General features: G+C 43.4%; 1 protein-coding gene across 3 annotated transcripts; it reads left to right on the forward strand.

Moving 5' to 3' along the window:
- Positions 1-48517: 48517 nt before the first annotated feature.
- Positions 48518-49612, forward strand: LOC123107087 (uncharacterized). 3 transcript variants are annotated; one of them, XR_006451585.1, is made up of 3 exons: positions 48518-48863; positions 49007-49412; positions 49522-49604. XR_006451585.1 is itself a non-coding variant. In XM_044529089.1 (3 exons), exons 1-3 carry the CDS (start codon positions 48758-48760, stop codon positions 49352-49354), a joined length of 318 nt encoding a protein of 105 aa, XP_044385024.1. In that variant the 5' UTR covers positions 48520-48757; the 3' UTR covers positions 49355-49612. The 3 variants fall into 3 exon arrangements, 2 of the variants coding, with proteins under 2 accessions (XP_044385024.1, XP_044385023.1); XM_044529089.1 differs by having other exon boundaries at positions 48520-48863; positions 49007-49200; positions 49337-49612; XM_044529088.1 differs by having other exon boundaries at positions 48520-48863; positions 49007-49598.
- Positions 49613-72089: the final 22477 nt, after the last annotated feature.

A 72089-nucleotide genomic window follows, 5' to 3' on the forward strand; every position in this document is an offset into this window, starting at 1 on the left:
TCCCCTTCTACCTTGCCATCTTCTTGATCAAGCACTGTAATTGTATTCTTCCTACGTCTCCCATTTTCTTTTGCATGGAAGTATTTGGTATTGCTATCTCTCCCAATCAGTTCATCTACTTTTGTCCTCTGTTTCCACTTGGCCTCCTCCTGTCCCAATAATCTATCTAGCTAAGCTCTGAGTTCCATTTGCTCTTTTGTATCCTCCACATTCAATCCATAATTCTCACATTTTTATCAATATTATCAAGTTTGATCAATATGTCTTTTTTAAGTTCTCTGTATCATCCATTAATATTCATGTTCCATCCTTTTAGGACTGGTCTTAAGCTTCTCAATTTACTTTGCCAATTGTCTATATTAGATTTTTTTAACCATTATTTCTCCAAGTCTTACTAACCAATTCATCCAATCCTTCTCTCATAAACCAAGAGTTTTCAAATCTAAATAAAGGGTCATTTTTGACCACATCTCCAGTATCCAAAAACAAAGATGCAAGGTCAGATTTTTCTCTGCAAAGTGCAGAGACCTCTGTCAAGGGATAACTTTCTTTCCACTCTACATCACAAAGAACTCTATCTAATTTTCGAAGGTAGGATGGGGTAAATTATTGCCTGAGTTGTGAATTCAACTCCACCTGAAAGACTTAATATCTACAACAAAGTATTTAGTAGCAAAGTAGTATGATAGTAGCGGCAACGGTAGCAAAAGTAATAGTTTTGGTTTTATAGTAATTGTAACAGTAGCAACGGAAAAGTAAATAAGAGAAGATCAATATGTGAAAAGCTTGTAGGCAATGGATCAGTGATGGATAATTATGTCGGATGTGATTCCTCATGTAATAGTTATAACATAGGGTGACACAGAACTAGCTCCAGTTCATCAATGTAATGTTGGCATGTATTCCGAATATAGTAATACATGCTTATGGAAAAGAACTTGCATGTCATATTTTGTCCTACCCTCCCATGGCAGCGGGGTCCTATTGGAAACTAATGGATATTAAGGCCTCCTTTTAATAGAGTACCGGACCAAAGAATTAACACATAGTGAATACATGAACTCCTCAAACTACGGTCATCACTGGTAAGTATCCCGATTATTGTCACTTCGGGGTTAACGGATCATAACACATAATAGGTGACTATAGAATTGCAAGATAGGATCAAGAACTCACATATATTCATGAAAACATAATAGGTTCAGATCTGAAATCATGGCACTCGGGGCCTAGTGACAAGCATTAAGCATAGCAAAGTCATAGCAACATCAATCTTAGAACATAATGGATACTAGGGATCAAACCCTAACAAAACTAACTTGATTACATGATAAATCTCATCCAACCCATCACCGTCCAGCAAGCCTATGATGGAATTACTCACGCACGGTGGTGAGCATCATGAAATTGGTGATGGAGGAAGGTTGATGATGACGATGGCGACGGATTCCCCTCTCTGGAGCCCCGAACGGACTCCAGATCAGCCCTCCCGAGAGAGATTAGGGCTTGGCGTCGGCTTTGTATCGTAAAACGCGATGAATCCTTCTCTCTGATTTTTTCTCCCCGAACGTGAATATATAGAGTTGGAGTTGAGGTCGGTGGAGGCAGGGGGCGCACGAGGCAGGGGGCGCGCCCAGGGGGGTAGGCGCGCCACCCACCCTCGTGGACAGGGTGTGCCCCTGGCCTTGATTCTTTCGCCAGTATTTTTTATATATTCCAAAAATATTCTCCATTGATTTTCAGGTCATTCCGAGAACTTTTATTTCTGCACAAAAATAACACCATGGCAATTCGGCTGAAAACAGCGTCAGTCCGGGTTAGTTCCATTCAAATCATGCAAGTTAGAGTCCAAAACAAGGGCAAAAGTATTTGGAAAAGTAGATACGATGGAGACGTATCAACTCCCCCAAGCTTAAACCTTTGCTTGTCCTCAAGCAATTGAGTTGATAAACTGAAAGTGATAAAGAAAAACTTTTACAAACTCTGTTTGCTCTTGTTGGTGTAAACATGTAAAGCCAGCATTCAAGTTTTCAGCAAAGATTTTGAGCTAACCATATTCACAATAACATTTAGGTCTCATGTTTACTCATATCAATGACATAATCAATTAGCGAGCAATAATAGTGAATCTCCGATGACAGCACTTTCTTAAAACAATCATAATATGATATAACAAGATGGTATCTCGCTAGCCCTTTCCGAGACCGCAAAACATAAATGTAGAGCACCCCTGAAGATCAAGGGCTGACTGGAAATTGTAATTCATGGTAAAAGAGATCCAGTCACAGTCATACTCAACGTAAACTAATAGTAATGCATGCAAATGACAGCGGTGCTCTCCAACTGGTGCTTTTTAATAAGAGGATGATGACTCAGCATAAAAGTAAATAGATAGGCCCTTCGCAAAGGGGAGCAGGGATTTATAGAGGTGCAAGAGCTCGGTTTTGAAATAGAGATGAATAATATTTTGAGCGATATACTTTCATTGTCAACATAACAACCGAGAGATCTCGATATCTTCCATGCTACAAACATTATAGGTGGTTCCCAAGCAGAATGGTAAAGTTTATACTCCCCCACCACCAACAAGCATCAATCCATGGCTTGGCCGAAACAACAGGTGCCTCCAACTAACAAGAATCCTGGGGGAGTTTTGTTTGCAATTATTTTGATTTGATTTGAGCAAGGGCTGGGCATCCCGGTGACCAACCATTTTCTCGTGAGTGAGGAGCGGAGTCCACTCCTCTTGAGAATAACCCGCCTAGCATGGAAGATACAGACAACCCTAGTTGATACACGAGCTATTCGAGCATACAAAACAGAATTTCATTTGAATGTTTAGAGTTTGGCACATACAAATTTACTTGGAATGGCAGGTAGATACCGCATATAGGAAGGTATGGTGGACTCATATGGAATAAATTTTGAGTTTATGGAGTTGGATGCACAAGCAGTATTCCCGCTTAGTACAAGTGAAGGCTAAAAAGAGACTGGGAAGCGACCAGCTAGAGAGCGACAACAGTAATGAACATGCATTAAAATTAATCAACACTGAATGCAAGCATGAGTAGGATATAATTCATCATGAACATAAATATCATGGAGGCTATGTTGATTTTGTTTCAACTACATGCGTGAACATGTGCCAAGTCAAGCCACTCGAATCGTTCAAAGGAGGATACCACCCTATCATACCACATCGCAACCATTTTAATAGCATGTTGGCACGCAAGGTAAACCATTATAAAATCCTAGCTACTTAAGCATGGCATGAGCAACTATAATATCTAATTGTCATTGCAAACATGTTTCATTCATAATAGGCTGAATCAAGAACGATGAACTAATCATATTTACAAAAACAAGAGAGGTCGAGTTCATACCAGCTTCTCTCATCTCAATCAGTCCATCATATATCGTCATTATTGCCTTTCACTTGCACAACCGAATAGTATGGATAATAATAACAGTGCATGTGCATTGGGCTAAGCTAGAATATGCAAGCATTCAATATAAGGGAGAAGACAAGGTAATATGGGCTCTTTGTTAGATCAACAATAATGCGTAAGAGAGCCACTCGACATTTTCATTATGGTCTTCTCCTCTCGACCCCAAAGGAAAGAAATAAAACTATTTACACGGGAAAGCTCCCAACAAGCAAAAGAAGAACGAGAAATATTTTTTAGGTTTTCTTTTTAATTATTACTACTACAAGCATGGAAAGTAAACTAGCTAAAAGCTACAACTAATTTTTTTTGCTTTTTAATAAGGTTTTTAAACACACAAGAAGAATGCTGGAAAAGAAAATAAACTAGCATGGATAGTACAATGAAAAAGTATGAGCACCAACAACTGGCATGAGTGTGTGAACATGAATGTAATGTCGGTGAGGAATACGTACTCCCCCAAGCTTAGGCTTTTGGCCTAAGTTGGTCTATGCCCATGGATCAAAATGGTCCTCTCCAGTGTACTGAGGAGGATCCTCAGGGTGCCACTGGTTGGCGATCTCCTCCGGATCCCACTAATAAACAAGCTGACGGTGAGGGTCAAGTGGTGGCTTCGGCTCAGGCTCTGGAGCTGATGTCAGGCTCCGGTATGCATGAACGGCCTCTGGCAAAAAAAGGTACATGCCTGAAAATATGTTGAACAAAGGGGCAGCAGACAAAGTAATAGTCTCAAAATAATTTTTATCAAATATCAGTCTATAGTTAAACAGCTTCTTCTTATTCTTAACAATAAAATCATGTGATACCATACTCTTATAATCTAGAAAAATATGAGGCAACAACTTTTCCTCTTTCTCATAATGCCTAATAGGTATGTTAAAGTGTGCAGCAAGGCGCAAGGCGAAGATGCCTCCTAAGACAGGACCCTTTGTATGGTTCAGATTTAAGCGTTTAGCAACATTAGCGCCTAAACTAAAAGTGGTATCACGAAACAAAGCATGGTGCAAAATAACAATATCAGGGGCACTAAGATTTCCACAGTTCCCGCGACCAATTAAGCATCTACTAGCAAATATTGCGAAGTATCATAGAACAGGAAAATGTATGCTAGTGATTCTTGCATCGGAAACTTTCCTCGTTTCCCCTACAGCAATCATATCAATAAATCCCTTCACATCATTATGATGTGGTTCCTCTATGCTGCCCTCAAAGGGTATCCTACAAACCCGGCAAAAATCATAAAGTGACATCTCCTTATGCTCATCATATAAATAAAATTCCGCCGGAGGTGGCGATCTCCTAGCATGGAAATGAAAATTTTGCACAAAAATATTGGTGAGTAGGAGATACTGTTCACGCTGGTCGTGGAGGAAGTCGGTGAGGCCTGCATTCTCAGCCAAATAATAAAAATCTTCATAAATCCCGACTTCTCTCAAGAACTCATCACAAGGCCATTCGCACGGCCGAACCTCCGCAGTGCGAGGGAGATTATATTTGGGCTTCTTATTTTCTTCACTTTGCTTATCCTTCGAGCTTTGGCTCGAAGAGCCCCTAAAAATCTCTTCATCTTATTCTGAAAATTTCTAAATTTTTTAGTAACTCAAAAATAAAAGTGAACCAAACTCAACAAGATTGATAGCAACTACACCTACAAGTGCATAGAGGCCATATCATGCATTAAAACTACTTTGACCACATAAATTTGACATGCAAGCTCAAGAACAGGGTGACCTAAGTAGTAAAAATTTGCAATAAATAAATCACTAGAACAAAAACTAATTGGACCATTGGAGGAGTCACATACCGAAGAACAATCCCCCAAAGCAGTTTTGTGAATGGAGCTTTGAGCAAGGAGATCGAAAATGGCAGCAAGATGAGCTAGAACTCGGGTTTGAGCTGGTGGACAATTTTTTTTGGAGGAAGACGAAGTGTGTGGGTGCAAGAATAAGTGGAGGGGGCCCACGTGGGGTCCATGAGGCAGGGGGGCGCCTAGGGGGGTAGGGCGCGCCCTCCACCCTCGTGGGCACATCGTGAGGCCCCCTGGTGTGTTCTCAGTGCCAATAATTCTTAAATATTCCAGAAAAAAATCATATTTAATTTTTAGGGCATCTGGAGTACTTTTATTTTCAGGGTATTTTTTTATTGCAAGGATAATTCAGAAAACAGACAGAAAATACTATTTTTGCTTTATTTAAACTAAATAACAGAAAGTAAAAAGAGGGTACAGAGAGTTGTGCTTTCTAACTTCATCCATCTCATGCTCATCAAAATGAATCCACTAACAAGGTTGATCAGGTCTTGTTAACAAACTCATTCTGAATCGCATGAAAACGGAGAATTCTCTAATAACACTAGGTTACCTCAACAGGGATATGCACATCCCCAACAATAAGAATATCATATTTCTTATTGACAGTAGGAAGAGGAAATTCAAAACCTCCAATAGTAATTGTTGGAATTTTTCCAATAGAATTGATACTATGGACTTAATGTTGTTTCCTCGGAAAGTGTACCGTATGCTCATTACCATTAACATGAAAAGTGACATTGCCTTTGTTGCAATCAATAACAGCCCCTGTAGTATTCAAAAAGGGTCTACCAAGAAAAATAGACATACTATCGTCCTCAGGAATATCAAGAATAACAAAGTCTATTAAAATAGTAACGTTTGCAACCACAACAGGCACATCCTCACAAATACCGCCAGGTATAGCAGTTGATTTATCAGCCATTTGCAAAGATATTTCAGTAGGTGTCAACTTATTCAATTCAAGTCTACGATATAAAGAGACAGGCATAACACTAACACCGGCTCCAAGATCACATAAGGCAGTTTTAACATAGTTTCTTTTAATGGAGCATGGTATAGTTGGTACTCTTGGATCTCCAAGTTTCTTTGGTATTCCACCTTTAAAAGTATAATTAGCAAGCATGGTGGAAATTTCAGCTTCCGGTATCTTTCTTTTATTAGTAACAATATCCTTCATGTACTTAGCATAAGGGTTCATTTTAAGCATATCAGTCAAACGCATACGCAAAAAGATAGGTCTAATCATTTCAGCAAAGCGCTCAAAATCCTCATAATCCTTTTTCTTGGATGGTTTAGGAAGAAAAGGCATGGGTTTCTGAACCCATGGTTCTCTTTCTTTACCGTGCATCCTAGCAACGAAGTCTCTCTTATCATAACATTGATTCTTTGATTGTGGGTTATCAAGATCAACAACAGGTTCAATCTCTACATCATTATCATCGCTAGGTTGAGCATCAACATGAACATCATCATTAATATTATCACTAGGTTCATGTTCATTGTCAGATTGTGTTTCAGCATCAAAAATAGAAATATCATTAGGATTCTCAGGTGTGTTGATGGCAGGTTCACTAGAAGCATGCAAAGTCCTATCATTTTTCTTTTTCTTCCTTTTTGAAGGACTAGGTGCATCAACATTAGTTCTCTGAGAATCTTGCTCAATTCTCTTAGGGTGGCCCTCAGGATACAAAGGTTCCTGAGTCATTTTACCCCCTCTAGTCATAACTCTAACAACATTATCATTTTTCTTATTATTCAATTCATTGAACAAATCATTCTGAGCTTTAAGTACCTGTTCTACTTGAGTGGTAACCATAGAAGCATGTTTACTAATAAGTTTAAGTTCATCTTTAACTCAAGACATATAATCACTCAAGTGTTCAATCATATAAGCATTACGTTTCAATTGTCTACCAACATAAGCATTGAAGTCTTCTTGCTTAACCATAAAGTCATCAAACTCATCCAAGCATTGGCTAGCAATTTTAGTAGACGGGATTTCACATTTCAAATCTATAGAGAGAATTTACCTTTACTACCTGTGTCGGGTTATCAAGACCATGTATTTCTTCAATATGTGGTAAATTCTTAACATCTTCGGCTTTAATACCTTTTTCTTTCATAGATTTCTTTGCCTCTTGCATATCTTCAGGACTGCAAAATAGAATACCCCTTTTCTTCAGAGTTGGCTTAGGAGTTGATTCAGGAAGTGTACAATTATTTTCATTACTCAACATGTTATTCAATAGCAATTCAGCTTGATCAACAGTTATTTCCCTGAAAACACAACCAGCACAACTATCCAGGTGGTCTCTGGAAGCATCAGTTAGTCCATTATAAAAGATATCAAGTATTTCATTTTTCTTGAGAGGATGATCAAGCAAAGCATTAAGTAATTGGAGAAGCCTCCCCAAGCTTGTGGGAGACTCTCTTCTTCAATTTGCACAAAATTATATATTTCCCTTAAGGCAACTTATTTCTTATGAGCGGGGAAATATTTAGCAGAGAAGTAATAAATCATATCCTGGGGACTACGCACACAACCAGGATCAAGAGAATTAAACCATGTTTTAGCATCACCCTTTAATGAGAACGGAAACAACTTAAGGATAAAGTAATAGTGAGTTTTCTCATCATTAGTGAACAGGGTGTCTATATCATTTAATTAGTAAGATGTGCCACAACAGTTTCAGATTCATAGCCATAAAAAGGATCAGATTCAACCAAAGTAATTAACTCAGGGTCGACAGAGAAATCATAACCCTTATCAGAAATAAAGATAGGTGAAGTAGCAAAAGCAGGGTCATATTTCATTCTAGCATTCAAAGACTTTTCTTTAAGCTTAACTAATAATTTCTTAAGATCATATCTATCATTGCAAGCTAAAAAGCCTCTAGCAGTTTCTTCATCCATAACATAACCCTTAGGAACAATAGGCAATTCATATCTAGGGGGAATCTTCATCATCACTTTCATCAATATTATCAGTTTCAATAATTTCATTCTCTCTAACCCTAGCAAGTTGTTCATCAAGAAATTTATCTTGTGGCACAGTATTATCAAGCATAGAAGTAGTTTCATCATAAGTATCATGCAAAGTAGAAGTGGCATCACCAATAACATGCAACATATCAGAATGAATAGCAGGAGTAGGTGTCGTGATATGTCTCCAACATATCTATAATTTATGAAGTATTCATGCTATTATATTATCAACTAATACGTCTCCAATGTATCTACTTTTCCAAACACTTTTGCCCTTGTTTTCGACTCTAACTTGCATGATTTGAATGGAACTAACCCGGACTGGCACTGTTTTCAGCAGAATTACCATGATGTTATTTATGTGCAGGAGCAAACGTTCTCGGAATGACCTGAAACTTCACGGAGCCACTTTTCAGAAAATAAGAAAAATACCTGCAAAAGATGAAGGCCAGGGGGCCCACCACCTTGCCACGAGGGTGGGGGCGTGCCCCCTACCTCGTGGGCCCCCTGTTGCCTCTCCGACTCCAACTCCAACTCCAACTCCAACTCCATATATTGAGTTTCGATGAGAAAAAAATCAGAGAGAAGAAATCATCGTGTTTTACGAGACGGAGCCACTGCCAAGCCCTAAAACCTCTCGGGAGGGCTGATCTGGAGTCCGTTCGGGGCTTCGGAGAGGGGAATCCGTCGCCATCGTCATCATCAACCATCCTCCATCACCAATTTCATGATGCACACCGCCGTGCGTGAGTAATTCCATCATAGGTTTGCTGGACGGTGATGGGTTGGATGGGATCTATCATGTAATCGAGTTAGTTTTGTTAGGGTTTGATCCCTAGTGTCCACTATGTTCTGAGATTGATGTTGCTATGACTTTGATATGCTTAATGCTTGTCTGAAGGCAAAGGACCAGAGGGGGAACCTCTCCCCATCCAGGGGGAGGCCATAGAGGAGGAAGCACAAGGGGGAGAACCTCTCCTCCTCTCTCTTGGTGGCACCGGAGTGCCATCGAGAGGGGAATCATCGATGTGGTGATCGTCTTCATCAACATCACCATCATCATCATCACCCTCATCTCTTTTACGCGGTCCACTATCCCGCACCCCGCTATAACCTCTACTTGAACATGGTGCTTTATGCCACATATTATGATCCAATGATGTGTTGCCATCCTATGATGTTTTGAGTAGATATCCTTTGTCTTTGGGTTGATTGATGATATAGATTGGTACGAGTTGTATGTATTACTTTGGTGCTGTCCTATGGTGCCCTCCATGTCGCACAAGCGTGAAGGATTCCCGCTGTAGGGTGTTGCAATATGTCCATGGTTTTCTTATTGTCTGTGTTGTGTGAGTGACTGAAACACAAACACGGATAAGCGGGACATGGCGTATGGGAATAAAGAGGACTTGATACTTTAATGCTATGGTTGGATTTTACCTTAATGATCTTTAGTAGTTGCGGATGCTTGCTAGAGTTCCAATCATAAGTGCATATGATCCAAGAAGAGAAAGTATGTTAGCTTATGCCTCTCCCTCATATGAAACTACAATAGTGATTACCGGTCTTGTTAACAATTGCCTAGGACAATTCCACACACCGATCCACCATTATTCCACACTCGCTATTTATAATATTTAGTAATATATTCTAAATTTATGATAACAACACCTACTTTTATATTTTAGTTCTCTGATATAATACAAAGTTACCCTTTTCATGCCCACAACATAGTTTTATTTCTCGTTGCTAGTTGAAAGCAAATGTTCGGTGTACGTAGAGTTGTATCAGTGGCAGATAGTACTTGAGAGAATATTGATCTTACCTTTAGCTCCCTGTGGGTTCGACACTCCATACTTATCACTTCCACCATTGGGAATTGCTACGATGATTCCCTGCACTTGGGGATTATTGATACGTCTCCAATGTATCTATAATTTTTGATTGTTCCATGCTATTATATTATCAACCTTGGATGTTTTTTATGCATTTATATGCTATTTTATATGATTTTTGGGACTAACCTATTAACCTAGAGCCCAGTGCTAGTTTCTGTTTTTTCCTTGTTTTAGAGTATCACAGAGAAGGAAAATCAAACGGAGTCTAATTGACCTGAAACTTCACGGAACTTATTTTTGGAAGGAAAGCAAGCCGGGAGACTTGGAGTCCATGTCAATGAAGCTTCGAGGAGGCCACGAGGTAGGGGGGCGCGCCCACCCCCCTGGGCACGCCCTCCACCCTCGTGGGCCGCTCGTGGCTCCCCCGACGTACTTCTTCCTCCTATATATATCCATATACCCTAAAAACATCCGGGAGCACAATAGATCGGGAGTTCCACTGCCAGAAGCCTCCGTAGCCACCGAAAGCCAACCTAGACCCGTTCCGGTACCCTGCCGGAGGGGGAATCCTTCTCCGGTGGCCATCTTCATCATCCCGGCGCTCTCCATGACGAGGAGGGAGTAGTTCACCCTCGGGGCTGAGGGTATGTACCAGTAGCTATGTGTTTGATCTCTCTCTCTCTCTCTCGTGTTCTTGAAGTGATACGATCTTGATGTATCACGAGCTTTGCTATCATATTTCGATCCTATGATGTTTCTTCCCCCCTCTACTCTCTTGTAATGGATTGAGTTTCCCCTTTGAGGTTATCTTATCGGATTGAGTTTTAAAATATTTGAGAACACTTGATGTATGTCTTGTCGTGCGTACCTGTGGTGACAATCGGATACCACGTGATTCACTTGATGTATGTTTTGGTGATCAACTTTCGGGTTCCACCCATGAACCTATGCATAGGGGTTGGCACACGTTTTCGTCGTGATTCTCCGGTAGAAACTTTGGGGCACTCTTTGAGGTTCTATGTGTTGGTTGAATAGATGAATCTGAGATTGTGTGATGCATATTCTATAGTCATACCCACGGATGCTTCAGCTGACATTGGAGTATCTAGGTGACATTAGGGTTTTGGTTGATTTGTGTCTTAAGGTGTTATTCTAGTACGAACTCTAGGGCTGTTTGTGACACTTATAGGAATAGCCCAACGGATTGATTGAAAAGAATAACTTTGAGGTGGTCTCGTACCCTACCATAATCTCTTCGTTTGTTCTCCGCTATTAGTGACTTTGGAGTGACTCTTTGTTGCATGTTGAGGGATAGTTATATGATCCAATTATGTTATTATTGTTGAGGGAACTTGCACTAGTGAAAGTATGAACCCTAGGCCTTGTTTCAACGCATTGCAATACCTTTTGTGCTCACTTTTATCATTAGTTACCTTGCTGTTTTTATATTTTCAGATTACAAAAACCTTTATCTACCATCCATATACCACTTGTATCACCATCTCTTCGCCGAATTAGTGCACCTATACAATTTACCATTGTATTGGGTGTGTTGGGGACACAAGAGACTCTTTGTTATTTGGTTGCAGGGTTGCTTGAGAGAGACCATCTTCATCCTACACCTCCTACGGATTGATAAACCTTAGGTCATCCACTTAGGGGAAATTTGCTACTGTCCTACAAACCTCTGCACTTGGAGGCCCAACAACGTCTACAAGAAGAAGGTTGTGTAGTAGACATCAAGCTCATTTCTGGCGCCGTTGCCGGGGAGGTGAGTGCTTGAAGGTATATCTTTAGACCTTGCAATCGAGTCTTTTAGTTTCTTGTTTTATCCCTAGTTTAGTTTATAAAAGAAAATTACAAAAAATGGAATTAAGTTTGCCTCATACGCTTCATCTTTTTAATATCTTTCGTGAGTATGATGGAAAGGAAAATTGTGCCAAAGTGTTAGAAGAAGAATGCATTAGAATGTGGCACTAAATATTTGAATGATGAGCATGATTGCAATGTTGTTAGTATGAATTCCTTGAATATCCATGATGCTAATGATATGCAAAGCCACAAGCTTGGGGAAGCTATGTTTGATGAAGATGAAATTTTTTGTCCCCCAAGTTGTGATGAGAAAATTTATTATGATGAAAGCATGCCTCCTATTTATGATGATTATATTGATGAAAGTGGATTTGGAGAGGCCATGACTTTATTTAGTAATGATTCCACCATTCCGGAAGAGGTTCCAATTGATTATGAGAACAAAGTTGCTATCTATGATAATTATTGTGATGACTTGTATGCTATAAAGAAAAATGATATCCATGAAACTCGTCATCATGATTTTAATTTTCAATTGGATTATGCCTCACATGATAATTATTTTGTTGAGTTTGCTCCCACTATTCCGAATGAGAAGACTTTTGCTTATGTGGAGCGTAATAAAATTTCTATGATTGTTAGATCATGAAAAGAATGCTTTAGGTGCTAGCTATATTGTTTAATTCATTCATGATGTTACTGAAAATTATTATGAGGGAGGAATATATGCTTGTAGGAATTGCAATAATATCAAGTTTCCTCTCTATGTGCTTAAAGTTTTGAAGTTATGCTTGTTTTACCTTCCTATGCAAGTTGATCCTTGTTCCCACAAGTTGTTTGCTCACAAAATCCCTATGCATAGTAAGTGGGTTAGACTTAAATGTGCTAATCATATTCTTCAAGATGCTCTCTTTATGTACAATTCTTATCTTTTATGTGAGCATCGTTGAAATCATCATGCCTAGCTAGGGGCGTTAAACGATAGCGCTTGCTGGGAGGCAACCCAAATTTATTTTTGTTCCTTTCTTTTTGATCCTGTTTAAAAATAAATAATTTATCTAGACTCTGTTATTATTTATTTTTTATGTTTTAATTAGTGTTTGTGCCAAGTAGAACCGTTGGGAAGACTTGGGGAAAGTCTTGTTGATCTTGCTGTAAAAAACAGAAACTTTAGCGCTCACGAGAATTGCTGCCATTTTTTATTGGAGAGTGATATTTAGTTAATTATTTTTTAAGATGATTAATAGATAAATTACTGACATCCAGCAATTTATTTTAGAATTTTGGGGTTCCAGAAGTTTGCGTTAGTTACAGATTACTACAGACTGTTCTGTTTTTGACAGATTCTGTTTTTCGTGTGTTGTTTGCTTATTTGGATGAATCTATGGCTAGTAAAAGAGTTTATAAACCATAGAGAAGTTGGAATAAAATATGTTTAACACCAATATAAATCAATAATGAGTTCATTACAGTACCTTGAAGTGGTGTTTTATTTTTTTTCCGCTAACGGAGCTTACGAGTTTTCTGTTAAGTTTTGTGTTGTGAAGTTTTCAAGTTTTGGGTAAAGTTTTGATGGATTATGGAATAAGGAGTGGCAAGAGCCTAATCTTGGGGATTCCCAAGGCACCCCAAGGTAATATTCAAGGATAACCAAGAGCCTAATCTTGGGGATGCCCCGGAAGGCATCCCCTCTTTCGTCTTCATTCATCGGTAACTTTACTTGGAGCTATATTTTTATTCACCACATGATATGTGTTTTGCTTGGAGCGTCATTTTATTTTATTTAGTTTTGCTTGCTGTTTGAATAAAATACCAAGATCTGAAATTATTAAATGTTAGAGTGTCTTCACATTGAATAATAATTATTCAACTACTCATTGATCTTCATTTATATCTTTTGGAGTAGTTTGTCATTTGCTCTAGTGCTTCACTTATATCTTTTAGAGCATGGTGGTAGTTTTATTTTATAGAAATAATTGATCTCTCATGATTCACTTATATTATTTTGAGAGTCTTTAGAACATCATGGTAGTTTTCTTTGGTTATGAAACTAGTCCTAATATGATGGGCATCCAAGAGGGATATAATAAAAACTTTCATATGAAGTGCATTGAATACTAAGAGAAGTTTGATACTTGATAATTGTTTTGAGATATGGAGATGGTGATATTAGAGTCATGCTAGTTGAGTAGTTGTGAATTTGAGAAATACTTGTGTTGAAGTTTGTGATTCCCGTAGCATGCACGTATGGTGAACCGTTATGTGATGAAGTCGAAGCATTATTTATTTATTGATTGTCTTCCTTATGAGTGGTGGTCGGGGACGAGCGATGGTCTTTTCCTACCAATCTATCCCCCTAGGATCATGTGTGTAGTACTTTGTTTTGATAACTAATAGATTTTTGCAATAAGTATGTGAGTTCTTTATGACTAATATTGAGTCCATGGATTATACGCACTCTCACCCTTCCACCATTGCTAGCCTCTCTAGTACCGCGCAACTTTTGCCGGTACCTTAAAACCCACCATATACCTTCCTCAAAACAGCCACCATACCTACCTATTATGGCATGTCCATAGCCATTCCGAGATATATTGCCATGCAACTTTCCACCGTTCCATTATTATGACACGCTTCATCATTGTCATATTGCTTGCATGATCGTGTAGTTGACATTGTATTTGTGGCAAAGCCACCATTCATAATTCTTTCATACATGTCACTCATGCATCATTGCACATCCCGGTACAGCGCCGGAGGCATTCATATAGAGTCATATCTTGTTCTAAGTATCGAGTTGTAATTCCTGAGTTGTAAGTAAATAAAAGTGTGATGATCATCATTATTAGAGCATTGTCCCAGTGAGGAAAGGATGATGGAGACTATGATTCCCCCACAAGTCGGGATGAGACTCCGGAGGAAAATAAATAAAAGAGGCCAAAGAAGCCCAAATAAAAAAAGAGAAAAGAGGCCATAAAAAAATAGAAAAGGCCCAAATAAAAAAATAAAAAAATGAGAGAAAAAGAGAGAAGGGGCAATGCTACTATCCTTTTACCACACTTGTGCTTCAAAGTAGCACCATGATATTCATGATAGAGAGTCTCCTATATTGTCACTTTCATATACTAGTGGGAATTATTCATTATAGAACTTGGCTTGTATATTCCAATGATGGGCTTCCTCAAAACGCCCTAGGCATCCCCTCTTTCGTCTTCAAAAATTATCGGTATACCTTACTCGGAGCTATATTTTTATTCATCACATGATATGTGTCTTGCTTGGAGCGTATTTTCAATTTTACTTGTTGTTGGAATAAAATCATTGGATCTTAAATCTTAAATGAAAAAGGATCCTCTCGTGGCTTGTTAATTATTGGACTACTCAGTGTCCTTCACTTATATCTTTTGGAGTAGTTTGTCGTTTACTCAAGTGCTTCACGTATATCCTATGAGTAAATGGTTGAATGAATTGAATATCATAAATCTGAATTTATATATGTATCATATGCTTATACCATGGGGAGTAATGACTTCACACAGAATAAGTATAGGTAGTAAACTTATTGAAAGTTAGCAAACATAGAATTGGTCACTTGAACAATTTATGAAAGAATATTGAAGGAAGAGAGATTTCACATATAAATATACTATCTTGGACATCTTTTGTAATTGTGAGCACTCATTAACATATGACATGCTAAAAGGTTGATGTCGGACAAGGAAGACAACGTAATGGGTTATGTTTTCTTATATCCGAAATAAAGTATATTGTCTTGGATCATCCAACATGTTGAGCTTGCTTTTCCCCCTCATGCTAGACAAATTCTTTGGACCAAGTAGAGATACTACTTGTGCTTCCAAACATTCCTTAAACCAGTTTTGACATGAGAGTCCACCATACCTACCTATGGATTGAGTAAGATCCTTCAAGTAAGTTGTCATCAGTGCATGCAATAAAAATTGCCCTCTAAATATGTATGATCTATTAATGTGGAGAAAATAAGCTTTATACGATCTTGTGATGTGGAATAAATAAAAGCGACGAACTGCATAATAAAGGTCCATATAACAAGTGGCAACATAATGTGACGTTCTTTTGCATTAAGATTTTGTGCATCCAACCATAAAAGCGCATGACAACCTCTGCTTCCCTATGCGAAGGGCCTATCTTTTACTTTTATCTTCTACCCTTATGCAAGAGTCATGGTGATCTTCACCTTTCCTTTTTACATTTTATCCTTTAGCAAGCACATTGTGTTGGAAAGATCCTGAACTATTATTGTTCGATGTAAGTTATCATGAACTATTATTGTTGACATTACCCTTGAGATAAAAGGTTGGGAGGCGAATCTATAAGCCCCTATCTTTCTCTGTGTCCAATTAAAACTTTGAACCCATAAATATCACGTGAGTGTTAGCAATTATGAAAGATTAAATGATAGTTGAGTATGTGGAGTTTGCTAAATCAAAGCTCTTACATAGACCCTTCCTGAAAATAAGATGAATTGCAATTGTTTGATGACTGAGAATATAGTTTGTTAGTTTCAAGAAAGTTTATGATATATATATATACTTTAACATGTGAATAGCTTGTTACATGATCATGAAAAGTTTTATGAAAATGAGCTACTGTTATGATATATAATGATGCTAGAAAAAGTGATTGGAACTATCATTGATGAAACTTATGCACTTGCTAGCATTCACACTTCATAAATTATTTCTTTTATCATTTACCTACTTGAGGACGAGCAGGAATTAAGCTTGGGGATGCTGATACGTCTCCAACGTATCTATAATTTATGAAGTATTCATGCTATTATATTATCAACCTTGGATGTTTTATATGCATTTATATGCTATTCTATATGGTTTTTGGGACTAACCTATTAACCTAGAGCCCAGTGCCAGTTTCTGTTTTTTCCTTGTTTTAGAGTATCACGGAAAAGGAAAACCAAACGGAGTCCAATTGACCTAAAACTTAACGGAGCTTATTTTTGGACCAGAAGAAGGCAAAGGAGTAAAAGAGTTGGGCCAAAAGAGTCCCAGGCTGCCCACGAGGGTGGGAGCGTGCCCACCTCCCTGGGCGCACCCCTACCTCGTGGACAGCCCGGAGACCCCCCTGACTTGTTCTCGATGCCAAAACCTCTTATATATACAGAAACCTCCAGAAATTAACCTAGATCGGAAGTTCCGCCGCTGCAAGCCTCTGTAGCCACGAGAAATCAATCTAGGCCCTCTCTAGCACCCTGCCGGAGGGGTCCATCATCACCGGAGGCTATGGAGGAGGATCCCGGAGGGGCCATCATCACCATGAATGCCAAGGACCAGAGGGAGAACCTCCCCCCATCCAGGGGGAGGCCATGGGGGAGGAAGCACAAGGGGGAGAACCTCTCCTCCTCTCTCTTGGTGGCACCAGAGTGCCATCGAGAGGGGAATCATCGCCGTGGTGATCGTCTTCATCAACATAAACATCACCATCATCATCACTCTCATCTCTTTTACGCGGTCCACTCTCCCGCACCCCACCGTAATCCCTACTTGAACATGGTGCTTTATGCCACATATTATGATCCAATGATGTGTTACCATCCTATGATGTTTTGAGTAGATATCATTTGTCTTTGGGTTGATTGATGATATAGATTGGTATGAGTTGTATGTTTTACTTTGGTGCTGTCCTATGGTGCCCTCTGTGTCGCGCAAGCGTGAGGGATTCCCGCTGTAGGGTGTTGCGATATGTCCATGGTTTTCTTATTGTCTGCGTTGCGTGAGTGACTAAAACACAAACACGGATAAGCGGGACATGGCGGATGGGAATAAAGAGGACTTGATACTTTAATGCTATGGTTGGGTTTTACCTTAATAATCTTTAGTAGTTGCGGATGCTTGCTAGAGTTCCAATCATAAGTGCATATGATCCAAGAAGAGAAAGTTGTTAGCTTATGCCTCTCCCTCATATGAAACTGTAATAGTGATTACCGGTCTTGTTAACAATTGCCTAGGACAATTCCGCACACCGATCCACCATTATTCCACAATCGCTATTTATAATATTTAGTAATATATTCTAAATTTATGATAACAACACCTACTTTTATATTTTAGCTCTCTGATATCATACAGAGTTACCCTTTTCATGCCCACAACGTAGTTTTATTTCTCGTTGCTAGTTGAAAGCAAACATTCGGTGTACATAGAGTCGTATCAGTGGCAGATAGGATTTGAGAGAATATTGATCTTACCTTTAGCTCCTTGTGGGTTCGACACTCCATACTTATCACTTCCACCATTGGGAATTGCTACGATGATTCACTGCACTTGGGGATTATCATGTCGCAAGTTTACTCAAAATAGAAGGTGAATCAAGTGTAGAGCTAGATGGCAGTTCCTTACCTCCCCTCGTAGTTGAGGGAAAAATCTTGGTTCTTTTATCTTTCAAGTTCTTCATAGTGATCAGCAGATATAAACCCCAAGTGACTCAAAGAATAGAGCTATGCTCCCCGGAAACGGCGCCAGAAAATAGTCTTGATAACACACAAGTATAGGGGATCACAATAGTTTTCGAGGGTAGAGTATTCAACCCAAATTTATTGATTCGACACAAGGGGAGCCAAAGAATATTCTCAAGTATTAACAATTGAGTTGTCAATTCAACCGCACCTAAAAGACTTAATATCTACAGCAAAATATTTAGTAGCAATGTAGTATGATAGTAGTGGTAACGATAGCAAAAGTAATAGTTTTGGTTTTATAGTGATTGTAACAGTAGCAACAGAAAAGTAAATAAGCAAAGATCAATATGTGAAAAGCTCGTAGACAATGGATCGGTGATGGATAATTATGTCGGATGCGATTCCTCATGAAATAGTTATAACATAGGGTGACACAGAACTAGCTCCAGTTCATCAATGTAATGTAGGCATGTATTCCGAATATAGTCATACATGCTTATGGAAAAGAACTTGCATGACATCTTTTGTCCTACCCTCCCGTGGCAGCGGGGTCCTATTGGAAACTAAGGGATATTAAGGCCTCCTTTTAATAGAGTACCGGACCAAAGCATTAACACATAGTGAATACACGAACTCCTCAAACTACGGTCATCACCGGTAAGTATCCCGATTATTGTCACTTCGGGGTTAACATATCATAACACATAATAGGTGACTATAGAATTGCAAGATAGGATCAAGAACTCACATATATTCATGAAAACATAATAGGTTCAGATCTGAAATCATGGCACTCGGGCCCTAGTGACAAGCATTAAGCATAGCAAAGTCATAGCAACATCAATCTTGAAACATAATGGATACTAGGGATCAAACCCTAACAAAACTAACTTGATTACATGATAAATCTCATCCAACCCATCACCGTCCAGCAAGCCTATAATGGAATTACTCATGCACGATGGTGAGCATCATGATATTGGTGATGGAGGAAGGTTGATGATGACGATGGCGACGGATTCCCCTCTCCGGAGCCCCAAACGGACTCCAGATCAGCCCTCCCGAGAGAGATTAGGGCTTGGCGGCGGCTCTGTATCGTAAAACGCGATGAATCCTTCTCTATGATTTTTTCTCCCTGAATGTGAATATATAGAGTTGGAGTTGAGATCGGTGGAGCACCAGGGGCCCCACAAGGCAGGGGGCGCGCCCAAGGGGGTAGGCGCGCCCCCACCCTCATGGACAGGGTGTGGGCCCCCTGGCCTTGATTCTTTCACCAATATTTTTTATATATTCCAAAAATATTCTCTATTTATTTTTAGGTCATTTCGATAACTTTTATTTCTGCACAAAAATAACACCATGACAATTCTGCTAAAAATAGTGTCACTCCGGGTTAGTTCCATTCAAATCATGCAAGTTAGAGTCCAAAACAAGGGCAAAAGTGTTTGGAAAAGTAGATACGATGGAGACGTATCATTGCCCCATGTGTATTGTCTACCATGCATATCCAGTTCCCTGACCCCAGCTTGTTCTACGATCACATTAAAGAGGAAGCTCTAATGCCCTGGTGTGCCAGGTTTGTTTTTTCAGAGGCTTTCCTTATTATATTGAAGTCTCCTCCCATCAGGATGGGATTTACACTTTAAAAAAAACCTAGCCAACTCAGCAAGAAATGTTGCATTTCCAGATGGCTGAGCATCTCCATAAACCACCACCAAGTACCAAATGAACTTGCTTTTTATATCTTGAACATTCATTTTTATAAAATATTTCCCTTCTTCCTAAGTAATGACGTCTAAAGTAGTATAGTTCACTCCAAGTAGTAGACCCCCTGATTTCCCCCTTGATGGGATATGATGCCAATGAAAATATCTCCCTCCACAAATCCCATGTAGATCATTTTTAGAGAAATGATCTCTCATAGTTTCTTGTAAACCCATGATTTCTACCTTCATATCCATTACCATTTCTCTCATAAATCTCTTCTTAATATCCCCCCAAACCCCCTGATATTCCAAAAAACTTCTCTTATTTTTTCCTACCTTTTTTCCAGATCCTTTTTTGTTTTTAATTTTAATGGCAGCTTTCTTTCCAGAATTTCTCAAAGATCTATCATTATTTTTATTTTTACCATTAGATAACATTTGTATGAATTCCTCCCATCCTTCCATCTCTTCCTCTCATCACTTTATAGATCACCTCCCAATAGTTCCTCAATATCATGTTCCCCTGTATCTATCATCTGAGCATTATTATTGTCCTCAATTTTTCCAGCACTGATTTCCTCACCCCCTTTATTGTTGTTAACTAACCAGAGATCAATTCTGGCTTTTTCAACCATCTTTATCAGATTGATATTATATTCAATCTTATCAATATCATCTCCGAACTTCACCCCCACTTTTGCAGCCACCTCATTAAGAATTGTATCAGAGATATGTAAAATGTTAGGTATGTTTTCCTTACCATAGTTGTCTTTATCAGCAGCCCTCTTCTTTGCCATCTCTTCAATGTTGGAGTCTTCTTTGCCTCTGTTCCTGTCACTTCTTCCGTACATATCCATACTCTTGGCATCTAGTTCCCCCCCCTCTCAGCCTTCTTTACCATGTGCTCAAAGAAGTCTGGATCCTGATTGACAGTATAGTCCACAGGCTCTAAGTACCCATCTTCCACTTCTTCTCATCCTAGAGCTTTCAGTTGCTTGTCAATATCTTCCAGAGTATCCATTTTTTCCAAAGTCACTCCCTCAGCTGTATTTTCCATCTTTTCCTCCTCTCCATATCCAGTCATTGGCTGTGAGTCTCCCCAACCTCATATCTATTCACCCTTTGTTGAAGTAGTTCATGTTGTCTTTTAATCTCCTTCTCCAGAGCTATTTTTATCTTTTCAGCCTCTTGTCTCTTCCTTTCTTTAGCAGCCAGTTGTGCAGCCTGTCTAGCTGCCATCTCCTCTAGCAATTCCAATCTAGCCAACAACTTTTTCTCCCCTTCTGACATCTCCCCTTCACCTTCTTTCTTATTGTAGCCGCATTCTCCTCCACTGTCCTTTTTTGGGGAGTTATTGACAACAACCTTTTCATATTATGCTAAGGACATCCCCCCAAGGCACACTTGGTTTCTTCTGGTCTTCTTTATTTCCTTTCATTTTCTTATCACTTTCTTTTTGATCAGCTACTTCATCTAGATTAATATAATCAAAGACCTTCCTTTTCCCCTTCTTAAATTTTGTACCACCCTTGCTCAGCCATTGATTCTAGGGAAAATTCAATATCATACATCAGCAACCTATGTCATGTGTTTACTTGAGGCGTGATTACTTGCAGCCACATGCATCCCCGGCTTGTAGTGGCATGGGAGAAATTAAAATTAACACTACTGGAATCAGCTTCTTTGCCGTCCGCCATGGCGGATGGCAAAGGCATGGATCACGGATAGCAAACTTCTTTGTCGTCTGCCAGCATACGGCAAAATGTCCGGATGAACACGTGCCAGCAAAGGCCTTCTTTGACGTCCGCTTCCTGGAAACGGACGGCAAAGGATCGTGCCGTTTGCCGTTGGTGGCCAGCGGACGGCAAAGATCGTGGACGGCAGTGAGGTGGGGTGAGAGCCGTTAGGGGTTAACGGCATGCTTTGCCGTCAGCCAGCGGACGGCAAAGAGGCTAAGGTCTTTGCCGTTCGCTGGCAGACGGCAAAGTGCTCAAACATGCCAGTCCCAGGAATCACAGGTAGCTGCCACGTGGCATGTCTATACAGCCTTGTTTTTAATTTAATTCATTCAATTTGACAGCAATTCACAGATATACACAACAATTCACATATATACACAACAATCATATCCAACATACAAGTTTCATCATATATACATACATAACCAACACATATATAGTTCCATCCTTACATATTACAAAAGTTTCACATTGTTCATCCAACACTGTTATCCATCCATATAACAAGTTCCAATCATGCAAGTTCATTGATACAAAATAAAAGCACAAATGGAAAAGAAGCACTCCATCCATGCAAGCTTCCGTGAATTAAATCAAATATGCAAAATGATAAACAAGATGTTATAAGAAGAAGAAGAAGACTATAAGAAGTAAGCATACTTAAGTAAAATGGAGCTAACCTAGAAGAAAATGAAGAAGAAGAAGAAGACAAGAAGAATACTATAATAATAATAATAATAATAATAATAATAATAATAATAATAATAATAATAATAATAATAATAATAATAATAATAATAATAATAATAAGACTATAAGCTTATTATGTAAACTTGGTCATTTTGTGCTAACATAAGTAATTTTGGAGTTAACCTATAGGAAACTAAGTATATTAGAGCTAACTTATGTCATTTTGGAGAAGAAGAAGAAGAAGAAGAATAAGAAGACTATAAGCTTATTATGTAAACTTGGTCATTTTGTGCTAACATAAGTAATTTTGGAGCTAACCTATAGGAAACTAAGCATATTAGATATAAATTAGCATATTAGAGCCAACTTAGGTAAAATGGAGGCAACCTAGGCAATTATGCCATCTCTGAGTGAACTAAGCATATTAGAGCTAACTTATGTCATTTTGGAGAAGAAGAAGAAGAAGACTATAAGCTTATTATGTAAACTTGGTCATTTTGTGCTAACATAAGTAATTTTGGAGCTAACCTATAGGAAACTAAGCATAGTAGAGATAACTTAGCATATTAGAGCCAACTTAGGTAAAATGGAGCCAACCTAGCTAATAATGCCATCTTTGAGTGAACTAAGCATATTAGAGCTAACTTATGTCATTTTGGAGAAGAAGAAGAAGAAGAAGACTATAAGCTTATTATGTAAACTTGGTCATTTTGTGCAAACATAAGTAATTTTGGCGCTAACCTATAGGAAACTAAGCATAGTAGAGATAACTTAGCATATTAGAGCTAACATAGGTAACTAAGCATATTAGAGCTAACATAGGTAACCAAGCATATTAGATCTAACTTAGAGCTAACTTATGTCATTTCATAGGAAACAAAGCTAAGTATATATAGATCATTTTGGAGATCTGACATACCTAACATAGTTCAGTTCTCATTGTTCTTCTCCTTCTCCTTCCTCAGCCTAATGCGCCAAGAGCGGCGAGGCAGTGGAGGCAGTGGGATGTAGTCTTCTACCACAATTGGCGTGGTCATGTCGCCCAGCTGTGGGATCGCCGGCGCCACCACCGGCGCGAGGTCATTGTCAGGCACCACCACCATCACGAGGCCATCTTCAGGCAGGACATGCACGACCATCGCTAGGTCATCCTGAGCCACCACCATCTCTTGCCCATGGTCAGCCACCACCATCTCTTGCCCTTGCTCAGCCACCACCATCACTAGGTCATCCTCAGCTTGATGCCCACTCTGCTCCTCTTCTTCCCACTCCAGTCCGGATCATCCTCCTTGCTGTCTTTGCTGCAGCTAGAATCGCTACTGCTTTTGCTACAGCCAGAATTGCTGTTGCTTTTGCTACAGCCAGAATCGTTGCTGCTTTGGCTGTAGCCAGTGTCGCTGCTGCTGCCCCCATTGCCTGTCCAAATGCAACAATGACCGTTAACAATTGATGCGAGACAAAGCCAAATGTAGAGGAATAAGAAGAGGCAGAACGTATTGGCATCATCATCGTCAGCGTAGCGCATGCAACACATAGTAGCATTGAACACCTTCATGATAAGCATGGTGGCGTCGTCGTCGTACCTGAAGAGAAGGAAGTACCCCTACCGCAGGTCGTACGCATGGTAGAACTTCTCCCAGCCACGACACAGGTACATGTGGCCCTCCTTGATCACCAACTCCACGTCCCATAGTCTGCGAAACCCGCTGCCAGCCTGTCGCAGCTTCACATTATTTGGCGGATCTTCACCCAGCTTGTTCATAAAAAGTGTCAGGCAGCCTTTGCAGTTTGGGACAATGAGGGAAGTAGCAAACAACAGAGTTATCATAATGAGATGGGTGAAGGGGAGATCTCTCCTTTTATATACCTTCCTCGTGGATGATACTGAAGTCCCAAGTATGATACTGAAGAACTCGAAAGCATCCAACTCATACTCCGGTATGGCAGAGCGGAGTCTGCGGTGGCGGCTTCCCCCCATATCTGATAAGCAGCAGAAGAGACCAATTAGTACCCCTACAACATTATAACATAAGAAATTGTGAGCAGAAGATAATCAACTACACCAAGTTATCATTTCTCATTCAAAAAACAATGCACTTGTGGACATATGATGGCTCTAGTTGAATTTATTAGTAGCACTAGTCATAAAAAATGTTGACTTTAGTTGAATTTCATATAATAACTATTTTAACTTCTTTCGGTCAGCAAACTAGGCAACTAGCTAGCGGTATAAAAACATTCAACTAAATAAAAGAAAGAAACTGAAAAACATGGTGGAACCCTAAATAAGAAAGTATAAAAAATGTGTCCTTTTCTTCTTCTTCTTCTTCTTCTTCTTCTTCTTGTTCGTCCCCTCTTCTTCTTTTTTCCTCTTTTTTCTTTTCTTGTTCTTCCTCTTCTTCCTTTTCTTCTTCTTATTCTTCTTCTTCTTCCTCCTCTTCTTCTTCATCATCATCTTCTTATTTTTCTTCTTCTTCTTCTTCTTGCATCTATTCTTTGCATGTATGTTTGCTATAGCAGCATGATTTGCTCCTCCTTGGCATGTTAGGATAGACAATCCTCTTCATAATAATAACTCTATCTATACATGGTCCCATTTAGGAACTTCTCAATAGTAATCGTCCATATGCCACCATTCCCAAAATATTAAATTTTCTCTGGTGCTTGTTGAAATCCAGAAATGATTGTTGCTTTCAAAGAAAGAAAAGGATAGCCTATACATGTACATTAGGCCACTCTAACGCTTGATTGCTTGCCAAGCTATCTTGGATAAGCCGGATGACAAATGCGTTCCTGAGGTGCAGAACCATTCGAGCCAGGATCGATGCTAATTAGTTTCCTCTGCAGGGTTCTACTACAGAAACTGATATGCCTCTTTCAGGTATTAAAGTATTATCAGATGCATCTTTTAAATGCACATAAATCCCTGAAAAGGGGTCTCCTAATAAAGCTACATGAACAAGTCTTTTTTTGGATATTCTAGATGATCAAGCTAACCAACAGATCCAGATTCAAGTGTCAGCTTCTATTACCGATCCCCGTTTTCAAGCATAAGCTCTTCTTCTTCCTTTTCCTTTCCCTCTTCTTCTTCCTTTCCCTCTTCTTCTTCCTTTCCCTTTTTTATTTTTCCTTTTTTTCTTCTTCTTTTCTAATATGTAAACTATCTAAAACTATTTATTATCTAAAAGTATATCTAATAATATCTAAAACAGAAAAGAAAAAAAAGAAAAAGAAAAGAAAAGGGGGGTGTGGAAGTGGAAGAGGGGGCTCACCGTGGGGAGGTGGAAGAGGGTGGACGACGACAGGAAGGGGTGGCGACGGGGCGGGAGGGAGGCGGCGACGGGAGGGAGGGGGCGGCGACGGGTGGTGACGGGGCGGCAGGACAGCGGGGATGCTTGATACGTCTCCAAGGTATCTATAATTTTTGATTGCTCCATGCTATATTATCTACTGTTTTGGACATTATTGGGCTTTATTTTCCACTTTTATATTATTTTTGGGACTAACCTATTAACCGGAGGCCCAGCGCAGAATTGCCGTTTTTTTTTGCCTATTTTAGGGTTTCGAAGAAAAGGAATATCAAACGGAGTCCAAACGGAATGAAACCTTCGGGAACGTGATTTTCTAACCGAACATGATCCAGGAGACTTGGACCCTACGTCAAGAAATAAAGGAGGAGGCCACGAGGTAGGGGGGTGCGCCAACCCCCCCCCCCAGGCACGCCCTCCACCCTCGTGGGCCCCCTGTTGCTCCACCGACGTACTCCTTCCTCCTATGTATACCTACGTACCCCCAAACGATCAGATACAGAGCCAAAACCCTAATTCCACCGCCGTAACTTCCTGTATCCACGAGATCCCATCTTGGGGCCTGTTCCGGAGCTCCACTGGAGGGGGTATCCATCGCGGAAGGCTTGTACATCAACACCATAGCCTCTCCGATGAAGTGTGAGTAGTTTACCTCCGACCTTCGGGTCCATGGTTATTAGCTAGATGGCTTCTTCTCTCTTTTTGGATCTCAATACAATGTTCTCCCCCTCTATTGTGGAGATCTATTCGATGTAACCTTCTTTTTGCGGTGTGTTTGTTGAGACCGATGAATTGTGGGTTTATGATCAAGTCTATCTATGAACAATATTTGAATCTTCTCTGAATTCTTTTATGTATGATTGGTTATCTTTGCAAGTCTCTTCAAATTATCAGTTTGGTTTGGCCTACTAGATTGATCTTTCTTGCAATGGGAGAAGTGCTTAGCTTTGGGTTCAATCTTGCGGTGTCCTTTCCCAGTGACAGTAGGGGCAGCAAGGCACGTATTGTATTGTTGCCATCGAGGATAACAAGATGGTTTTTTATCATATTGCATGAATTTATCCCTCTACATCATGTCATCTTGCTTAAGGCGTTACTCTGTTTTCATGAACTTAATACTCTAGATGCATGCTGGATAGCGGTCGATGCGTGGAGTAATAGTAGTAGATGCAGGCAGGAGTCGGTCTACTTGTCTCAGACGTGATGCCTATATACATGATCATACCTAGATATTCTCATAACTATGCTCAATTCTGTCAATTGCTCAATAGTAATTCGTTCACCCACCCGTAGAATACTTATGCTCTTGAGAGAAGCCACTAGTGAAACCTATGGCCCCCGGGTCTATCTTCATCATATTAATCTTCCAATACTTAGTTATTTCCTTTGCTTTTATTTTACTTTGCATCTTTATCATAAAAATACCAAAAATATTATCTTATCGTATCTATCAGATCTCACTCTCGTAAGTGACCGTGAAGGGATTGACAACCCCTTATCGCATTGGTTGCGAGGAGTTATTTGTTTTGTGCAGGTACTAGGGGATGCACGCGCAACCTCCTACTGGATTGATACCTTGGTTCTCAAAAACTGAGGGAAATACTTACGCTACTTTGCTGCATCATCCTTTCCTCTTCAGGAAAATCCAACGCAGTGCTCAAGAGGTAGTAAGAAGAATTTTTGGCGCCGTTGCCGGGGAGGTTCACGCAAGTCAAGATCTGACTTCCAACAATGAGCCATTTCTGGCGCCGTTGAGTCAACATACCAAGTACCCATCACTATCCTTATCTCCCGCATTACATTATTTGCCATTTGCCTCTCGTTTTCCTCTCCCCCACTTCACCCTTGCCGTTTTATTTGCCCTCTCTCTCTATATATGATCCCTCTCTTTCTCTATTTGCCTCTTTTTGCCAGCTTGCTTTTTGTTTGCTTGTGTGTTGGATTGCTTGCTTGTCATGATGGCTCAAGATAACACTAAATTGTGTGACTTTACCAATACCAACAACAATGATTTTATTAGCACTCCGATTGCTCCTCTTACCGATGCTGAATCTTGTGAAATTAATGCCGCTTTGCTGAATCTTGTTATGAAAGATCCATTTTCCGGCCTTCCTAGTGAAGATGCCGCTACCCATCTAAATGGTTTCGTTGATTTGTATGATATGCAAAAGAAGAAAGATGTGGATAATGATATTGTTAAATTGAAGCTATTTCCTTTTTCGCTTAGAGATCATGCTAAAGCTTGGTTTTCGTCTTTGCCTAAAAATAGTATTGATTCGTGGAACAAGTGCAAAGATGCTTTTATCTCTAAGTATTTTCCTCCCGCTAAGATCATCTTCCTTAGAAACGATATTATGAATTTTAAGCAACTTGATCATGAACATGTTGCACAAGCTTGGGATAGGATGAAATTAATGATACGTAATTGCCCTACTCATGGTTTAAATTTGTGGATGATTGTACAAAAAAATTATGCCAGATTGAATTTTGCTTTTATAAATCTTTTAGATTCGGCCGCGGGAGGCACTTTTATGGAAATCACTTTAGGAGAAGCTACTAAACTCCTAGATAATATTATGGTTAATTATTCTCAATGGCATACTGAAAGATCTACTAATAAAAAGGTGCATGCGATAGAAGAAATTAATGTTTTGAGTGGAAAGATGGATGAACTTATGAAATTATTTGCTAGTAAGAGTGTTTCTTCTGATCCTAATGATATGCCCTTGTCTACTTTGATTGAGAATAATAATGAATCTATGGATGTGAATTTTGTTGGTAGGAATAATTTTGGTAACAACACGTATAGAGGAAATTTTAATCCTAGGCCATATCCTAGTAATCCCTCTAATAATTATGGTAAATCCTACAACAATTATTATGGAAATTATAATAAGACGCCCTCTGATTTTGAATCTAATATTAAAGAATTTATTACTTCACAAAAGAATTTCAATGCTTTGATTGAAGAAAAATTGCTTAAGATTGATGATTTGGCTAGGAATGTTGATAGAATTTCTCTTGATGTTGATTCTTTGAAAATTAGATCTATTCCACCTAAGCATGATATCAATGAGTCTCTCAAAGCCATGAGAATTTCCATTGATGAGTGCAAAGAAAGAACCGCTAGGACGTGTGCTAAGAAAGATGCCTTTATAAGAGTGTGTTCTTCTAGTTCCTATGAAAATAAAGATGAAGATCTAAAAGTTATTGATGTGTCCCCTATTAAATCTTTTTTTTGCAATATGAATCTTGATAATGATGGGACTGAATATGATCCACCTTTACCTAGAAGGCGTTCCAAAAATTCGGAGTTTTTAGATCTTGATGCTAAAATTGATGAAAGTGGGATCGAAGAAATTAAAACCCTAGATGTTGCTAAACCCACTATTTTGGATTTCAAGGAATTTAATTATGAAAATTGCTCTTTGATTGATTGTATTTCCTTGTTGCAATCCATGCTAAATTCTCCTCATGCTTATAGTCAAAATAAAGCGTTTACTAAACATATCGTTGATGCCTTGATGCAATCTTATGAAGAAAAACTTGAATTGGAAGTTTCTATCCATAAAAACTTTATGATGAGTGGGAACCAACTATTAAAATTAAGATTAAAGATCATGAGTTCTATGCTTTATGTGATTTGGGTGCTAGTGTTTCCACGATTCCAAAGACTTTGTGTGATTTGTTAGGTTTCCGTGATTTTGATGATTGCTCTCTAAACTTGCACCTTGCGGATTCCACTATTAAGAAACCTATGGGAAGAATTAATTATGTTCTTATTGTTGCAAATAGGAATTATGTGCCCGTAGATTTTATTGTTCTTGACATAGATTGCAATCCTTCATGTCCTATTATTCTTGGTAGACCTTTCCTTGGAACGATTGGTGCAATTATTGATATGAAGGAAGGAAATATTAGATTCCAATTTCCGTTAAGGAAAGGCATGGAACACTTACCTAGAAAGAAAATTAAATTACCTTATGAATCTATTATGAGAGCCACTTATGGATTGCCTACCAAAGATGGCAATACCTAGATCTATCGTTGCTTTTTATGCCTAGCTAGGGGCGTTAAAGATAGCGCTTGTTGGGAGGCAACCCAATTTTATTTGTATTCCTTGATTTTTGCTCCTGTTTAGTAATAAATAATTTACCTAGCCTATGTTTTGTTTGTGTTTTTTTGTTTAATTAGTGTTTGTGCCAAGTAGAACCGTTGGGAAGACTTGGGGAAAGTCTTAACATCTTGCTGTAAAAAACAGAAACTTTAGCGCTCACGAGAACTGCTGCCATTTTTATTTGGAAAGTGCTATTTAGTTAATTATTTTTGCAGATGATTTATAGATAAATTACTCACGTCCAGAAATTTATTTTAGAATTTTTTGGGTTCCAGATCTTGCGCTAGCTACAGATTACTACAGACTGTTCTGTTTTTGACAGATTTTGTTTTTTGTGTGTTGTTTGCTTATTTTGGTGAATCTATGGCTAGTAAAATAGTTTATAAATCATAGAGAAGTTGGAATACAGTAGGTTTAACACCAATATAAATAAATAATGAGTTCATTACAGTACCTTGAAGTGGTCTTTTGTTTTCTTTCGCTAACGGAGCTCACGAGATTTTCTACTTTGAGTTTTGTGTTGTGAAGTTTTCAAGTTTTGGGTAAAGATTTGATGGATTATGGAACAAGGAGTTGCAAGAGCCTAAGCTTGGGGATGCCCATGGCGCCCCCAAGATAATCTAAGGACACCTAAAAGCCAAAGCTTGGGGATGCCACATGATATGTGTTTTGCTTGGAGCATCTTGTATGATTTGAGTCTTTGCTTTTTAGTTTACCACAATCATCCTTGCTGTACACACCTTTTGAGAGAGCCATACATGATTTGGAATTTGTTAGGATACTCTATGTGCTTCAATTATATCTTTTGAGTTATATAGTTTTGCTCTAGTACTTCACTTATATCTTTTAGAGCACGGTGGTGGATTTATTTTATAGAAACTATTGATCTCTCATGCTTCACTTAGATTATTTTGAGAGTCTTAAATATCATGGTAATTTGCTTAAATAATCCTAATATGCTAGGTATTCAAGATTAGTAAAAAATTTCTTATGAGTGTTTTGAATACTAAGAGAAGTTTGATGCTTGATGATTGTTTTGAGATATGGAGGTAATAATATCAAACTCGTGCTAGTTGAGTAGTTGTGAATTTGAGAAGTGCTTGTGTTGAAGTTTGCAAGTCCCGTAGCATGCACATATGGTAAACGTTATGTAACAAATTTGAAACACGGGGTGTTCTTTGATTGTCTTCCTTATGAGTGGCGGTCGGGGACGAGCGATGGTCTTTTCCTACCAATCTATACCCCTAGGAGCATGCGCGTAGTGCTTTGGTTTTTGATGACTTGTAGATTTTTGCAATAATTATGTGAGTTCTTTATGACTAATGTTGAGTCCATGGATTATACGCACTCTCACCCTTCCATCACTGCTAGCCTCTTCGGTAACGTGCATTGCCCTTTCTCACATTGAGAGTTGGTGCAAACTTCGCCGGTGCATCCAAACCCCGTGATATGATACGCTCTTTCACACATAAACCTCCTTATATCTTCCTCAAAACAGCCACCATACCTACCTATTATGGCATTTCCATAGCCATTCCGAGATATATTGCCATGCAACTTTCCACCATTCCTTTTATCATGACACATTCATCATTGTCATATTGCTTAGTGTGATCATGTAGTTGACATAGTATTTGTGGCAAAGCCATCGTTCATAATTTTCATACATGTCACTCATGAGTCATTGCATATCCCGGTACACCGCCGGAGGCATTCATATAGAGTCATCTTTTGTTCTAGTATCGAGTTGTAATCATTGAGTTGTAAATAAATAGAAGTGTGATGATCATCATTTTCTAGAGCATTGGCCCAAGTGAGGAATATAAGAGAGAGAGAGAGAGAGAGAGAGAGAGAGAGAGAGAGGCTATAAAAAAGAGAAGGCCCAAAAAATGAGAGAAAAAGAGAGAAGGGACAATGCTACTATCCTTTGCCACACTTTTGCTTCAAAGTAGCACCATAATCTTCATGATAGAGAGTCCTTTGTTTTGTCACTTTCATATACTAGTGGGAATTTTTCATTATAGAACTTGGCTTGTATATTCCAACAATGGGCCTCCTCAGGTGCCCTAGGTCTTCATGAGCAAGCAAGTTGGATGCACACCCACTTAGTTTCTTTTGTTGAGCTTTCATACATTTATAGCTCTAGTGCATCCGTTGCATGGCAATCCCTACTCCTTGCATTAACATCAATCGATGGGCATCTCCATAGCCCATTGATTAGCCTCGTTGATGTGAGACTTTCTCCCTTTTTGTCTTCTCCACATAACCCCCATCATCATATTCTATTCCACCCATAGTGCTATGTCCATGGCTCACGCTCATATATTGCGTGAAAAGTTTATAGGTTTGAGATTACTAAAGTATGAAACAATTGCTTGGTTTGTCATCGGGGTTGTGCATGATGAGAGCATTCTTGTGTGACGAAAATGGAGCATGAATAAACTATATGATTTTGTAGGGATGAACTTTCTTTGGCCATGTTATTTTGAGAAGACATAATTGCATAGTTAGTATGCTTGAAGTATTATTATTTTTATGTCAATATGAACTTTTATCTTGAATCTTTCGGATCTGAATATTCATACCACAATTAAGAAGAATTACATTAAAATTATGTCTAGTAGCATTCCACATCAAAAATTCTGTTTTTATCATTTACCTACTCGAGGACGAGCAGGAATTAAGCTTGGGGATGCTTGATACGTCTCCACCGTATCTATAATTTTTGATTGCTCCATGCTATATTATCTACTGTTTTGGACATTATTGGGCTTTATTTTCTACTTTTATATTCTTTTTGGGACTAACCTATTAACCGGAGGCCCAACCCAGAATTGTTGTTTTTTTTTGCCTATTTTAGGGTTTCGAAGAAAAGGAATATCAAACGGAGTCCAAACAGAATGAAACCTTCGGGAACGTGATTTTATCACCGAACATGATCCAGGAGACTTGGACCCTACGTCAAGAAACAAAGGAGGAGGCCACGAGGTAAGGGGCGCGCCTACCCCCCAGGCGCACCCCCACCCTCGTGGGCCCCCTGTTGCTCCACTGATGTACTCCTTCCTCCTATATATACCTACGTACCCCCAAACGATCAGATACGGAGCCAAAAACCTAATTCCACCGCCGTAACTTCCTGTATCCACGAGATCCCATCTTGGGGCCTGTTTCGGAGCTCCACCGGAGGGGGTATCCATCACGGAGGGCTTGTACATCAACACTATAGCCTCTCCGATGAAGTGTGAGTAGTTTACCTCCGACCTTCGGGTCCATAGTTATTAGCTAGATGGCTTCTTCTCTCTTTTTGGATCTCAATACAATGTTCTCCCCCTCTATTGTGGAGATCTATTCGATGTAATCTTCTTTTTGCGGTGTGTTTGTTGAGACTGATGAATTGTGGGTTTATGATCAAGTCTATCTATGAACAATATTTGAATCTTCTCTGAATTCTTTTATGTGTGATTGGTTATCTTTGCAAGTCTCTTCAAATTATCAGTTTGGTTTGGCCTACTAGATTGATCTTTCTTGCAATGGGAGATGTGCTTAGCTTTGGGTTCAATCTTGCGGTGTCCTTTCCCAGTGACAGTAGGGGCAGCAAGGCACGTATTGTATTGTTGCCATCGAGGATAACAAGATGTTTTTTTATCATATTGCATGAATTTATCCCTCTACATCATGTCATCTTGCTTAAGGCGTTACTCTGTTTTCATGAACTTAATACTCTATATGCATGCTGGATAGCGGTCGATGAGTGGAGTAATAGTAGTAGATGCAGGCAGGAGTCGGTCTACTTGTCTCGGACGTGATGCCTATATACATGATCATACCTAGATATTCTCATAACTATGCTCAATTCTGTCAATTGCTCAGCAGTAATTTGTTCACCCACCTTAGAATACTTATGCTCTTGAGAGAAGCCACTAGTGAAAACTATGGCCCCCGGGTCTATCTTCATCATATTAATCTTCCAATACTTAGTTATTTCCTTTGCTTTTATTTTACTTTGCATCTTTATCATAAAAATACCAAAAATATTTTTTTATCATATCTATCAGATCTCACTCTCATAAGTGACCGTGAAGGGATTGACAACCCCTTATAGCTTTGGTTGCGAGGAGTTATTTGTTTTGTGCAGGTACTAGGGGACGCACGTGCAACCTCCTACTGGATTGATACCTTGGTTCTCAAAAACTAAGGGAAATACTTATGCTACTTTGCTGCATCATCCTTTCCTCTTCGGGGAAATCCAATGCAATGCTCAAGAGGTAGCAAGGGGTGGCGACGGGCGGGAGGGGGACGATGACGGGGCGGCAGGGCGGCGGGAAGGGGCGGCGACGGGGCGGCAGGACGGCGGGGAGGGCGGCGACGAGCGGGAGGGGGCGGCGACGGGGCGGCAGGACGGCGGGGAGGGGCGGCGACGGGCACAGGGGACGGCGGCGGTGGCGGCGGGCTGGAGGGTGAGAGAGAGAGAGAGAGCGCACACGTTCACGGCGGGGGAAGGTTAGCGATTCAACGCCCTGCCCGGGTGGGCCCCCTACCCTCTTTGCCGCCAGCCAAGCGGACGGCAAAGAATTGTTTGTCGTCAGCCAGCGGACGGCAAAGAAATGGCAGACGGCAAAGAGCTGACCTAGCCACAACCTTGTGTCTGTGGGCCCACAAGGTTCTTTGTCATCGGCCAACTGACGGCAAAAAACTCTTTGCCGTCCGCGAGCTGACAGCAAAGTACTGGCTGATGGCAAAATAACCTGTGCCACCAGCTATTTATTTGCCATCAGCTAGCTGGCGGCAAAGATATGGCAGACGGCAAAGAAGTGGATTCCAGTAGTGCAAAGGGGTCTTCTAGCAAGTGCATGGCAGCAACGTTTAGCTTTGGAAGTCAAACAACAGTCGCCGAGGGCAGACATGCTGCAAGCCGAGACGACCATGTTGTGAGGGTGGTTTGGCTTGTTGGGAAACGTAGCATGCAATTTCAAAAAAATTCCTACGCTCATACAAGATCTATCTAGGAGATGCATAGCAACAGTGTGTCCACGTACCATTGTAGACTGAAAGCGGAAGCGTTTGACAACGCGGTTGATGTAGTCGAACTTCTACTCGTTTCGACCGATCAAGTACTGAACGTACGATACCTCCGAGTTTTGCACACGTTCAACTCGATGACGTCCCTCGAACTCTTGATCCAGCAAAGTGTCGAGGGAGAGTTTCATCATCACGACGGCGTGGTGATGGTGATGGTGAAGTGATCCGCGTAGGGCTTCGCCTAAGCACTACATGAATATTACCGGAGGCGTAAACTGTGGAGGGGGGCGCCGCACACGGCTAACAACTGTTGATGTGTGTTCTAGTGGTGCCCCCCTCATATATATAGGTTGGAGGGGAGGAGAGGCAGCCAAGGGGGCGCCCCAAGTAGGAGGAATTCTACTTGGGTGCCACCCAATTCGGCCTCCCCCCTTCCATATTCATCAGGAGGGGAAAGGAAGGAGGAGGGAGGAGAGAAGGAAGGGGGAGGCCGAATTGCTCCCCTTCCTTTCTCTCTTCCCCTCTTTCCTTCCCCCTTATTTTGTCCTACATGGGGCGCACCAGCCCCCTAGGGGCTGGTCTGTCCCCTTCTTGGCCCATTAGGCCCATGTAGTTGCCGGGGGATGCCCGAAACCCCTTTCGGTGACCCGATATGTACCCGGTACCCCCGAAACACTTCCGATGTCCGAATATCATCTTCCAATATGTGAATCTTTACCTCTCGATCATTTTGAGACTCCTCGTCATGTCCGTGCTCTCATCCAGGACTTCGAACAACATTCGGTCACCAAATCACATAACTCATATAATATAAAATCGTCATCGAACGTTAAGCGTGCAGACCCTACGGGTTCGAGAACTACGTAGACATGACCAAGACACATGTCCGATCAATAACCAATAACAGAACCTGGATGCTCATATTGGTTCCCACATATTCTACAAAGATCTTTATCGGTCGTACCGTAATGACAACATACGTTATTCCCTTTGTCATCGGTGTGTTACTTGCCCGAGATTCGATCGTCGGTATCTTCATACCTAGTTCAATCTCGTTACCAGCAAGTCTCTTTACTCGTTCCGTAATACATCATCCTGCAACTAACTCATTAGTCACATTGCTTCCAATTCTTATGATGTGCATTATCGAGAGGTCCCAGAGATACCTCTCCGATACTCGGAGTGACAAATCCTAATCTTGATCTATGCCAACCCAACAAACACCTTCGGGATACCTGTAAAGCATCTTTATAATCACCCAGTTAGATTTTGACGTTTGATAGCACACAAGGTATTCCTCCGGTATCCGGGAGTTGCATAATTTTATAGTCAAAGGAATATGTATATGACATGAAGAAAGCAATAGCAATAAAACTGAACGATCAATATGCTAAGCTAACGGATAGGTCTTGTCCATCACATCATTCTCCTAATGATGTGATCCCATTCATCAAATGACAACACATGTCCATGGTTAGGAAACTTAACCATCTTTGATTAACGAGCTAGTCTAGTAGAGGCTTACTAGGGACACGGTGTTTTGTCTATGTATCCACACATGTATCAAGTTTCCGGTTAATACAACTCTAGGATGAATAATAAACATTTATGTTGATATAAGGAAATATAAAATAACAACTTTATTATTGCCTCTAGGGCATATTACCTTCATGGCTGCTACGGGCGTCAATGTGAGGCCGAGAGCAGTGCTGCAACGGTGGAAGGCGGTTTCTATGACGATGGTCCGACTACTTCGACGACTGTGCTGCTAGCCTGCGACGGTGGTACGGCTGCTTCGACGATCCTAACAATGGTCTGATGGCTCTGATGATGCTGTGATGGCAATGCTCCGATGGCCACGGCGGCGGCAAAGATGTTAAGAAGGCTAATCAAAGCATGCATTGCTATAGGGAGTGTTTTGCATGCAGTGGGCATCACCGGGGCTAGGCAAAAGAAATGCAGCCACCAATCTGTGACAATATGTGCTACAGCTATATCCAAGCAACTCACAATTGACGTAGAAGTAGAAGGTGTTCCGACATACATTTTGGGATTCCTATGCGCTTTCTCTTGAGATCAATTGTAGCATTACATGCATGTGGAGCTACATGCCTACAGACATGGCAAAGCACTACGTGTGAACTAGTAGAAGTAAGAAAAGGAACATCTAAAGTGACACGGAGAACGCTCAGCTTTAGGCACGAGGCTGGATGCTACCATGGTTATGCAGTCATTGTTGGGGAACGTAGTAATTTCAAAATTTCCTACGCACACACAAGATCATGGTGATGCATAGCAACAAGAGGGGAGAGTGTTGTCCACGTACCCTTGTAGACCGAAAGCGGAAGCGTTAGCACAACGCGGTTGATGTAGTCATACGTCTTCACGATCCGACCGATCCAAGTACCGAACACACGACACCTCCGAGTTCAGCACACGTTCAGCTCGATGACGTCCTGCGAACTCCGATCCAGCAGAGCTTCACGGGAGAGTTCCGTCAGCACGACGGCGTGGTGATGGTGATGATGTTGCTACCGACGCAGGGCTTCGCCTAAGCACCGCTACGATATGACCGAGGTGGATTATGATGGAGGGGGGCACCGCACACGGCTAAGAGACGATCAACTTGATCAACTTGTGTGTCTAGATGTGCCCCCTGCCCCTGTATATAAAGGAGCAAGGGGGAGGCCGGCCGACCCTCTATGGGCGCGCCAGGAGGAGGAGTCCTCCTCCTAGTAGGAGTAGGACTCCCCTTTCCTACTCCTACTAGGAGGAGGAAAGGAAGGAGGAGAAGGAGAAGGAAGGAGAAGGATGAGAAGGAGGAAAGGGGGGCCGGCCCCCTAGTCCAATTAGGTTTGGGCTAGGGGGGGCGCGCGCCCTGCCTCCTCTCTTCCACCACTTGGCCCATGAGGCCCATTACTTCTTCCTCGTATTCCCGTAACTCCCCGGTGCCCCCAAAAATACCCGAATCATTCGGAACCTTTCCGATGTCCAAATATAGTCGTCCAATATATCGATCTTTACGTCTCGACCATTTCGAGACTCCTCGTCATGTCCCCGATCTCATCCGAGACTCCGAACTACCTTCGGTACATCAAATCACATAAACTCATAATACAATCGTCACCGAAACTTTAAGCGTGCGGACCCTACGGGTTCGAGAACTATGTAGACATGACCGAGACATGTCTCCGGTCAATAACCAATAGCGGAACCTGGATGCTCATATTGGCTCCCACATATTCTACGAAGATCTTTGTTGGTCAGACCGCATAACAACATACGTTGTTCCCTTTGTCATCGGTATGTTACTTGCCCGAGATTCGATCGTCGGTATCTCAATACCTAGTTCAATCTCGTTACCGGCAACTCTCTTTACTCGTTCCGTAATACATCATCCCGCAACTAACTTATTAGTTGCAAGGCTTAAGTGATGTGCATTACCGAGAGGGCCCAGAGATACCTCTCCGACAATCGGAGTGAAAAATCCTAATCTCGAAATACGCCAACCCAACAAGTACCTTCAGAGATACCTGTAGAGCACCTTTATAATCACCCAGTTACGTTGTGACGTTTGGTAGCACACAAAGTGTTCCTCCGGTAAATGGGAGTCGCATAATCTCATAGTCATAGGAACATGTATAAGTCATGAAGAAAGCAATAGCAACAAACTAAACGATCAAGTGCTAAGCTAACGGAATGGGTCAAGTCAATCACATCATTCTCCTAATGATGTGATCCCGTTAATCAAATGACAACTCATGTCTATGGTTAGGAAACATAACCATCTTTGATCAACGAGCTAGTCAAGTAGAGGCATACAAGTGACACTCTGTTTGTCTATGTATTCACACATGTATTATGTTTCCGGTTAATACAGTTCCAGTATGAATAATAAACATTTATCATGATATAAGGAAATAAATAATAACTTTCTTATTGCCTCTAGGGCATATTTCCTTCAGTCTCCCACTTGCACTAGAGTCAATAATCTAGTTCACATCGCCATGTGATTTAATACCAATAGTTCACATCATCATGTGATTAACACCCATAGTTCACATCGACATATGACCAATATCCAAAGGGTTTACTAGAGTCAATAATCTAGTTCACATCGCTATGTGATTAACACCCAAAGGGTACTAAGGTGTGATCATGTTTTGCTTGTGAGAGAAGTTTAGTCAACGGGTCTGCCACATTCAGATCCGTAAGTATTTTGCAAATTTCTATGTCAACAATGCTTTGCACGGAGCTACTCTAGCTAATTGCTCCCACTTTCAATATGTATCCAGATTGAGACTTAGAGTCATCTGGATTAGTGTCAAAACTTGCATTGACGTAACCCTTTACGACGAACCTTTTGTCACCTCCATAATCAAGAAACATATCCTTATTCCACTAAGGATAATTTTGACCAATGTCCAATGATCTACTCCTAGATCGCTATTGTACTCCCTTGCCAAAAACAGTGTAGGGTATACAATAGATCTGGTACACAGCATGGCATACTTTATAGAACCTATGGCTGAGGCATAGGGAATGAGTTCCATTCTCTTTCTATCTTCTGCCGTGGTCGGGCTTTGAGTCTTACTCAGTTTCACACCTTGTAACACAAGCAAGAACTCTTTCTTTGACTGTTCCATTTTGAACTACTTCAAAATCTTGTCAAGGTATGTACTCATTGAAAAACTTATCAAGCGTCTTGATCTATCTCTATAGATCTTGATGCTCAATATGTAAGCAGCTTCATCAAGGTCTTTCTTTGAAAAACTCCTTTCAAACACTCCTTTATGCTTTGCAGAATAATTCTACATTATCTCCGATCAACAATATGTCATTCACATATACTTATCAGAAATGATGTAGTGCTTCTACTCACTTTCTTGTAAATACAGGCTTCACCGCAAGTCTGTATAAAACTATATGCTTTGATCAACTTATCAAAGCGTATATTCCAACTCCGAGATGCTTGCACCAGTCCATAGATGGATCGCTGGAGCTTGCATATTTTGTTAGCACCTTTAGGATTGTCAAACCTTCTGGTTGCATCATATACAGCTCTTCTTTAATAAATCCTATTAAGGAATGCAGTTTTGTTTATCCATTTGCCAAATTTCATAAAATGTGGCAATTGCTAACATGATTCAGACAGACTTAAGCATAGATACGAGTGAGAAACTCTCATCGTAGTCAACACCTTGAACTTGTCGAAAACCTTTTGCGACAATTCTAGCTTTGTAGATAGTAACACTACAATCAAAGTCCGTCTTCCTCTTGAAGATCCATTTAATCTCAATGGCTCGCCGATCTTTGGGCAAGTCAATCAAAGTCCATACTTTGTTCTCATACATGGATCTCATCTCAGATTTCATGGCCTCAAGCCATTTCGCGGAATCTGGGCTCATCATCTCTTCCTCATAGTTCGTAGGCTCGTCATGGTCAAGTAACATGACCTCCAGAACAGGATTACCATACCACTCTGGTGTGAATCTCACTCTGGTTTACCTACGAGGTTCGATAGTAACTTGATCTGAAGTTACATGATCATCATCATTAGCTTCCTCACTAATTGGTGTTGTAGTCACAGGAACAGATTTCTGTGATGAACTACTTTCCAATAAGAGAGCAGGTACAGTTACTTCATCAAGTTCTACTTTCCTCCCACTCACTTATTTCGAGAGAAACTCCTTCTCTAGAGAGGATCTATTCAAAGCAACGAATATCTTACCTTCGGATCTGTGACAGAAGGTGTACCCAACATTTTCTTTTGGGTATCCTACGAAGACGTACTTCTCCGATTCGGGTTTGAGCTTATCAGGTTGAAACATTTTCACATAAGCATTGCAACCTCAAACTTCAAGAAACGACAGCTTAGGTTTCCTGCCAAACCATAGTTCATACGGTGTCGTCTCAACAGATTTAGATGGTGCCCTATTTAACGTGAATGCAGCTGTCTCTAATGCATAACCCCAAAACGATAGTAGTAGATCGGTAAGAGACATCATAGATCGCACCATATCTAATAAAGTACGGTTATGACGCTCGGACACACCATTACACTGTGGTGTTCCAGGTGGCGTGAGTAGTGAAACTATTTCACATTGTTTTTAACTGAAGGCCAAACTCATAACTCAAATATTTTACTTCTGCGATCATATCGTAGAAACTTTTATTTTTGTTACGATGATTCTCCACTTCACTCTAAATTTTTTGAACTTTTCAAATGTTTCAGACTTGTGTTTCATCAAGTAGATATACTCATATCTGCTCAAATCATCTGTGAAGATCAGAAAATAATGATACCTACCGCGAGCCTCAATATTCATCGGACCACATACATCAGTATGTATGATTTCTAACAAATCTGTTGCTCGCTCCATTGTTCTGGAGAACGGAGTCTTAGTCATCTTGCCCATGAGGCATGGTTCGTAAGCATCAACTGATTCATAATCAAGTGATTTCAAAAGCCCATCAGCATGGATTTTCTTCATGCACTTTACACCAAATGACCTAAACGACAGTGCCACAAATAAGTTGCACTATCATTATTAACTTTGCATCTTTTGGTTTCAATATTATGAATATGTGTATCACTACGATCGAGATCCAACGAACCATTTTCATTGGGTGTGTAACCATATAAGGTTTTATTCATGTAAACAAAACAATAATTTATTCTCTTACTTAAATGAATAACTGTATTGCAATAAACATGATCAAATCATATTCATGCTCAACGCAAACACCAAATAACACTTATTTAGGTTCAACACTAATCCCAAAAGTATAGGGAGTGTGCGATGATGATAATATCAATCTTGGAACCACTTCCAACACACATCGTCACTTCACCCTTAACTAGTCTATGTTCATTCTGCAACTCCCGTTTTGAGTTACTACTCTTAGCAACTGAACCAGTATCAAATACCGAGGGGTTGCTACGAACACTAGTAAAATACACATCAATAATCTGTATATCAAATATACCTTTGTTCACTTTGCCATCATTCTTATCCGCCAAATACTTGGGGCAGTTCCGCTTCCAGTGACCAGTCCCTTTGCAGTAGAAGCACTTAGTCTCAGGCTTAGGACCAGACTTGGGCTTCTTCACTTGAGCAGCAACTTGCTTGCCGTTCTTCTTGAAGTTCCCCTTCTTCCCTTTGCCCTTTTCTTGAAACTAGTGGTCTTGTCTACCGTCAACACTTGATATTTTTCTTGATTTCTACCTTCGTCGATTTCAGCATTACGAAGAGCTTGGGAATCGTTTCCGTTATCCCTTGCATATCATAGTTCATCACGAAATTCTACTAACTTGGTGATGGTGACTAGAGAATTCTGTCAATCACTATTTTATCTGGAAGATTAACTCCCACTTGATTCAAGCGATTGTAGTACCCAAACAATCTGAGCACATGCTCACTGCTTGAGCTATTCTCCTCCATCTTCTAGCTATAGAACTTGTTGGAGACTTCATATCTCTCAACTCGGGTATTTGCTTGAAATATTAACTTCAACTTCTGGAACATCTCATATGGTCCATGACGTTCAAAACGTCTTTGAAGTCCTGATTCTAAGCCGTTTAAGCATGGTGCACTAAACTATCAAGTAGTTATCATATTGAGCTAGCCAAACGTTCATAACGTCTGCCTCTACTCCTGCAATAGGTCTATCACCTAGCGGTGCATCAAAGGCATAATTCTTCTGTGCAGTAATGAGGATAATCCTCAGATCACGGATCCAATCCGCATCATTGCTACTAACATTTTTCAACAAATTTTTTCTCTAGGAACACAATAAACTGGGAGCAACATCGCGAGCTTTGATCTACAACATAGATATGCTAATACTACCAGGACTAAGTTCATGATAAATTTAAGTTCAATTAATCATATTACTTAAGAACTCCCACTTAGAAAGACATCCCTCTAATCTTCTAAGTGATCACGTGATCCAAATCAACTAAACCATAACCGATCATCACATGAAATGGAGTAGCTTTCAATGGTGAACATCAATATGTTGATCATATCTACTATATGATTCACGCTCGACCTTTCGGTCTCAGTGTTCCGAGGCCATATCTGCATATGCTAGGCTCGTCAAGTTTAACCCGAGTATTCTGCGTGTGCAAAACTGGCTTGCACCCATTGTAGATGGACGTAGAGCTTATCACACCCGATCATCACGTGGTGTCTGGGCTCGACGAACTTTGGCAACGGTGCATACTCAGGGAGAACACTTTTATCTAGAAATTTAGTGAGAGATCATCTTATAATGCTACCGTCAATCAAAGCAAGATAAGATGCGACGTCCTCTACTTTGTTGTTGCAAGTTTTACGTGGCTGCTACGGGCTTTAGCAAGAACCGTTCTTACCTACGCATCAAAACCACAACGATAGTTTGTCAAGTTGGTGATGTTTTAACCTTCACAAGGACCGGGCGTAGCCACACTCGGTTCAACTAAAGTTGGAGAAACTGACACCCGCCAGCCACCTGTGTGCAAAGCACGTCGGTAGAACCAGTCTCGCGTAAGCGTACGCGTAATGTCGGTCCGGGCCGCTTCATCCAACAATACCGCCGAACCAAAGTATGACATGCTGGTAAGCAGTATGACTTATATCGCCCACAACTCACTTGTGTTCTACTCGTGTACAACATCAACGCATAAAACCTAGGCTCGGATGCCACTGTTGGGGAACGTAGTAATTTCAAAATTTCCTACGCACACGCAAGATCATGGTGATGCATAGCAACGAAAGGGGAGAGTGTTGTCCACGTACCCTTATAGACCGAAAGCGGAAGCATTAGCACAACGCGGTTGATGTAGTCGTACGTCTTCATGATCCGACCGATCCAAGTACCGAACGCACGGCACCTCCGAGTTCAGCACACGTTCAGCTCGATGGCGTCCTGCGAACTCTGATCCAGCAGAGCTTCACGGGAGAGTTCTGTGAGCACAACGGCGTGGTGATGGTGATGATGTTGCTACCAACGCAGGGCTTCGCCTAAGCACTGCTACGATATGACCGAGGTGGATTATGGTGGAGGGGGGCACCCCACACGGCTAAGAGACGATCAACTTGATCAACTTGTGTATCTAGAGGTGCCCCCCTGCCCCTGTATATAAAGGAGCAACGGGGTTGGCCGACCGACCCTCTATGGGCGCGCCAGGAGGAGGAGTCCTGCTCCTAGTAGGAGTAGGACTCCCCTTTCCTACTCCTACTAGGAGGAGGAAAGGAAGGAGAAGGAAGGAGAAGGAGGAGAAGGAGGAGAAGGAGGAAAGAGGGGCCGACCCCGTAGTCCAATTCGATTTGAGCTAGGGGGGCCGCGCGCCCTGCCTCCTCTCTTCCACCACTTGGCCCATGAGGCCCATTACTTCTTCCTCGTATTCCCGTAACTCCCCGGTGCCCCCGAAAATACCCGAATCACTCGGAACCTTTCCGATGTCCGAATATAGTCGTCCAATATATCGATCTTTACGTCTCGACCATTTCGAGACTCCTCGTCATGTCCCCGATCTCATCCGGGACTCCGAACTACCTTCGGTACATCAAATCACATAAACTCATAATACAATCGTCACCGAAACTTTAAGCGTGCGGACCCTACGGGTTCGAGAACTATGTAGACATGATCGAGACATGTCTTCGGTCAATAACCAATAGCGGAACCTGGATGCTCATATTGGCTCCCACACATTCTACGAAGATCTTTATCGGTCAGACCGCATAACAACATACGTTGTTCCCTTTGTCATCGGTATGTTACTTGCCCGAGATTCGATCGTCGGTATCTCAATACCTAGTTCAATCTCGTTACCGGCAACTCTCTTTACTCGTTCCGTAATACATCATCTCGCAACTAACTAATTAGTTGCAATGCTTGCAAGGCTTAAGTGATGTGCATTACCGAGAGGGCCCAGAGATACCTCTCCGACAATCGGAGTGACAAATCCTAATCTCGAAATACGCCAACCCAACAAGTACCTTCGGTGACACCTGTAGAGCACATTTATAATCACCCAGTTACGTTGTGACGTTTGGTAGCACACAAAGTGTTCCTCCGGTAAACGGGAGTCGCATAATCACATAGTCATAGGAACATGTATAAGTCATGAAGAAAGCAATAGCAACAAACTAAACGATCAAGTGTTAAGCTAACAGAATGGGTCAAGTCAATCACATCATTCTTCTAATGATGTGATCTCGTTAATCAAATGACAACTCATGTCTATGGTTAGGAAACATAACCATCTTTGATCAACGGGCTAGTTAAGTAGAGGCGTACTAGTGACACTCTGTTTGTCTATGTATTCACACATGTATTATGTTTCCGGTTAATACAGTTCTAGCATAAATAATAAACATTTATCATGATATAAGGAAATAAATAATAACTTTCTTATTGCCTCTAGGGCATATTTCCTTCAGTCATGATGGGCTGGGCAGGGCTACCTTCTTGTGAAGGACATTGACGCACTTTGTGCCACACGATCATGTGGAATCGGACAACGTCGGACGCGGTTGACGAAGCCAGGAAATCATCCGGACGTTTTGAAACGTTTTCCTCTACCATGAGATCTCCTGTTTGACGGTCATTAGCGTCATACAGACGAGGCTTAGCATGGGTTCTTGCGTAATGAGCCGCCAGCGTAATGACACACTCTGTTGCGGTTTTCTTTTATTTGTTTTTGGTTTCTTCAGTTGTTCAGCCTTTTCCTTCCAAAACCCAGCTGTTTGAACCTTTTAATATTTTAAATATATTAAGAACCTATTACAAATATTTAAAAAGAGTTAAACAATTATTGAACAATATTCAGTTTGTGTTTACAACAAGTTCAATGTGTATTTAAAAGAAGTTCACCGTTATTACAAAACAATTCACCATGTATTACGAAATGTTCATCATATATAAAGAAAATGTTCACCGTATAAAACAAAATGTGCATTATAAATAATGTTCAATGTCTATTAAGAAAATTATTCAATGTACTCCCTCCGTTCCTAAATATTTGTCTTTTTAGATATTTCAAAATTATTTACGAAAGGACGGAGTATATTACAAAAAATATTCAATTTGTATTTTAATAAATGCTCATAGAATATTATAAAAAGTTCACCATATTAAAAATATTGACCATATATTAAAATTATTATTCAATGGGTATTTGAAAAAAAATCACCGTATAATATAAAAATATTTATATTGCATAAAACTATAAAAAATTAAAGGTAAAAAAAGAAGAAAAAACAGGAGAAAAAAAAACAGAAACCTCGAACAGAAAAAAGAAAACAAAAACACAAAACAGAAAAGGGTAATATAAGTTCTAGAAAAGAACCAGAAAGAAAAACAAAAACACACACACACAATAGAAACGAAACGAGAAAAAAAATGCGGCGAACGAACGTAAAAAAACGTACTGGGGCGCCCGACGCACTGGGCGTCCCGCTTCGCACACTTTCAGGGCGCAATTATGTCTTGCTTAAAGCGAGATATAGTGTGTACCCATGGGCTGGCCAACAAACAATGCAGGCCTTAAGTTTTTTCTTTTAGTTTTCCATTATGGCTTAGTTATTTTTACTATTTCCTGATTAAAAATATTGTAAATATATATTAAAAATACTTTACATAAAACATTTGAAAAATATTAATTAAGCAGTTGAAAAATGTCAAATATGTATAGAAAAAATATTTCTCATGTATACGAAAAATGTCTATAAAAACCATGCAATGTGGATGAGACAATCTTATTTTGTATTTAAAAAATCTTAAACAAAGAATTACAAAAATTTAATGAGTATTTAAAAAATCTTAATCAAGCATTCTAATTTTTTTGAATGTGTATAGAAAAAATGTTTCTCGCCTTTACGAAAAATGTTTGTAAATAATATACGATGTGTATGAAATTTTTTTAATCATGTACTTGAAATTTTTTCAACATGTATAATAGAAATGTTTTTTCTGTAAAAAAAATTTTAAAATCAGTATGAAAAAGTATATATCAAAAAATAAATCTGAAAAAAGCCTATAATTGTGTACTTGAAAATTGTTAATAATGTACTTGAAAAATGTTAAATGTGCATTAGAAAAATGTTTCTTATGTATACAAGAAATGTACTATCTGTATCAAAATAGGTAGACATCAAAAGATATATCTGAAAAAATGTAATTATGTATTTGAAAAATATACATTGTGTGTGAAAATATGTTTATTGCTATTAACGAAATGTTCACGTGATTAATAAAAATGTTGACGATGTGTTTAAAAAAGTGTTCAAACATGCATTTGAGAAAAAAATGTACATCATGTGTTAAAAAATGTTTAATATTACCAGCAAAATATTTCATGCGTACACTAGAAAATGTACATTGTGTTGTGGAAAAAAGTAGACATGTGTTGAATAAAAACTTATCCGATGAAAAAGACAAAAAAGAAAGGGAAACGAAGAAAGGCAACGAAACAGAAAAACAAACAACATAAAACGAAAAAAATAGAAAAAAAATTCCAATGGAAAGAAAAAAAACTATGATAACCGAGAAGGAAAAAATGAACGGAAGAAATTGTAGGAAAAAGGAAAGTAAAGAACAAATACTTGCGAAAACTGAGAAGGAAACGATGAAAACCGGTGCAAAAAGCAAAGAAAAATTGAAAAACCAAAGAAAACTTGAAAATAAGAAAGAAAATGTTTTAAAAAAAACTAGATGAGAATGAGCAAATGGACACGACCAATCTAGCAAACGAGAAAGAACAAGCGAAAAAAGAATACACCAAAGACCAAACATGCCGGCCCCGAAACAACAGTAACCTCCAGCAAGACGAGAGGTATTCTCGCTATAGCTCTCACGCCCCATGGGAGGCTATTCGGCTATGTGGCCCGCCCGCCCCCCGGGGTTCGTCTCACTCCTGCCGGAGCGGTGTCGCCCTCTCCCCTCTCGCAAAAAACAAAACAATGAAGTCGAGAGAAAGCAAAAGAAGGTCATTTCAGATTTCCTCCCTGTCCCCATGCGCGTTCTCATTTGATTCTCTTTTTTCCAGGAGTGAGCGCCCACATTTGATTCTGGTACTCGACACTGACGCACACGTTTCAACTGCCACATACATGTCCACTACTCCCTCGTTCCGAATTACATGTATTTTAGTTCTATATATATCCATTTCTGTGACGAGTAATTTGAAACGGAGGAAGTACTAACTTATGTAATGGTACAGTACATGGCTGCACACATCTATGGACTTGCGTGCATCCTGGGCTTGCGGGAGGCCACACTCATGTTGCCAAAACATCTTACTGAAGCCCCTAACCAATGGAACTTATAAAACACGCTACGCTACCCGCCATCCTGGCTCAACTGCGTCGTGCGTGCGTTCTGGTTCGCACGATTTCACCGCAATAGGATTTTTTACAGGGCTGTCAAAGCCATAGCCGTTGGTTATTTATGACTTTTTTCTTTCGTTTTATTGCATGACGGGTGGACCTCAAATGTCCCTGGGCCCAGCATTCTCGTGTGCCATGTGTGCGTTCTGGGTGAGAAAAAAGGGAGACGTGGGTATGGATCGTGCTGGTGGTGAAAACCTAGCAGCCAATCCCTCTGTTTCTCGAGCCTCGCCCCCCTCCCCTGCACCTCGAATGCGCCGCCTCCTTCCCTCCCTCTCCCCTGCACCTCGAATGCGCCGCCTCCTTCCCTCCCCTTCGCTTCTTTCTAAGGCGGCGGTGGCCTACAGGCAAAGGGCAACGGCGACGACACTCGATTTGATCTGCATGAGAAAGAGAAGAAGATAGGGAGAGAGATAACGGAGGAGAGGAGGGAGAAAGAGAGAGGAAAGAGGAGATGGAGGTGCCGCGGCGGATGGGAGAGGGTCACCGGAAGGAGCGCCGCTGGCTCGTCATCATCACGCTGGAGGAGAGATGCCTCTGTACATCCCTCACACCAGCAGGTTCCTCCTTCTTCCGTCCTTCTGCTCCCCTCTGGCGCCGCCGCCCTTCCCTTCCTCTATCTCCGCCCCTCCAGCGAGCCCCTCCTCTTCCCTGCCTCGCCGGCTTCATTCTCTGTCGCTCTACTCATCGGCCGTCGCTCCAGGTCGCCGAGGAGGATCTGCCACCGGATCCGCGCAGTTGAGGGTGAGGAGGATGGAGGTGAAGGAAGCAGCAGCAAGGATGGTGGCTGCTGATGGGGGAGGGGGCGACGTCGCGCTTCTCGCCACCTCCACGTCCTCGTCGCCCAGTAGTCCGTTGCTCCTTGTCTTGCAACTCCAGCGACAACAGTTCGTCTCGGTGATCCTTCTGCTCCTCCCGCTTCTCTCCTTCCATACTAAATAGCTCACCAAATTAGTCTGAACATAGCAAGGTAAAAAAAAGGGCATACATTCTCATTTTTCTTCACTGTATTTTTTCTTGTTCATACCTGCAGAAAAAATGGTGGCAGTGATGATTGATTTAAGTATCATGTTTGCTTATATGGAAATAGGGGATTTACTTCCGATGATGTGGGTAGTGGTGGTCTTCTCTTCACTCTCGTGTTTCATAAATTTTCCCCTTGGACACCCACTTATCTGAAATATGTGTCTTACCAATTTGATGCTGGTTCACCTGCAGGTTCAGTGAGTAGGGAACATGTATAATGACTACTGTTGATCTTTGTATTGCGAGACAATGCTTTCCAGCTTGATGAGATATGGTCATTCTTAAAAGGTACTCCCTCCGTTCGGAATTACTTGTCTCGGAAATGGATGTATCTAGAACTAAAATATGTTTAGATACATCCATTTCTGCGACAAGTAATTCCGAACGGAGGGGGTAGATCTATTACATATTGATTGAAAATGGTGTAGGTGTGCTCTTCTGTGACCACCTGATGTGATGTGATGTTTACTTTATTTTATTTTTCATTGCAAAGTTATTGTATATAGGATAAGGAAGAACTTTTGGAGACTCTAATGTTTATATTACTTCCCATTGTGTTGTTTTGTTTGAGGCTACTACATGCAGATATAGTGAACTCGCTGGTTTTTGTTGAACTCAAAATTGTAAACAAATACACTAAAATATGCTTGCATTGATAACTGTGTTTACTGTTGGATTTCTATTGCACAAAAGGAAGAAATGTGTTGTCAGGTAAAATCATGGCTTGGCCCGGCGGTGACCATGTTAGTCTGCTTAGTGTTCCTACTATCTACACTCCATGGAATACAAGCCCATTTTTAAACCGGTCCAGAAGTAATGACAAAATTGTAGGCACCGCAAATAATATCTTTGCATATTGCTCGACTCCTTTCTTCGAATTTTCTGACAGTTGTGTGTCACTGCACTTAATGTCCACACCTACTGCAAATCTTTATTACTTCTTATTCCTTTTATCTCCTTCTTTTATTAGATGAATTTAGGTCTGATAGGCTTCTCTTTTCCTATGTTTGCATTTAGTTAACTTGTCATATACAAATGCTGGAATTAGTTACAGAACTGCAGTCTGGAAGATGAAGGATAGCATGCTATCCAAGTTTTGTTGTCGAAGGGGATCATTGCTCATGACTCCACTGTAGCATAATTAATAATTACTCACCCTATATCTGCATGTAGTAGCCTCAAACATCAACTTTCTTCTTATGTTTAGCATGTTGCTCACTGGTTTTGATATTGATTTAGGTAGAAGTTATTTAGTTTAGGGCAGGGTCCAACTATCAGATACATACATGGACCTTCTGGATGGCTGTCGTGGTTGTTTGGATCCGCTTTTATGTATGGAGACTGTATTCCGGTCCTAAAGAGAATAAAATTGAAGTAAAAAGGTATTCTTTGGCTTCTTGGGTTTCTCTTTCTATGTCTCTAGGGACGGATCAGAAGGTGTTTCTTTTGCTTTTGGTGTTGCGGATGCAACAACCTATGCACAAAATGAGGGTACTAGACAACAATGCACTTTTAGATCCATGTGTGTGTGTGTGTGTCTTTAGGTGAATTTGTATTGTTATGTGTGTGATCGTAGTTATTTTTTATGTTTGACAATGTTTTTTTTTTTGGAACGGAGGCTCCAGAGGAGCCCGACTTTGAATTAACAAAGCCATCAACCGGCCAGGAGTACAAGAGCAGACCAAGAACAAAGCAACGGCTAAAAGATACAAGGGAGAAAACAGAACAGCTTACAACGCTACATCTACAACTAGCGAAAGGAAAATTACAATGAAGTGCAGCTAATTGAGGATAAGTCCACTACACAAAGGCCCTGAAACGACTACGGAAGAAGCCACGAGGATCTGCAGCCGCTAGAATAGGTCGGGCATATGACTGAAACCAGGAACTGGAGATGGCATAACACATGCTTTCTCTAACACCGAAGAGGAACCCTTCCCCTCGCCTAGGCTCGAAGGCGCCGAACCGTCAAAGTGTAGAGACGCTCACCCGAGAGCTAAAGCAAGGTTGGCCTCAAGTCCGGGCCAGCCATGGATCACAACCATCATCACGGAGGAGCACACACACGGAGGTTGCGACGCAGACGCCGTAGGGAACCAATGGAAGAGAGTAAGCCGCCGGGAGAGTCGCCGAAAGGAAGAAGCTGCCAAGCCCCATGGCGAAGATTAGGTCCGAGGACACTCAAGAACCAGCCGAATCGGCACCAACGGCGCTGCTGCTGCCAGGAAGGGGATCCCGATCCCCTTCCGCCCTGTTTCAAAACACCGCCGCTGAGCAACTTGTGGCTGGATCTGAAACCTGCACCGAATATATACGCCATCGACTCTACAGACGCGAGGCGCCCACCTGCATCTGCTACACGCCCCCAAAGCACCAACCTTCCCCAGACGGCGCCTCCAAGGAGGACACGACGCACCAGGCGCCGCCGCCGCCCATCCCACGCCGGGATTTGAGCTTTCGCCCGGGAGGCATGGCCGGGGTGTGGATGGGAGCCCACGGCTGCGACTCCAACGAGCAGACCGACGCAAAAGGGGCGCCGCCGCCGCCGTGTTGGGAATACCAACAGGGGTTTCCCTCGGGCTCGTCCAGCACCACCAGCTCAGGGAGCACCCCGCCGGCACCGGATCCGGGGATCAGAGGCCCAGAATCAGGCGAATCCAGCAAGGGAGAGCAGAGAGAGGGGGAACCTGTCCTTCAGATCTGGAGCAGAGGAGGGAGAACCTCGCCGCGCCGCGACCACTGCCCGCCAGGGCCTCGCTGCCCGAGCAGCCGAGGGATCCAGCCCGCACCTCTCGCGCACGCCGCCAGCCGAAGGGCGACGCCGCCCGTCTTCCGGGGCCCAACGCAAGCGAGCGGAGCGACGAAGCCCCGCCGCCACCGTCATCAGCAGTCGCTCAGGCAAAGCCCGACGACTCCCTCGGGTGACGGCAGGGGAGGAGGGGTGGAGGGAGCGGCGCCTAGGGAAACCCTAGGGGCCCTCGGGTCGCCCCGGGGAGGACGACGCGAGGGGGGGGGGAATATGTTTGACAATGTTATGACTATTATCAGCAGTGCAACAATGCTAAAAAGCTTGAATGCATCTTAAGGTTATTATGAGATTAAAGATAACAGTCGCGCATCTCTTTTCACTACAGACAAATATGCATTTCTTTTTGGATCTTTAGTGCTTCCCTTTCTATGTTATTAAGAATATGGCCCTAAGTGGCTGCATTAAGTTCTTTAACAGAATCAGCTGTGAAAATGGAGAGAAAAGATGCCGATCTTCTCTGAAAGACCACAACATTGATGTCTTTTGTTGATCACCGGTCTCTAAATATTCTTGCTTGCATGGTTAGCTCTCGCCCTTTGCGTCATTGACGCAACGGGTCATCTAGTGGTGAGAAATGCTCGAACCTTCCGAGGCTGCGTTGCGTTCATGTCACGGCCATGCGTTCAGGCTGCAGTGAAAGGCGGCGGCTTTGCCTGCAAAGTATGTCGGCCTCCGCGCCTCGACACCACGCACGGGCTGAATTATTGTTGGAAAGAAGACGTGTCAAGCGGACGTGGGGAAGAGATTCGAAGCTAGACAACGAAATCTCTGGAATTAACCGTTCGATCCTACGAGTACGAGCCCCCTCCATACCACTGCTGGCAGGCAAATACCGTGGACACGACTCTCTCCATAGAGAAATGCTTCCTAGTACTATGCACATGCACGCTACCGATCGTATGTTTTTGAGATGTATGCAGTCAATTGGCTGCTGCAGCATTTAATTAATAAAGATAACAATTTGGTTTTAAATGCTCATCTACTGTGCCAAGTCTGATATTTTGAACCTCAACTACAAAATAATTAGTCAAAAATGCTCAGCTGCCACCCACTAGCCTAAGGGCACATCCATCGCTGTTTCTTGCTATTCCTGCGGCGTTGACCGTGTCCATGCCCGGCGACTACGAGCCCATGAAGTGAAGGTGTGATCGCCGGTGAGAAAGAGTAGGACATGAGATACGGACAGGCCCACTTCGGACTTAAGGCCCCGCCGCCTTCCATGCACTACTCCTCATCAGAGTCTGCGGCCTGTTCGTCACCAGTGGACGTGAAGTCGACGATGCGGTGTCATGGTCGCATATGCACCAATGAAGCGCAGTTGGCGGCGCGAACAACGCGCAGCTCTTCGTTCTTATACGCGATCGTGTGCGGTGCCAGTGTCGTCTCCCCGTCCGACTGCGCCGCGACGTGTGCTAGCGGGCACAAGCGCCCACGGCCTAGTACAACACCTGCTGCTCAGCGACAAAGATGGGGTTCTCCGCGGCCATGACCTCCATGACCTCTTACTCGTGAGCTTGTCATAGATTTGACCCTCCACAAGCCAATGCTGCTCAAGGAGGGAGAGATTCTAAGGCTGCTCCTCCTGTGCCTGCCGGAACGCTGATACTGGTTGTGGCGCCGGCTACTCCTTCACTATGGCGACATTGAAGTGCGCTTGCGCCTGCTCCATGGTCAAACCGGCATGAAACGACTTGGGCGCAGGACCGCCGACTTATCGTCAAAGGTCGCTTCCATCGTCCGGTCATCACCGGACACCTCCAGGGAGTTGGCCTAAAGGTCGGCCTCTATCCACCTCAGACGACGGCCTTGCAATTCGATGGCAAGGGTGGCCAACTCATTCTTTCGCTCCGTCGAGAGGCTCTCCCGCAACGTGGTAGAGCTCGCGGTCATGGTGGACGTGGTGCACGAAGGAGGATCCGATATGAAGAGGGACGGTGGTGTGGTGCGGTTTGTGTCGGGCATGGGCTCGTTTAAATAGAGGATGTCGCCCAGGGAAAGTGGTAGGGTGTGTCAATGCCCACCTTGGAATGGGTTACTCAACCGGCACGTATGTTTAATGCCAGCAGGCGGATGAACGGACTGCCCATTTGAATGTGGTACATACCTGTCATGTCTAGTCCAATGAAGTTGCTCCGACATTGAACAGGTGCAGAGATAGGGATGCGGCGCAGACGGTGCTCTCGAGCGGCGCGCCTGTCCAATGTCGGCACTAGTGAGAGGTCGCGTCTGCTCTGGGCCAGCATGAATGCGGCCCTGGCACTCTCAAACGGCATGAATGTGCACCAATCGCTTCCTGCGGGAGAGAGCGCGGGCGCGCGCGAGAGAGGATTTTGGGTGGGACATGGTGTTGTCGGACACGTGCATGGAAACGGTCCGGACACCCGCAAAGCCCCCCGATTTACAGGAAAACCGTGTTGGATGGCTTGCACCGTCCGGACAGCTCGGTCCAGACAGATGCAAGTGGTTTGAGGGTCAACGTTTGACGGTGTCCTGGATTAGGGGGTACTAACCTAGTCGGCCCATACTCATCGGATTGGGTTGGTGGCCCCTAATTCTTATCAAGATGGACTCCGGAAGCTGCACGGTGGGGGGTGATCAGGACTATATTTGTCGAAGACTTGTCATATACTCCAAGACTTCTCCTACCACCTCTACGCCAGTATGCCGACCTTGTAACCCTAGATACCCTACCTGGCGTGTATATAAGCCAGAGGGTTTAGCCCGTAGAGGGGACATCAATGCAATATCATTCACGTAGCCCTAGAGTTAGACCACATCTAACGATCTCGAGGTAGATCAACTATGTACTTGTTACATCCACATTAATAAAAACAAGAGCGGGATGTAGGGTTTTACCTCCATTAAGATGGCCCGAACCTGGGTAAAACATCGTCTCCCTGTTCCTATTACCATCTGTCCGAGATCCACAGCTCGGGACCCCCTACCCCGAGGTCTGCCGGTTTTCACAGCGACAACGTTGGTTAGCCCTAGCCCTAACCCTAGCCCTCAACTCCACCACCACCCCGACCGCTTCCCTCGTCCTTGCCGAAGGGCACCACTGGGCAAAACCCATGGGGCGGTTATATCCGTGCGGCTCTCATGGTGTGGTATAGAGTCCACGGGCATGGCAAGGCATGTCAGTCAGAGTAGCACACTACTAGGGAAAAGCCTAGCAGCAGCGCGGGTTTTGGGCCTCTTAGTAGCGCGGGGACCGGGGCTACTAATAAGGCGCTACAGCTAACGTATAGCAGTAGCGCCTGTTGTCCCACGCTACTGCTATACATGAATAGTTAGCGCTCTTTAGAAAAGGGCGCTGTTGATATTATCTGCAGCGCTGTTTACTGGGAAGCGCTACTGGTAAGGCGGCGCTACTGCTAAATTTTCCCCCCTCGCTACTACTAGTTTTATTAGTTTTTTCCCTGCATATTTGTTTTGTATTTGAATAGGCTTTATACAATAATCTTTAGCATATCATACACATACAAATGTAATCATAGCATATACATACAATTAGTCTCATCAAATCATGTCATCATCATAATCATCATCCAACACAAAGTGGTCTCTCGTCATCATCTTGAAAATAGCGATAGAAGTCTCGATTACTTGCAAATACATCGCCATCCATCTAAACAATGATATACGCGAGAAGAGCTATCACTTTGAGTACATGAGTTCGTATCCCTCTCTCGCATTAGCGTGAACCTAAACTAACTACTGCTTGTCGCTCGGAAACCGGAAACCGGTACACCTGGGCCTGACACTCCGGCCACTTGTCATATATATACTCCTGGCGTAGCACTTCTTCGCCATCTATGATCTATGCACCTGCATCGTCACATGAGTCGATGATATGCAACATATATAGTTGAGCAACAGAAAGAGACAGACTTGGCAAAAATAGAAACAACATATCATAAGCATAAATAACAAAGTTCATCGTACCACAAAATGCCCTAACTAGAGTGATTTTTGCTAGTCGAGGAGGAGGAGGTTTAATTACATCACAAATAAAGTTTCACCGTGCATAACTCAAAGTTTTGTCATACAGAAAGTATGGACTAAATGGACACATTGTCATATATCGACAATCACTCCAACATGTCGTTCCATCCATACAAGTCAGGGAGATAGTCCTCGAGCTTAGTAAAAGGCTTCATGTCGAGACGCTGAGAGGCTATCCATGTTCGGACGTCTTCCCGTGACATTTGTCCTTCTCCGTAGAACATCCCTGTTTTTTCGACGACCTCCTTCATGATGATTTGGGCAAGTTCGCGCTGGATGTTATAGAACTCAGCTCGAAGTTGATGATCCTCGATATCTCCTATGTCCTTTGCCCATTGCAGAATATGGGCATCGCCGGATCTAGGTGACATGCGAAGGTTCTGGTGATCCCGTCTGTACTCCAGCATGTGGTGTAGGACATAGAATCCATCATTAAGAGAATTGTTCGGCTGCTGGATGCAGCAGAAGTCGGTCTTATGGCCGAAGGCGACCCTGCCACCCCTTCTCTTCCTGTCCCTGACCTCTCCACCCCTTGCTTGGTAGTAAAACATAGCACTATTGAGAACATCCTTGATGTGGGTGTAATCCTTTTTGTGAATCTTCTTCGACGAATCCAAGTAAAGAGCGTGGGAGAATCGGGGGTAGAGGATGATGAGGACGGCGCGCCCGCTGCTGCGCAAAATAAGTACACCTCAAATTAATTAGCCTCCACCGTGCAAATGAATGATTGAAATCGAAGGAAGGATACCAGCGCGGATGACTTACACGGGATGATAAGGCACGAGAATCGCCTCCTTGTCCTTATTAGCGAGCATGAAACTGACGATGTAATCCCTCGCGTATTCACGGTGCTTTGCGCAGACTCCCAAGAAGCCCTCGTGCATGTAGTACGGGTCAGCGACACAGATATGAGATATCTGCTCAATCCCGATGATGTAGTTCATGTGCAAGGCATAAAGGCGGACAAACGTAAAATCCAGCTTCTTCACGTGAAACATGTCGAATATGTAATCGAATCGGAGGAAGAACTTATCCGTGGGGAAGCTGTCGACGTACGACATTTGCCGCGGAACGTTAACCATGTAGAGTGGGTATCCTGGATCTTTCGAGGCGATGAGGCATTTCTCTACCCATGGCACATCGTCACGAAGTCTCCTTAGATCGCGGAATCTGACCCGTAGCGCTGTTGCAGGTAGGATTGGTTGACCGGGGATATGCCATTTCTCCGCATCGGGGATATCCATACGGTCCTGAAGCCGAGGCTGCTGAGGCAGCTGGATCATAGAATCAGCTTTTTTGCCTTTCCTCGCTCTCTTCCTAGACTTCTTTACTACCGGAAGGTCGTCCATAATACGTTGAGACGGCAATTCAGGCACCGACTCATGACGCTCAAACGCTAAGGAGGCACCAGTATAGACATACTATTCAGCGCCATCATCGTCCTCATCCTCATCCATGGCGACGTCATCAGCGACTAATGGAGCCTCCTCCTTACCCCGTCCGCTATCACCCAACCCGACACCAGAAGCTAATTGGGTAGGTGGGGTGTTGATGTTCATACCTTGCTGAGGCTGTGTGCTCGTGGGTGTGCTCCCGGCCGCCTCCAGACGAAGCAGACTCTTTGGCAACAACAGGACCCACCCATTGCAACAATCACCAAGCTACCGCGATGTCTCGTCATCATCCCCCAGTAGTATTGGAGGAGGCAAATTCTCGTGGCCCGGTTTGACACTGGCCACGGAAACCTTGAACACATTTGGGGGGATCGGCCGACTGTGGAACAATGGTTCCTTCGGCTCCATTATCGTCGCCTTCCCCACGTCCACCTTCTGGTCGCCGATGGTGTACAATATGGTGCACGGGGTTTCGTCGGCCTGCAAAGAAAAGTCTGCGACGTGAGACATCCGAAAGGCAACAAAAACGGGAGATTATACATTTATATTAAAGGGGGGCGGTGCGACAGATACCGTGAGGGCGTCGAGCTCAGCCAAAGACGAAGCACCACCGAGCACGTCCGGTGCGGGAGCAGGTGCTGGTGCAACGCTAGTCGAGCTGCTCCCCAAGAAGTCAGCAAGGGGAAAGTCCTCTGCATTTTTTTCTGGATTTTGCCTTGTCCAAGTGAAAACGCCCGTCACCAAGGAAGTAGACAAATCTGCAACCACCTGTTTTGCGGCAGCTACCGCTGTTGCGACTGCCTGAGATGATTTCTTCTCAACCGCAGTCTCAATCTTCTTGTCGATGTTTTCTTTAGTTAGCCTCCGTCTTTCCTTTCTCTCCTCCGTGGTCTGACGGTAGTACTTCTTCCATGTGGCGTCGTCTCCGACACCGTGCACGCGTCCATACGACGGTCGAGTATCCACCGGTTGTCGTTTCAATATGTTCAACGCCTGGTTGAATGGAGTGTCCCACTTGGGCCTCGCTAATGCCCCAGACGGCGAGTGCTTTCGGCCGCAATCCGGTGCTGCTCTCTCTGCAAAAGGCACAATGATTGTTTACAAATATTGCTAACGTGTGCAGGCGAATTGATCAGAAACTAAAATTACCAGCAGTCTCATTGAGGGAGTCCTGGATTAGGGGGTGTTCGGGTAGCCGGACTATATCTTCAGCCGAACTCTAGGACTATGAAGATACAAGATTGAAGACTCCGTCCCGTGTCCGGATGGGACTTTCCTTGGCGTGGAAGGCAAGCTTGGCGATGCGGATATTCAAGATCTCCTACCATTGTAACCGACTTTGTGTAACCCTAACCCTCTCCGGTGTCTATATAAACCGGAGGGTTTTAGTCCGTAGGACAACTTCATCATACAACAATCATACCATAGGCTAGCTTCTAGGGTTTAGCCTCCTTGATCTCGTGGTAGATCTACTCTTGTACTACCCATATCATCAATATTAATCAAGCAGGACGTAGGGTTTTACCTCCATCAAGAGGGCCCGAACCTGGGTAAAACATTGTGTCCCTTGTCTCCTGTTACCATCCGGCCTAGACGCACAGTTCGGGACCCCCTACCCGAGATCCACCGGTTTTGACACCGACATTGGTGCTTTCATTGAGAGTTCCTCTGTGTCGTCGCTTTCAGGCCCGATGGCTTCTTCGATCATCAACCATGATGCAGTCCAGGGTGAGACTTTTCTCCCCGGACAGATCTTCGTCTTCGGCGGCTTCGCACTCGAAAGTTACGCCCCTAGCCATCAGGTCAGGTTTGGAAGCCTAAACTACACGGCTGACATCCGCGGGGACTTGATCTTCGACGGATTCGAGCCACAGCCAAGCGTGCCGCACTGTCTCGATGGGCATGATATAGCTCTGCCGCCGAGCAGCGCCTTGGAGGCCGCACACGCATCGGTTCCGACCATTGATTTGGAGCCCACTGTGCCAATCGAGGATCAGCGGTTGGACGCTGCCTCAGGGGCTGCGATCTCAAAGGCGATCGAGCCAAACTCCAGCCCCGCACTCCACGTGGCCCGTGACTCCGAGGAGCCGGATTCCTCTCCAAACTCCGAGCCCCTCGCGCCCCCGCCGATCGAATCCGATTGGGCGCCGATAATGGAGTTCATCGCCGCGGACATCTTTCAGCACTCGCTCTTCGGCGACATCCTGAATTCTCTAAAGTCTCTCTCTTTATCAGGAGAGCCCTGGCCGGACTACGGTCAGCAAGGTTGGGATACAGACGATGAAGAAATTCAAAACCCACCCACCACCCACTTCGTAGCCACTGTCGACGACTTAACCAACATGCTTGACTTCGACTCTGAAGACATCGACGGCATGGACGACGATGCAGGAGACGAACAAGAACCAGCACCTGTAGGGCGTTGGAAGGCCACCTCGTCATATGACATATATATGGTGGACACTCCAAAGGATGGAGATGGCGATGGAACAGCGGTGGACGATACCTCTAAGAAACAGCCCAAGCACCGGCGTCAGCGGCGCCGCTCTAAATCCCGCCAAAGCAAAAACGGTGATTCCGGCATGGGAGATAATACTACTTTGGATAGCGCCGAAGAACACCCCCTCCAGCAAAATTCGGCACAGGAGGACAGAGAAGCCAGCCCTCACGAGAGGGCGGCGGACCAAGAGGTTGAGGACGATAATTATACGCCTCCCTCCGAAGACGAGGCAAGCCTCGACGACGACGAGTTCGTCGTGCCAGAGGATCTTGCCAAACAAGAGTGTTTTAAACGCAGGCTCATGGCCACGGCAAGCAACCTCAAGAAAAAGCGGCAACAGCTTAGAGCTGATCAGGATTTGCTAGCTGACAGATGGACTGAAGTCCTTGCGGCCGAAGAGTATGAACTCGAACGCCCCTCCAAGAGTTACCCAAAGCGCAGACTGCTACCCCGACTAGAGGAGGAAGCACCTACATCACCAGCGCATGACATGGCCGACCGGCCACCTCGTGGCCGCGACAGAGAGGCCTCTTGGCCCTCCACTCAAGCCATGCCCCGGCACCGCGTCAAGCATACTAAGGCAAGGGAAAATGCGCCCGACCTGCGCGACATCCTGGAGGACAAGGCAAGGCAAACAAGATCGATCTATGGATCGTGCAGGCGCCCCACGACACGTGACGGTGATCGTCACTCCGGATGCAATGAATCCGGCCGGGCCGAACTCAACAGACAAAGCTCCTTCGAGCTGCGTCGTGATATAGCCCAATACAGAGGCGCCGCACACCCACTATGCTTCACAGATGAAGTAATGGATCATAAAATTCCTGAGGGCTTCAAACCCGTAAACATCGAATCGTATGATGGCACAACAGATCCTGCGGTATGGATCGAGGATTATCTCCTTCATATCCACATGGCCCGCGGCGATGATCTACACGCCATCAAATACCTCCCACTCAAACTTAAGGGACCGGCCCGGCATTGGCTTAACAGCTTTTCAGCAAACTCAATCGGTTCTTGGGAGGACCTGGAAGCCGCATTCCTTGACAACTTTCAGGGCACTTATGTGCGACCACCGGACACCGATGACCTAAGCCACATAATTCAGCAGCCAGAAGAATCGGCCAGGCAATTCTGGACACGGTTCCTAACAAAGAAAAACCAGATAGTCGACTGTCCGGACGCAGAGGCCTTAGCGGCCTTCAAGCATAATATCCGTGACAAGTGGCTGGCCCGGCACCTGGGACAGGAAAAGCCGAAATCTATGGCAGCCCTCACGACACTCATGACCCGCTTTTGTGCGGGAGAAGACAGCTAGCTAGCTCGCAGTAACAACTTAACCAAGAACACTGGTAATTCGAATACCAAGGACAAAAGTGACAGGTCGCGTCGGAACAAACAAAAGCGCCGCGTTAACAGCGACCGCAACGAGGATACGGCAGTTAATGCCGGATTCCGAGGCTACAAATCCGGTCAACGGAAACAGCCATTCAAAAGAAAAACTCAGGGCCCGTCCAGTTTGGACCGAATACTCGACCGCTTGTGCCAGATATATGGCACCCCCGAAAAGCCAGCCAATCACACCAACAGGGATTGTTGGGTGTTCAAGCAGGCAGGCAAGTTAAGAGCCGAAAACAAAGACAAGGGGCTGCATAGCGACGACGAGGAGGAGCCCAGGCCGACGAATAACAGTGGACAAAAGGGATTTCCCCCGCAAGTGCAGACGGTGAACATGATATACGCAACCCACATCCCCAAGAGGGAGCGGAAGCGTGCGTTACGGGACGTATATGCGATGGAGCCGGTCGCCCCAAAGTTCAACCCATGGTCCTCCTGCCCGATCACCTTTGATTGAAGGGACCACCCCACTAGCATCTGTCATGGCGGCTTCGCCGCATTGGTTCTAGACCCAATCATTGATGGATTTCATCTCACAAGAGTCCTCATGGACGGCGGCAGCAGCCTGAACCTGCTTTACCAGGATACAGTGCGAAAGATGGGCATAGATCCCTCGAGGATCAAGCCCACCAAAACGACCTTTAAAGGCATCATACCAGGTGTAGAAGCCAACTGTACAGGCTCAGTTACACTGGAAGTGGTCTTCGGATCTTCGGATAACTTCCGAAGCGAGGAGTTAATCTTTCACATAGTCCCGTTCCGTAGTGGCTATCACGCACTGCTCAGGCGAACTGCATTCACAAAATTCAATGCGGTACCGCACTATGCATACCTCAAGCTCAAGATGCCAGGCCCTAAAGGAGTAATCACGGTCAATGAGAACATTGAACGCTCCCTCCGAACGGAGAGCACATGGCAGCGCTCGCGGCAGAAGTACAAAGCAGCCTCTCTAGGCAGTTCTCCAGTTCGGCCTTCAAAAAGCCGGACACTGTCAAGTGCGCCCGGAGTACCCTACAACAAGACCGCCTGACACATTCCGAGCTAGCGTAGCAATGTGGCCCCAACCCTAGCCCTCGCGATATAGCGAAACCAGCGGTTCACGTACATAACTATGCTCTTGAAATACCATGGGCACAGGGGAAGGGGCACTATCATGGCACGCCCGAAATACGGCTTAAACCGCACCAGGGGTTGCCGGATTCCTTCTTTTTTTTTCTCTTACTCTCAGGACTCCATACTTCGGATGACCCGTTCGGCAATTCAACTGCCGCACAAACGATGCAAGATCCAGGAAAGCAGACAAGCCACGCCGCATTATGGAACTCCCAGGTGGTCTCTATTGCGAGTAGTATACCTGTTTTTTAATACAATTCCGCGGCCTGCCCTTGGCCAGGACATGTTAAATAGTCCAATTTATTTTGCTTATCGCACTATTTGTATCGTTCCGCTTTCATAGCAGCCTTTCTATAAACAATGCATAGTTTTTTGTCTATTTTTTGCATTACCCTCTTTTTATATATATGTTTATAAATAACATGATGCATACGTACACTGTGGTACGGCAAAATACGCCAGGGGCTTCAGTACCCATCAATATGGCGTGAGAAGTCCGTCCACTTTCACAAGTGCGGCACCCCGAACTTATAGCACTATATGCATCGGCTCCGAATCATGATTTGGGTCAATAGTTGGGTTTGCCCGGCTCCTATGTTTTGGTGCCTTACGTTCCGCTATATCGGCTAAGGTAGCACTAGGAGAACCACTGCGATTGTGCCCCAGTTGAGCTGGGCCGAGCACCTCAGTGGAGAAAGTTAAAACTGACTGTCATGATGAGGCGAGAGACCGGCCGCTGTTCGAGAGGTTTTTCGAGTCCTTAAAGGCTTATGCCGCTTCGAGCGAGGAACCGGCTTTGTCCGGCCAAGGCGTGGATAGAGCCCCGAACTCGGTCTTCCGAATACTAGGGGCTTCGTCGAAATTTAAAATTATAGAGTTCTATGGCTAAGTGAGAGTGTTCAAGCATTATAATCCGATTGCCTTGTTCGTTGTGCTGACCGCCTCCCTCAACGGACCCAATCATGGGAAAAAGAGCGCTCGGGTTTATCCCGAACACCCCAGCACTAGTGGCATGGGGGCAGAAGCCGACGACTGGCCATCTCTCATTTTTTTGATAAACGGTCGCATAGAAAGTAATATTTTAAATTCAAGCATTGCTTAGCGCATATGAACAAGTTTTCAGCGCACAGGATAACACGAGCGAGTTCATTCAAAAATTACATCCTTGGTACATTCATCCGCCACAAGGCGGGCACCAGCAAGAACATCCTTGTAATAGTTCTCAGGCTTGCGATGCTCCTTCCCCGGTGGCGGCCTGTCCTTCACAAGCTTCTTACCGTCCAGCTTACCCTAGTGCACCTTTGCACGGGCAAGGGCCCTACGAGCACCTTCGATGCAGACGGAGCGCTTGATGACCTCGAGCCTTGGACAAGCCTCCACCAGCCGCCGCACCAGTCCGAAGTAGCTCCCAGGCAGGGCCTCTCCAGGCCACAACCAAACTATGAAGCCCTTCAGGGCCTGTTCGGCCGCCTTGTGGAGCTCGACCAGCTGCTTCAGCTGGTCGCTCAAGGGCACAGGGTGTCCGGCCTCAGCGTACTGAGACCAGAACACCTTCTCCGTCGAGCTGCCTTCCTCGGCTCGGTAGAATGCGGTGGCATCGGATAAGCTACGGGGAAGATCTGCGAATGCCCCTGGAGAGCTCCAGATTCGGGTAAGTAACAAGTAGTTTACTTTTATATGTCTGCTTTGCATATGGAATGCCTTACCCGCCGCTATCTTTTTCACCGCATCCAATTCCTGGAGGGCCTTCTTGGCTTCGGCCTTGGCAGATTTGGCAGTTTTAAGGGCCGCAGCAAGCTCGGACGCTCGCGTCTTCGAGTCGAGCTCCAAACTCTCATGTTTTTGCATGAGAACCTGAAGCTCTTGCCGCACCTCGCCGACCTGCGCCTCAAATTTCTCCCGCTCAGCGCGCTCCGTGGCCGCTTTCTTCTCGGCCTCGGACAGCGCCTGCTTGAGGGTCGCCACCTCAGTTGTGGCCCCTACAGTAAGCAGTATACTCCTGTCATTTTTTGCAATTGCGCCTTCCTATAGGCATTTTTTTCTATAAGGTATCTCTTACCTTCTTTCTCCTCGAGCTGCCGTTTGGCAAGGCCGAGCTCTTGCTCGGTCCGCTCGAGGCCCTGCTTCAAGGCACCCACCTCCGCAGTCAGTGCGACGGTGGCCAGCAGCGAAGCCTACATACGTATATTGACTCCTTTTTAGTTAGACTCCTTCGATATTTAATAGATCCTCTATTCAGCTTTTCTTTCCGAACGCCAAACAGAGCATCAGGGGCTACTGTCTATACGGTAATATTTTTACATATTTTTACTTACCTCGAAGCCTGTTAGAAGGCTAGCACAAGCTTTAGTCAGTCCGCTTTTGGCGGACCGAACCTTCTGGACCACCGTACTCATGATGGAATGGTGCTCCTCGTCGATGGAGGCGCCCTTAAGCTCCTCCAGCAGATTGTCCGGCGCCTCCGGTTGGACGGAGGACGCCGGCTCAGTAGGCTTGCTCCTCTTGGCAGGAGTTCTCCTACCGCGGTTCAGAACCGTTGATGATTCCGGCGCAGTGTCGGCTTAAAGCCGGACTTGGATCCTAGGGGGGTCTTGTCCCCTTCACTCTTGGAGTCCGGGAGGTCGCCTCGCAGCTCCTCCTGGACCACCTCCTCTCGCCCCGGAGCTTGTCGCGACGCCACTTCAGCGTCATCCGCAGCACAGGGGGAAGTAGCAGGCGGAACTGAATTCACGTCCGATGAATCCAGGGAGCCGCTCGACGACTCGTCGAGCCCGTCCTTGGGCGGACTGCATGATTATATCTGACATTAGGGAAAGCTGTGCAACAAAAGGAATATCACGAGTTACTCTGGTATCCGAACACTTACGATCTCGCCGGACGCTTGGCCCTGTCCGGCCACTCCTCTTCGTCCTCGTCGGCATCGAGGACGTAGTCCGGCGGAGGGGTTTTCCTCTTCTTGGACCCCTCGGCCTCCCCTACTGGGGCGGCCTTCCTCTTCTTTCCTCCCCCCGCTGGAGGGGGAGAGGTTTCTTCTTCCTCCTCCTCGTCTTCACGGGAGGAGTGCGTCTCGGACTCGTCGGACGACGAGTCTGACACCACCATATGCCGGGAACTCTTTCGAGTCCCCGTGGCCTTCTTCTTCTTGGCCTTCTTCTCCGGCACCACATAATGTGCCGGAACCAGCAGCTTCTCTAGGAGAGCTGGGGCTGGGTCTTCGGGCAAGGGAGCCAGACAGTTAATCTGACCGGACTTCTCCCGCCAATCCTGTCAAAGGTGAGGGAGTTTAGATCCCGCATAGAGTCAAACTATGAAAAAACTTAACATCATGTAAAAGATGGAAATATCTTACCTCGCCAGTAGGACGCTGCGAGCTGAATCCGCGGTCTTCGGAGGCGGATGTGGGAGCCTCGGCGCCTTTGGTTAGCCCCCTCCAGACTGTTGGGTTTCGTAGTAATTTCAAAAATTTTCCTACGCGCACACAGGATCATGTGATGCATAGCAACGAGAGGAGAGTGTTGTCTACGTACCCAACGCAGACCGACTGCGGAAGCGATGACACGACGTAGAGGAAGTAGTCGTACGTCTTCACGATCCAACCGATCAAGCACCGAAACTACGGCACCTCCGAGTTCGAGCACACGTTCAGCTCGATGACGATCCCCGGACTCCGATCCAGCAAAGTGTCGGGGAAGAGTTTCGTCAGCACGACGGTGTGGTGATGATCTTGATGAACTACAGCAGCAGGGCTTCGCCTAAACTCCGCTACAGTATTATCGAGGAATATGGTGGCAGGGGGCACCGCACACGGCTAAGGAATCGATCACGTGGATCAACTTGTGTCAACTTGTGTGTTTAGAGGTGCCCCTGCCTCCGTATATAAAGGAGGAGAGGAGGGGAGGCTGGCCGGCCAAGGGGGGGAGGCGCAGGAGAGTCCTACTCCCACTGGGAGTAGGATTCCCCCTCCAATCCTAGTCCAACTAGGATTCCTCGGAGGGGAAAAGAGGAGGAGGGGGCCGGCCACCTCTCCTAGTCCTAATAGGACTAGGGGAAGGGGGGGGGCGCAGCCCATCTAGGGTAGCCCCTTCTCTTTTCCACTAAGGCCCACTATGGCCCAAATAGCTCCCGGGGGGTTCCGGTAACCCTCCCGGTATTCCGGTAAAATCCCGATTTCACCCGGAACACTTCCGATATCCAAATATAGGCTTCCAATATATCAATCTTTACGTCTCGACCATTTCGAGACTCCTCTTCATGTCCGTGATTACATCTGGGACTCCGAACAACCTTCGGTACATCAAAATGCATAAACTCATAATATAACTGTCATCGTAACCTTAAGCGTGCGGACCCTACGGGTTCGAGAACAATGTAGACATGACCGAGACACGTCTCTGGTCAATAACCAATAGCGGGACCTGGATGCCCATATTGGCTCCTACATATTCTACGAAGATCTTTATCGGTCAGACCGCATAACAACATACGTTGTTCCCTTTGTCATCGGTATGTTACTTGCCCGAGATTCGATCGTCGGTATCCAATACCTAGTTCAATCTCGTTACTGGCAAGTCTCTTTACTCGTTCCGTAATACATCATCTCACAACTAACATATTAGTTGTAATGCTTGCAAGGCTTATGTGATGTGTATTACCGAGAGGGCCCAGAGATACCTCTCCGACAATCGGAGTGACAAATCCTAATCTCGAAATACGCCAACCCAACATCGACCATTGGAGACACCTGTAGTACTCCTTTATAATCACCCAGTTACGTTGTGACGTTTGGTAGTACCCAAAGTGTTCCTCCGGTAAACGGGAGTTGCATAATCTCATAGTCATAGGAACATGTATAAGTCATGAAGAAAGCAATAGCAGCATACTAAACGATCGGGTGCTAAGCTAATGGAATGGGTCATGTCAATCAGATCATTCTACTAATGATGTGACCTCGTTAATCAAATAACAACTCATTGTTCATGGTTAGGAAACATAACCATCTTTGATTAACGAGCTAGTCAAGTAGAGGCATACTAGTGACACTCTGTTTGTCTATGTATTCACACATGTATTATGTTTCTGGTAAATACAATTCTAGCATGAATAATAAACATTTATCATGATTATAAGGAAATAAATAATAACTTTATTATTGCCTCTAGGGCATATTTCCTTCAGTCTCCCACTTGCACTAGAGTCAATAATCTAGATTACACTGTAATGAATCTAACACCCATGGAGCTTTGGTGCTGATCATGTTTTGCTCGTGGAAGAGGCTTAGTCAACGGGTCTGCAACATTCAGATCCGTATGTATCTTGCAAATCTCTATGTCTCCCATCTGGACTAGATCCCGGATGGAGTTGAAGCGTCTCTTGATGTGTTTGGTCCTTTTGTGAAATCTGGATTCCTTTGCCAAGGCAATTGCACCAGTATTGTCACAAAAGATTTTCATTGGACCCGATGCACTAGGTATGACACCTAGATCGGATATGAACTCCTTCATCCAGACTCCTTCATTTGCTGCTTCCGAAGCAGCTATGTATTCCGCTTCACATGTAGATCCCGCTACGACGCTTTGTTTAGAACTGCACCAACTGACAGCTCCACCATTTAATGTAAACACGTATCCGGTTTGCGATTTAGAATCGTCTGGATCAGTGTCAAAGCTTGCATCAACGTAACCTTTTACGATGAGCTCTTTGTCACTTCCATATACGAGAAACATATCCTTAGTCCTTTTCAGGTATTTCAGGATGTTCTTGACCGCTGTCCAGTGATCCATTCCTGGATTACTTTGGTACCTCCCTGCTAAACTTATAGCAAGGCACACATCAGGTCTGGTACACAGCATTGCATACATGATAGAGCCTATGGCTGATGCATAGGGAACATCTTTCATATTCTCTCTATCTTCTGCAGTGGTCGGGCATTGAGTCTTACTCAATTTCACACCTTGTAACACAGGCAAGAACCCTTTCTTCGCTTGATCCATTTTGAACTTCTTCAAAATTTTGTCAAGGTATGTGCTTTGTGAAAGTCCAATTAAGCGTCTTGATCTATCTCTATAGATCTTAATGCCTAATATGTAAGCAGCTTCACCGAGGTCTTTCATTGAAAAACTTTTATTCAAGTATCCCTTTATGCTATCCAGAAATTCTATATCATTTCCAATCAGTAATATGTCATCCACATATAATATCAGAAATGCTACAGAGCTCCCACTCACTTTCTTGTAAATACAGGCTTCTCCGAAAGTCTGTAAAAACCAAATGCTTTGATCACACTATCAAAACGTTTATTCCAACTCCGAGAGGCTTGCACCAGTCCATAAATGGATCGCTGGAGCTTGCACACTTTGTTAGCTCCCTTTGGATCGACAAAACCTTCTGGTTGCATCATATACAACTCTTCTTCCAGAAATCCATTCAGGAATGCAGTTTTGACATCCATTTGCCAAATTTCATAATCATAAAATGCGGCAATTGCTAACATGATTCTGACGGACTTAAGCATCGCTACGGGTGAGAAGGTCTCATCGTAGTCAATCCCTTGAACTTGTCGAAAACCTTTTGCGACAAGTCGAGCTTTGTAGACAGTAACATTACCATCAGCGTCAGTCTTCTTCTTAAAGATCCATTTATTCTCAATTGCTTGCCGATCATCGGGCAAGTCAACCAAAGTCCATACTTTGTTCTCATACATGGATCCCATCTCAGATTTCATGGCTTCAAGCCACTTTGCGGAATCTGGGCTCACCATCGCTTCTTCATAGTTCGTAGGTTCATCATGATCTAGTAGCATGACTTCCAGAACAGGATTTCCGTACCACTCTGGCGCGGATCTTACTCTGGTTGATCTACGTGGTTCAGTAGTATCTTGATCTGAAGTTTCATGATCATTATCATTGGCTTCCTCACTAACCGGTGTAGGTGTCACTGAAACAGTTTTCTGTGATGAACTACTTTCCAGTAAGGGAGCAGGTACAGTTACCTCGTCAAGTTCTACTTTCCTCCCACTCACTTCTTTCGAGAGAAACTCCTTCTCTAGAAATGATCCATTCTTAGCAACGAATGTTTTGCCTTCGGATCTGTGATAGAAGGTGTACCCAACAGTTTCCTTTGGGTATCCTATGAAGACACATTTCTCCGATTTGGGTTCGAGCTTATCAGTTTGAAGTTTTTTCACATAAGCATCGCAGCCCCAAACTTTAAGAAACGACAACTTTGGTTTCTTGCCAAACCACAGTTCATAAGGCGTCGTGGCAGGGGGCAGGGGGCACCGCACACGGCTAAGGAATTGATCACGTGGATCAACTTGTGTCAACTTGTGTGTTTAGAGGTGCCCCTGCCTCAGTATATAAAGGAGCCAAGGGGGGAGGGTGCGCCGGCCAGGAGGAGGAGGCGCAGGAGGAGTCCTACTCCTACCGGGAGTAGGACTCCCCTCCAATCCTATTCCAATTAGGATTCCCAAGGGGGAAAGAGGGAGAGGGGTGGCCGGCCACCTCTCCTAGTCCTAATAGGACTAGGGGAAGGGGGGAGGCGCGCAGCCCCCTTGGGCTGCCCTTTTCTCCTTTCCACTAAGGCCCATGAAGGCCCATGTGGTTCCCGGGGGGTTCCGGTAACCTCCCGGTAACCCGGTAAAATCCCGATTTCACCCGGAACACTTCCGATGTCCAAACATAGGCTTCCAATATATCAATCTTTATGTCTCGACCATTTCGAGACTCCTCGTCATGTCCGTGATCACATCCGGGACTCCGAACAACCTTCGGTACATCAAAATGCATAAACTCATAATATAACTGTCATCGTAACCTTAAGCGTGCGGACCCTACGGGTTCGAGAACAATGTAGACATGACCGAGACATGTCTCTGGTCAATAACCAATAGCGGGACCTGGATGCCCATATTGGCTCCTACATATTCTACGAAGATATTTATCGGTCAGACCGCATAACAACATACGTTGTTCCCTTTGTCATCGGTATGTTACTTGCCCGAGATTCGATCGTCGGTATCCAATACCTAGTTCAATCTCGTTACCGGCAAGTCTCTTTACTCGTTCCGTAATACATCATCTCACAACTAACATATTAGTTGTAATGCTTGCAAGGCTTATGTGATGTGTATTACCGAGAGGGCCCAGAGATACCTCTCCGACAATCGGAGTGACAAATCCTAATCTCGAAATACGCCAACCCAACATCGACCATTGGAGACACCTGTAGTACTCCTTTATAATCACCCAGTTACGTTGTGACGTTTGGTAGTACCCACAGTGTTCCTCCGGTAAACGGGAGTTGCATAATCTCATAGTCATAGGAACATGTATAAGTCATGAAGAAAGCAATAGCAACATACTAAACGATCGGGTGCTAAGCTAATGGAATGGGTCATGTCAATCAGATCATTCTACTAATGATGTGACCTCGTTAATCAAATAACAACTCATTGTTCATGGTTAGGAAACATAACCATCTTTGATTAACGAGCTAGTCAAGTAGAGGCATACTAGTGACACTCTGTTTGTCTATGTATTCACACATGTATTATGTTTCCGGTAAATACAATTCTAGCATGAATAATAAACATTTATCATGATTATAAGGAAATAAATAATAACTTTATTATTGCCTCTAGGGCATATTTCCTTCAGTCTCCCACTTGCACTAGAGTCAATAATCTAGATTACACTGTAATGAATCTAACACCCATGGAGCGTTGGTGCTGATCATGTTTTGCTCGTGGAAGAGGCTTAGTCAACGGGTCTGCAACATTCAGATCCGTATGTATCTTGCAAATCTCTATGTCTCCCACCTGGACTAGATCCCGGATGGAGTTGAAGCGTCTCTTGATGTGTTTGGTCCTTTTGTGAAATCTGGATTCCTTTGCCAAGGCAATTGCACCAGTATTGTCACAAAAGATTTTCATTGGACCCGATGCACTAGGTATGACACCTAGATCGGATATGAACTCCTTCATCCAGACTCCTTCATTTGCTGCTTCCGAAGCAGCTATGTATTCCGCTTCACATGTAGATCCCGCTACGACGCTTTGTTTAGAACTGCACCAACTGACAGCTCCACCGTTTAATGTAAACACGTATCCGGTTTGCGATTTAGAATCATCCGGATCAGTGTCAAAGCTTGCATCAACGTAACCTTTTACGATGAGCTCTTTGTCACTTCCATATACGAGAAACATATCCTTAGTCCTTTTCAGGTATTTCAGGATGTTTTTGACCGCTGTCCAGTGATCCATTCCTGGATTACTTTGGTACCTCCCTGCTAAACTTATAGCAAGGCACACATCAGGTCTGGTACACAGCATTGCATACATGATAGAGCCTATGGCTGATGCATAGGGAACATCTTTCATATTCTCTCTTTCTTCTGCAGTGGTCGGGCATTGAGTCTTACTCAATTTCACACCTTGTAACACAGGCAAGAACCCTTTCTTTGCTTGATCCATTTTTGAACTTCTTCAAAATTTTGTCAAGGTATGTGCTTTGTGAAAGTCCAATTAAGCGTCTTGATCTATCTC

The sequence above is a fragment of the Triticum aestivum genome, chromosome 5A (genome assembly GCF_018294505.1).
Source record: "Triticum aestivum cultivar Chinese Spring chromosome 5A, IWGSC CS RefSeq v2.1, whole genome shotgun sequence".
Taxonomy (NCBI): Eukaryota; Viridiplantae; Streptophyta; class Magnoliopsida; order Poales; family Poaceae; genus Triticum; species Triticum aestivum.

Coding starts and splice junctions, on each gene's coding strand:
- LOC123107087 (XM_044529088.1), top strand. CDS start 48,758: ATGGAGGTGCCGCGGCGGATGGGAGAGGGTCACCGGAAGGAGCGCCGC. Junction 48,864..49,006: donor TACATCCCTCACACCAGCAG/GTTCCTCCTTCT, acceptor CCGTCGCTCCAG/GTCGCCGAGGAGGATCTGCC.